At 43.6% G+C, this 52,415-nt stretch overlaps 1 protein-coding gene across 3 annotated transcripts; it reads right to left on the reverse strand.

Annotated features, from left to right (window-relative positions):
* Positions 1–12,688: 12,688 nt before the first annotated feature.
* On the reverse strand, positions 12,689–50,142 carry IGFBP1 (insulin like growth factor binding protein 1). 3 transcript variants are annotated; one of them, XR_012157421.1, is made up of 5 exons: positions 49,388–50,142; positions 44,796–45,368; positions 41,775–41,914; positions 20,565–20,815; positions 17,223–17,286 (listed from the first exon to the last, which is right to left on the reverse strand). XR_012157421.1 is itself a non-coding variant. In XM_073332757.1 (4 exons), the coding sequence occupies exons 1-4, from the start codon at positions 20,102–20,104 to the stop codon at positions 13,526–13,528; spliced, it is 798 nt and encodes a 265-aa protein (XP_073188858.1). In that variant the 5' UTR covers positions 20,105–20,218; the 3' UTR covers positions 12,689–13,525. The 3 variants fall into 3 exon arrangements, 1 of the variants encoding a protein (XP_073188858.1); XM_073332757.1 differs by lacking the exons at positions 20,565–20,815; positions 41,775–41,914; positions 44,796–45,368; positions 49,388–50,142 and adding exons at positions 12,689–13,657; positions 15,250–15,378; positions 19,744–20,218 and having other exon boundaries at positions 17,111–17,286; XR_012157422.1 differs by lacking the exon at positions 49,388–50,142 and having other exon boundaries at positions 44,796–45,946.
* Positions 50,143–52,415: the final 2,273 nt, after the last annotated feature.

Below are 52,415 nucleotides of genomic sequence, written 5' to 3' on the forward strand. Positions count from 1 at the left end.
GGAGAGCCCCACAGCTCCCCGCTGCCACTCCCAGCCCCACAGGCAGGGTGGGAGGCATCGGGGGGTACCCGACGTCAGGGGGAATCCCTGCAGCTCACTGCCATCCTGGGCAGCAGGGGGGACCCCACCCACTCACCGCTGTCCCAGGTAGCAGGGGAGACCAGGCGGCAGGGGGATCCCCACTGTTCTCATCTACTGCAGGCAGCAGTGGGGAACCCCTGCTGCTCCTTGCTGCCATGGGCAGCAATAGAGACCCCCGGAGCTCCGGGCTGCTGTGAGCAGCAGGGGGGACCCCAGCAGCTCCTAGCCATGGTGGGTGGCAGGGAGGATCCCCAGAGCTCCCTGCTGCTGCAGGAGGCAGAGGGGACCCCCGCAGCTTGGAGCTGCCAGCGGAGGGGTACCCTGGAGCTGCCCCTTAGCTGCCCAGGCTACCCATTTTGTCATGGGTGTTTTTAGTGAAAGTCAAAGACAGGTCACGGGCTTTCGTGAATTTTTCATTATTGCCCGTGACCTGTCTGTAACTTTTATTAAAAATATCCATGACAAAAACTTAGCCTTAGACATCGATAGTTTACAAAAATGCAAAATGTTTGATAGCTCAAACATGCTTCTTAATTCATTACGGCAACCTGGGAGACATAAATTATTTTAAAAATATGATTCATTGATTAACTTGCATGCCTGTGCACTGTTAATTACTCTCGTCTTTTTGTGACATACAAAACACATAACCTTAGCAGTAAAAAGGATTTTATGGCTATGCACGAGCCAGTCAACTTTTCAACTTTATTAAAAAAAAGGTTAATGTATCTAAAAATAGTAAATAAAATGTTTCTCTTGTGTGTGCGTATATATATATATATATACCATTTCCTTGATGAGTAGTTGCCTGCTATATATTTCACATGACCATGGTATACTTACTCTAATACCAGACACTGCAGTTTGTGTATACAAGTATCCCAGCAGACAACATTCTTGGTGTGAAACACAAAGTAACCTTATTGCTATCACAAAAAACACTCATTAAAATGAAGATGAACTGTGCTTTTTTCATGTTACTATTTCTGTTAAGACAAGGGTTCAATTCAACAAACACGTTACATGGGCATGTAATGATTTTCCCAGGGAATGTTGCATGGGAGTTGGACTGTATAATGAATGCCCGATTTAAACACAAAATATTTGTGGGTTATGTTTGAGCAGTACAGTGTGGGCAGAATCAGGCGAACATGCAAATATATATAGGTCAATCAATATCAGCTTAGGGAAAGATCTCCTTTCACCCCACCCATAGGTTAAAAACTAGTCCTGTTAATAGCTGTCATTAGTGGAGGACTTTATTCAGTAAAAATGCGTGGCCCCTGCTTGTTACTGAGGGCGGAAATAGAATCAATGCATTAGATAGATTACTGCTGTTTTTCATGCCTTCCCTCTCTTCAGCTCAATATTTTATTAAGCAAACGTGTATTAGCTAATATTTTTTAAAAGCTATTCTGAGAATTACAGACACTGCAGATGAAAACATTGTAAAATTCTCAAGAAAAACATGATTATTTCTGACTTTTTTTTCACGAGGTCGTGCAGAAAAGTACAAAAGTTAATCTTAATGTCCATATTGTGAATGATGGCTTTTCTGAAAGATAATTCATCTCTAGATATTACATAAGTACCATATGTAGAACGTATTGAGGCGGTAAGTGTTTATTTTAACCAGAGGAATAAATAGCTGCATAGTAAGTCCCCATAAATGACCAGAATGCAAGTTAAATCTGCCTGCAGGCAGCTCTATTATCTTTCAAGCCATTTGAGAAAGTTTCCTTTTTAAATAAACATACTTTGCTATAATCTTTTGAGCTCAGAATATCCTTGTCCACCATTTTGGCATGCACATCCTTCAGGGCATAACGTGAGCTATTTGTGACAGGGGAAAGGAGGCTTCAATGAATACCAAAACCACAGAATTAATTAGTTTTTAGTACAGTCTGAACTTTTTTTATGACTAAATTCCATAGAAACAGCATAATTCTTTATTGAACTGAGCCCTAAAATTAAGTAATTGTTTTACAGATCTTTTGGGAAATAGTTTTTTTGATATCTCGAGTCACTCTTTAAAACTCGGTGTCCAGGGATGGCTCCAGAGAGTTTATGTGTTAGCCATACAAATTGTAGTTAAAGTATGAAAAGTGCTGAGCAACTTTGCTGGATGCCAGAGCTTCGTATTTAAAATGACATTTTGTAATGGACAAGTTGTGCGTTTTAAAATTGTTGGTGTCTGAATTATTAATATCTATCAGGACATGTTTGCTTCTTATAAAATGATCCTTGCTCCCCTTTGTTTATTTATTTATTGATAAATAATTCTAAAGACTGAGGATGTGACTGTTCCAGTGTGGTTGGGATTTTTGGGGGAGGAGGTAGAGGGGGTTGGTTTTTTGCTTTTAGTCATCACTGAATGTAATAAGACTATGTTTGCAAGTGTGGGAAGTTCATTTTAGGTAGTACTTACTATTAGGAGGAAAATGTTTTTGCATATCCATTGGGGGATAAATATCTTCTTTCATCTTGAACCCATTTAATTTATCAACATGTGGTGTCCGGGTGACCATTGCTTTACTGCATTAGATCAGCTGAGTGAATATGATGTATCTTTCTACTAAAAGAAAACAGTCCTAGGTGCACTGGTAAGCAACATAAATGTGTTGTTCATTAGGAGAAGAACTTTTTTAAACTCACTGCCTGCTTTTTGTGCTGTGTAACTGCGGCTGTCCTGGTGATAATTCCACAGGAAGTTAAAAAAATCCTACTCAAGCTGTGGTTTTGCCCTATTCTTCCTCCTAACAGGTGAGAGGGTCATGAGGTATGGTCTGAAATCCTGCAGAACACAACCACCAAGGCAAAGGATAACGCCCCAGATCCCAGCTCATCCTTGCAAAAGGCCTGCCCCTTGTATTACTTTTCTGGCTCTCCATTTACGCTGGCTAACATGGCATCCTTAAGCAGGGTTGCCAAATGCAAGCAGCCCTGTCATGCATTTCCATAGCCCAGCTGAAACGCCCGGCACCCAGCTAGGCTGTAAGAAGGGCTTGCAACTAATGACTGCTGTGGTGCCAAATGAGCTGCAGTCCCCTCTACCTCTCTTCTCCCACTGGTAGATCTAAGTGGAGAAGGAACAGCCAACGGAGGTGTCAGGAATACAAGGCAATGCACCCACCACGGATCCCATGCTCACCCAGACACCCCAAACCAGCTAATTCCCACACACACACACACACAGCAGCCAAAGCACCCATTCATGTACCCTAACACCTCCCAGCCACTCTCCAGCATGGTGGCTGCATCAGGGTGTGTTGATCAGAAGCTGAAGGTGATGGTTATAACCAAACTATTGCAATATGCAAATTGCCTGATTAACTTATTTGCATTTAAAGGCCTCCATGGAGCACCACAGAACTTGTCAGCGATGGTTTACATTGAGTTTTTGAAGTACTTTTCCCATGATAAGAACATGATCAGTCTTTCCTTAAACCTGTTTACTACTGAACTAACTGGGGGTAGAAGCACCCGCAGCCCAGGTACCACTCCAGATGGGGGGAGAGAGTGAGTGAGCCAGGGGAACTGGCTTCAGCACACACGTGTGTCTGCACATGCACGCTGCCCCACCCAAATATAGTAGTCAAACTATGCCTACAGTACCTGACCCTGGGGGCCCATCTCAGCTCTCACTGCCCTTTAAGCAATGTTTCAATCTGCAGCTCATATGAGTTGCCCCTCCCCCATCATAAGAACAGCCTACTGGGTCAGACCAATGGGCCATGTAGCCCATCCTCTCTTCCAACACTGCCCAATGCCAGGTGCTTTGGAGGGACTGAACAGAACAGGCAATCATCAAGTGATCCAGCCCGGGTCACCCATTCCCAGCTTCTGGCAAACAGAGAGGAACACTCAGCACATGGTGTTGCATCCCTGCTCAGCCTCGCTAATAGCCACTGGTGGACCTGTCCTCCAGGAACTTATCTCATTCTTTTTTGAACCCTGTTATAGTTTTGGCCTCCACAACATCCCCGGCAATGAGTTCCACAGGTTGACTGTGCGTTGGGTGAAGAAATACTTCCTTACGTTTGTTTTAGACCTGCTGCCTATTAATTTTATTGGGTGACCCTCCCCCCCCCCAGTTCTTCCGTTACGTTAAGGAATAAATACCATTTCCTTATTCACTTTCTCCACACCAGTCAAGATTTTATAGACTTCTAGCTTATCCCCCTTAGTTGTCTCTTTTCCAAGCTGAAAAGTCCCAGTCTTTTTAATCTCTCCTCATATGGCAGCCGTTCCATACCCCTCCTCATTTCTGTTGCCCTTTTCTTTACCTTTTCCAATTCCAATATATCTTTTTTGAGATGGGGCGACCAGATCTGCACAAAGTATTTAAGATGTGGGCGTACCATAGATTTATATAGCGGCATTATACTATTTTCTGTCTTGTTATCTATCACTTTCCTAATGGTTCCTAACATTCTGTTATCTTTTTTTGACTGGCGCTGCACATTGAGCAGATGTTTTCGGAGAACAATCCACAAGCACTCCAAGATCTTTTTCTTGGTAACAGCTAATTTAGACCCCCATCGTTTTGTGTGTATTGTTGAGATTCTGTTTACCACTGGGCATTACATTGCATTTATCAACATTGAATTTCATCACCCAGTTTAGTGAGATCCCTTTGTAACTCTTTGCAGTCTGCTTTAGACTTAACTATCTTGAGTAATTGTTTACCCTTTATTCCAGATAATTTATTAATATGTTGAACAGCACAGGGCCCAGTAAAGATCCCTGGGGGACAGCACTATTTACTTCTCTCCATTATGAAAACTGGCCATATATTCCCACTCTTTGTTTCCTTCTTTTAACCAGATGATGATTCATGAAAGGACATTCCCTTTTATCCCATGAAGGCTTACTTTGCTTAAGAGCCTTTGGTGAGGGACCTTGTCAAATGCTTTTTGGAAGTCTAAGTCCACTATATTGTCATGGAGTCCCCACGCGTTGCTCTGGAACTGCTCCCTATGAAGCCAGTCAGGACTCTGGGGAAGTCTCCTCTCTGTGAGCAGACTGTCTTCAGGGCAAGAAGCTCACACGGCTTCCACCCTCCTGGGTCTGACCTTGGAGCATTCAGCATCCTCTGCCCCTCTGTGCGCTTCCCATAGCGAGTCCGCCCAGGTGGGGTCCTGGGGAAGCCAGAGGGTCTTGCACCCCAACTTTGCAGTCATACGTGACTCTCAGCTAGCCAGTAAAACAGAGGTTTATTAGATGACAGGAACACGGTTTAAAACAGGGCTTGTAGATACAGAGAACAGGACCCCTCAGCCAAGTCCATTTTGGGGGGCAGTGAGCCAGACAACCACATCTGCACTTGACTCCACGTTCCCAGCCAGCCCAAACTGACTCACTCTCCACCCCCTCCTCCTCTGGGTTTTGACCCTTTCCCCGGCCAGGAGATCACCTGATTCCTTGGTTCTCCAACACCTTTAGCTATCACCTTGCAGGGGGGAAGGACCCAGGCCATCTACTGCCAGGAGACAGAGTGTCAGCCATTTATGTACACTGGCCCTTTGCTCTGCAACAATTACACCCCCTTATCCCACCACCTAGAGACTTAAGAAATGCATAGGGGAAACTGAGGCACCCCTACAGTATTCAGAGGAAACATTAAGAACAGTCCCACTCTATCACATATATCCATTGGATCACCCTTGTCCACATGTTTGTTGACCCCCCACCCCAAGAATTCTACTAGATCAGTGAGGTATGATTTCCCATTGCAAAACCCATCTTGACTCTTCCCCAACGAATTGTGTTCATCTTTGTGTCTGATAATTCTGTTCTCTTCTATATTGTCAACAAATTAGCCTGGTACTGAAGTTAGATTTACTGGCCTACAATTGCCAAGATCACCTCTGGAGCCTTTTTAAAAATTGGTATCACATTAATTATCCTCCAGTCATCTGGTACAAAAGTTGATTTAAATGATAGCTTACTTACCACAGTTAGTAGTTCTGCAATTTCATATTTGAGCTCTTTCAGAGCTCTTGAGTGAATACCATCTGGTCCTGGTGATTTATTATAGTTTAATTTATCAGTTTGTTTCAAAACCTCCTCTAGTGGTACCTCAATCTGGGACAGTTCCTCAGATTTGTCCTAAAAAAGAACCTAAAAAGAACGGTTCAGGTATGGGAATCTCCCTCAGATCCTCTGTAGTGAAGGCTGATGCAAAGAATTCATTTATTTTCTCTGCGATGGCCTTATTTTCCTTGAGTGCTTCTTTAGCATCTCAATTGCCCAGTGGCCCCACTGATTGTATAACAGGATTCCTGATTCTGATATACTTAAAATGTTTTTGCTGTTAATTTTTGTATCTTTTGCTGATTACTCGTCAAATTCTTTTTTGGCCTGCCTAATTCTTTTACACTTGACTTGCCAGAGTTTATGCTCCTTTCTATTTTCCAATGCCTTTTTGCCTCTAACCACTTCTTTTACTTGGTTGTTTAGCCAGGGTGGCAGTTTTTTCATCCTCTTATTATAATTTTTAATTTGGGGGTATACATTTAATTTGAGCCTCTATTATGGTGTGTTTTTTTAAAGTTTCCAGGCAGCTTTCAGGAATTTCACTTTTTATTTCTGTTTAACTAACGTCCTCATTTTTGTGTTGTTCCTCTTTCTGAAATTAAATGCTACCATGATGGGCTGCTTTGTTGTTATCCTCCGACAGGGATGTTAAATGTACTTATATGATGGTGTTTATTACCAAGCAGTTTAGCTAAATTCACCTCGTGGACCAGATCCTGTGCTCCACTTTGGACTAAATCAAGCATTGCCTCTCCTCTTGTGGGTTCCAGGACTAGCTGCTCCAAGAAACAGTTATTAATGGTGTCAAGAAATTTTATCTCTTTTATCCTGAGGTGAAATGTACCCAGTCAACATGGGGATAGTTGAAATCCCCCATTATTATTGAGGTTTTATTATTTTTATAGCCTCTCTAATCTCCCTGAGCATTTCACAGTCACCATCAACATCCTGGTCAGGTGATTGTCAGTAAATCCCTATTGCTATATTCTTATTATTCAAGCATGGAATTTCTAACCATAGAGATTCTATGGCACAATTTTGTTCACTTAAATTTTTTTTACTACATTTGACTCTACGCTTTCTTTCACATGTAGTACCACTCCCCGACCAGCACAACTTAGTCTGTCATTCTTATAGATCTTGTACCCTGGTATTCCTGTGTCCCACTGATTATCATAATTCCACCAAGATTCCTGATACCTATTATATCAATATCCCCATTTAATACCAGGCATTCAAGTTCACCCATCTTAGTATTTAGACTTCTAGCAGTACTTACAAAGTTAGTCACTTTTTAGCAGTCTTCCTTCATGTGATGCAACTGAATGGAAATCCTTTTCATGTGATGTTTCTTATCACATATTGCCGTAATTTATCATCTGCCAGCCTTTCCTCCTTACTAGGATATAGAGAATCCCCCTAATAGATCCTCCCCTCTGAACCAGGTGCTCATCTGCATCTGTCGGCTTTCCCCCAGCCCTTCATTTAAAAACTCCTCTATGACCTTTTTAATGTTACATGCCAGCCGTCTGGCTCTGTTTAGTTTAGGTGGAGACCAATCTTCCTGTGTAGACACCTCCTTTTCCAAAAGGTTCCCATCAGACTCGGCCCACCCGTCAGCACCCAGGCAACCCAGCTGCTTTGGCCTTGGCACCCCGCCCCCCCAGTTTGTACAAAGGTTCCAGTGCCCCAGGCTCCTTCCCACCCCTCCACTCATAGTGGAGGAGGAAGGACTGAAAGGGGAATAAAGGCAGCTTCGAGGGGGCAGGGATTGTTAGTGGGTTGTAGATTGTTGTAATAAGCCTTAAATCCATACCAAGCAAGCTAATAGCTCCAGCCAGTCACTCACGTACCACGGACTACACTCCGAGGAGAAAGTCCGGGCTATATCTCTTAACACGCTCCAAACCGCCTTCACCAGAGAAGGACAGGCCACCACAGAAGTACATTGCCTCATGCAACAGGCCACCCAACTACCCCAAGAAAACCTGCTTCAATACGGAAATCAAACCTGCTCCCCCGTTGTCACCTACCACTCCACACTGGAACCTATACAGGGTATTATTAAACAATTACAACCCATACTCGATGGGAACCACATCCTGAGAGAAACCTTTCCTGAACTTGTTCGTCAGGCCTTCACAGACACACCTCCTGCCTTGTCAAGCTCATCATAAGAAACAACGTCCCCATAGACCACTAAACACCAACTCAAAGCAGCAACGGACCCTGCAGAGCAACAGATGCAAAATCTGAAGACATATCTCCCCTACTACAATGATCAGCACCCCCCCCCATGACACATCTTTCAAGATCCATGAGTCCTCACATACCTATCACAACATGTGGTGTATCTCCTCCAATGCGCTAATGGCCCCTAACAACAATGATGTGGTTGAAACTGGAAAATCACGATGCTCTTGAATAAACTCACCCAGGAAAGTGATAAAAGACAAAAACACCATATCACCTGTGGATGAACACTTTTTACAAAGTGATCACTCTATATCTGACCTCTCAGTCCTCATTCTCAAAGGAAACCTGCACACCTTCAAAAGATGAGCCTCGGAGCTTGAATTCATCACTTTGTTAGATACTAAAAATCATGGGCTGAATAGAGACACTGGATTTCTGGCTTATTACAGCAATATGTAACCCACTTACACCCCGCCACCCTCATACTGCTGTTTTTTTCCCTTGCCCTTCCTTCCCCCGCTATGACTAGAGGGATGTTAATGGGCCTACTTCCATAGGTGCCGACTCCAGGGCTGGAGCACCCACAGAAAAAAAATAATGGGTGCTCAGCCTCCAGCAGCCACAGCTATTTGGAGCCCCCCCCCCATCAGCTGTTTGGCGGCTGTGGGAGGCACTTTGGGGAGGACAGAAAGTAGTGAGCTGCTGGTGGGGGCTTTGCGGGAGGGGGTGGAGTGGGGGTGGTGGGAAGAGGTGGAGCAAGGGTGGTGGGACAGAGCAAGAGTGGGAAGAGGCTTAGCATGGACAGAGCCTTGGAGGAAGAGGCAGAGTGGGTGGGGCAGGGCCTTGGGGAGGAGCAGGGCTGGAGCACCTCCAGGGAAAAGTAGAAGTCAGCGCCTGTGGCCACGTCACCTTGAATGGTCCCTTGAAATATGTATTTACTACTTAGGCTAAACAATCTATTTCACCGTATAGTTAGCTGTGACAGTGAGTACGTTTCCCAGACTGAAAGAAGAGCTGTGTAAGCTCAGAATCTCTCCCTCTCTCTCTCGCTCGCTCTCTCTCTCGCCTACAGACCCTGATGCAATAAAAGCTACCTTACCCACCTAGTTTCAGTAAGCTCAGGTCTACACTATGCACTTTGGTATAACTACGTCCCTCAGGGATGTAAAAATGCATGCCCCTGAGCAATGTAGTTATATCGACCATAGCCTCCTGTGTAGACAGTGTTGGTGAGAGAGCTTCTCGCAGCGCACCAGGCGGGCGGCACGGCCACCAGCCCCGGAGTGGCGGACGGGTGGAAGATGCAGCCTCTAGTCCCAGAGCGCCAGGTGGGTGGGTGGTGCAAGCATTGGCTCCAGCTGTCCAGAGTCCCTGGCCGCAGGCGGGTCGTCGTCGTCCATCCATCTGGTCCCCCCCTCCCCCGCGCCCCGCCCCCCACTAGTCCGGCCTCAGAGGAAGAGCCACAGAGCGCTGGGAAGCAGGAGGAGGCCTGAGGGAGGAGTGTGAGTGGGGCCATGCACGACTGTTTGTGGTGGCTCAGCCTCCCCCGGCCTTTGATACCCACACCCATGGCTACCACCTCTCACGGAAGTGGCGTTATTAAGCTGCTGGGCGAGCTGTCTCCTCTCGGCTTAGAGCATCTTCATTAGATGCTCCAGTGCAGCTACTCCAATGCAAGTTTGTAGTGTAGACCTGCCCCCAGCCTACTCTAGGTGCATTTTGACTGAGCAAGCAACCCTTCACACAGTTCCTGAAGCTCTAATTGAAATATGAAAGAGCTCAGAGGCAACTTTTCAGTTTGTAAACGGTTCTGGGCCTTTGAAGAGCTTGTAAATTAGGGTGTGGTTAAGCAGGGCTGCTGCCTGCTTTGCAAGGTTTGTTGGCTCATTCTCATGCACTTAGGAAGTTAGCAGCATGTGTTTTCAGAAGTGCAAGCTCTTGGTATAGTCCTCTTAATGTGCATGGAGTAGGGTGTTCTAGTTGTGGTTATGGAATTTACTGGCACTGTTGTGGCTAATTTTTTACAAGCCAGCAAAGAGGCAAAGGCTTGGTGAGGGAAAGAAACTTCCTTTTTAATGTCCTTTTTCCACCCCAACATTTTTAATTAAAAATTTATAAAATTCCTTACAAAAAAATTCACCTAAGACAACCTTATGGGTGCACATTTGAGTATTAAAGCATCAGGCAACAACACAAGATTGCATGTGTAACTATAACTCTCTCCTTTATGTGTATGCATTGTGGTAGTCATTAAATCAGTGGGCCCCAAACTTTTCACGCTCGTGCTCCACCCGAAACCCCCCCGCCACAGAGCTGCTGGGCCATGGTACACCTCTGCTCCCGGCCACAACTCATTAATTTTGCAGGGGGGGGGCGGGGAGAGAGAGAATCATTGATGATTGTGAGATTGGGGACAGCAGTGCCAGGACACACCGGAACTCCAAATTTATCATTCAGGTCAGAAATGGGGTTGTCCTCTTAAAGGGCAGAGGCTTCGTCATCTGTGGGCACCTCTCCAGCTGACCTTTCAGGAGGAAGCAGCCTTCATCTATTTTTCTATGAGCTTCTGTTTAGGTTCTTATACCATGCCCATTACCATGGTCTGTGTGTGCCTTCAGCAACGTGACTAGCCTGTGTTACCTGTGGTTCCTTCCCCAGTCCACTCCCCCGGGGGAAAGTTGTGTGTGGATTTGATGATTGTTTGATGTGTTCGGAGTTTTTATTAGTGAAAACAGGGTCCAAGGAGTGCATTTTGCTCTAGGAAAGGAAAGTGGTGAGATTTGAGGTAGTCCTTAGTTCTTGCTGGCATCTCGGACCAGCCCCAGAGAGAGCTCTACTCCCTGCACAAACAAACTTTGCAGCAGACTCTTCTATTGTGGAAGCGAAGCAGAGCTGATGCTGTTGATCTTTCGGTCCCTCCACTTTGCTACCCCTCCAAAGTCTACTATGAGACACAGCTGCCGATACCCCTCCAGGTAAGTGATGCACAGGCAACATTGCCTAACACTTAGCAGAGCCCAGTATTAGGAGGAGACTTGTGCTTGCGTTGGACTTTGGGGGTTAAAACAAGAGTGGGGGGAAATTCACTGCTGTACTAAAGCCAAGCCACTTCGGGGTGGGGCATGGCTGAGAGGCGGTCTGACTGGAGCAGACTTGGGTGCCTGTGATTCCCTGTCGCTGCAAACCCAGCAAAGCTATGGCAGCAGAAGGCACAAGTTAGGGCAGCCCCAGGGCTGGCATAGAGTCTTTCTTGGCCTGGAGCAGCAGCAAAACAGGGGAGATGCAAGCAGCATATTCTCCATCTCTGCATTGACTCTACTCCTGGGGCAGTAATCAATCTAGCTAACGCCTGGCAAATGCAAAGTCTTTAAGGCAAAACAAATAAGATTTTCTGTTAAGCCAGCTTCTCCACCCCCATCAAACCTAAAGCCTTTTCCAAGGAACTGCAGAGGATTTTATGCTGAGCTCCTCTACTGTTGGGTCTTGAGACAAGGTTATCGTCTCCTCTCTAGCCTGTTTCTAAGTGGAAAGTAGATTTGCATGGTTCCCCTTCCACTTTTGGCAGTGGATAAAGTAGATTGAAACCAGATCTCACTGCACCATTCACTCAGGGGGTGGGAAGTGCTGCTCCCACAAGCCATGGAGCTGCAGAACGGGAGCATGACATTTGGTGCAGGAAGCATTTCACTGTCAATCCTGCAGGTCCCTGTACTGTCTCAAACACACTCACGCTGCCTCGCTGCATGCTTTGGTCAGGGAATGTATCCAGCTGTCCTATCCAGGAAGTTTTATAATAACTTACATTTTGGGCTTTCAGTTCGCTCAGGCCAAAAGTACAAGAAGATATTGAAAAAGAGAGAAAGAAAAACCCAACAAGAAAAATGGATTGCCCTTAGGGAGACAGAACTTTAGGAAAAGACAAGATTGGACTGCAGGATACATCTAATCTGGAAAAAGTCCCCTGGGGTGGGGCAAATATTCTGAGCTTCTTTCATTGTCTGGGCTATGACAAGGATAGGGAGGAAAGAGAGCAATTACCCACCCTCCTTATTGAGAACCTTTTTTGCTTCCCCAGGGGTGAGGGTGGAATCCTTAAGGAGTGATTTTTTTTCCCCTGTATCCTACTCCCTCTTGAGGCTTGCTGCTTTCATCACATGCCAGCAAACAGCACAAGGGGCCTGTGACCTCTTTGCAAGCTGATACCTGCTTTCAACTATACTGCCCACCATGCTTGTCTGCTCAGAGTAGATTGCAGTTTCACTCCTGCTCCACTGAAAGGATTCCATTCTGACTCTACAGCTTAGAGTTACAGTACAGTATATCTCTGAAAGCAACAAGCCAGCAGTGTCCAAAGGAAATTATTTAATAGCTCATCTTAAATAACATGACAATGTCAGCATGTGAACAAGTTACCTGTTAAAGGTTGTACAATATTTCCTGTTATTTTTACAATATATCCAGTGCATATGTTTGGAAAATATAAACTAATACTCTCCTGTCAGTGTTTCACTATATATTCCAGAGTCAATATTCCTTAAAAGGCAAAAAACAAAACAGATTGACATTGAAACAGAGGTGGAAAAGCAACATGCTATACAAACGAAATGCGTTTTTAATAAGTTCCTAACCCTGTTCTTTTCTAACAGCTTTTTTCTAAAAAATTCAGCTTTACAGCTGCAATCTATAAATACATAATACAAAATGCAAGTTTTACATGCCATTTCCCTCTGATATTTAGTATTATTCCAACTGAAGTTTAACTAGTAGTGCTATTCTAGAATAGAAAAATGCATATCTTTAAGAGCAATAATATTATGTATTTACATATAAAGTTATGAAGTGTTTGAGAATATAAATTAACAACACAGACACAAAAAATAAATTTACTGTGAAATAAATAATTCAGTGGGTTTACATACCATGGCATCTGTAGAGTACAAAAGCAGTTCATTATAATATATATATATATATATATAAAATATTCAGGTTATGGGGCCCAATTCTGCAATCACTTAGACATGTGTGACTAGTTCCGCTGAATTCAATGGTATGCCTTGTGGGAGTGAGCACTACCAACAGTGGGTCTGCTCATATGCTTAAAGTTGACACATATTTAAGTACCTTGGTGAATTGGGCATAAATGATGGCAGGATCAGGCCCTGCAACAGTCTTCGTATGAGCAAATGGAAATGCTGTCATGTGTTTGGTCTTATTCTTGTGAGCTGAGATACTGTTGGCATTCAGGGTCGCCTTTCAACTCAGGAGATCCAGGAATTCTTTTCCCACTCCTTGGATAGACACACCAACATCCAGCAGGCTCTCCAGCCAGCGAAGTTTCACACTAGGATAATTGGGGCGGGGAAAAAAGACACGATGAAACTAAATGCACAAGTATTTGGAAATCGCAAGAACTAGAAAACAGGAAGCTGCACTGCACAGACTTTTTGTATTATCACACCCTATTCTTACAGAACCTCTCACCCTCCTCACTCATGGCTTAGGTTTTAGAAACCATATAGCAACTGGGCCTGTGACCCCAATTGAACTATGCTGGGTGCAATCTTGCAGCCTACTGGTATTTAAAGCAGTTTGCAAAATTCAGCTTGCTAACTTCCCAACGGAGAGTCATACATTTCTCCTGGGGGAGGGGGAGCGAAGGCAGAGTGTAGAAGCTGGGAGTAAGAACATTGATGCAGGGGCTTGATTCTCACTCCACTGAAGTAAGATTTCAGATGGTGCGCCTAAGACAACTGCATGTCACTGTGTGTTAGAATAGAGCAAGAGCGGGGGATTGGTTGTGGGGGTGCGAGGGAACGATGAAATCAGGAATGCAAACAGTGGAGACTGTGGGTGTGGTGTAAATTTAAGGGACCTCGAATGGACTGGTAAATTTTTTTGACAGTTTTTCAAGGTTATATTAAATCATGACAGATCATCCAGAATTTGGAGATTCATGCTAGTCTTAGCCATGAAAAGGCAGATATGGACTAAGCAGGTATGAATGGAGTTTAGCCTAAAGTCTGAATTCTTTCCACGTTAGATTAATCTGGACTCTTATTATCTGAATATAGTGTTGTGATTCTTCTAAAAAAGGGGAGGAACTTAACCCATGTACATGGTCATGCATACAAGACTTCTGTGAACCTGATATAATAGCCAAAGTTTGTAGATTGTTCTTAATATTCATTTGTAATACATCTCATAATAGCTTCTTCAGATTAACTATTCTGTTTATAGGTTTCAGAGGGGAAGCCGTGTTAGTCTGTATCAGCAAAAAGAATGAGGAGTACTTGTGGCACCTTAGAGACTAACAAATTTTTGTTAGTCTCGAAGGTGCCACAAGTACTCCTTGTTCTTTATACTGTTTATGAATCTGAACAGTAATATCTTCCATATACAATGTATACAGCTGTATTTTGTGTTCTGTTCTTAGAAGGATAATCTCATCTCAAAATATGGAGGATAGAATCCTGACCTGATGTCCATGGGGCCTAATGTCACCCACAGTGCATAGATTTCCTTCCTTCTACGTAGCCCTTACTACACAATCACCATGCTGACTACAAAGCATATTGTGAATGTAGATCGGTTACGAATGCCATAACGGATTAGAAGCACAGAGTTGGAACTTGTTTAAGGATAGGCAGGAGGTTAAAGTACTTTGGAAGGGCTCAGTACTGCATCTGTTTTATGTATAAAAAGAGGACTTCAGCCTCCTTTTCTGCCAATCTGAGCATTAAGATCACACATAAAGAGAAAAAAGAAAAGAAACCCAATTTGCTCCAAATCTGAAAACTCAATATTCTTATTTTCACGATCAATTCATATAGCCACTGAAAACTCTGAGTTTGGGGATGGGTGATTGCAATGGAAAGGTGGCTGTAACTGACCACTAGTCACAGTAGTGTGAGAGGGCAATAAAAACAAAAGTACCTGTTTGCTGTGATAAAATCCATTCTTGTTGCAGTTTGGTAAATAGAATTTGTATAGGTCTTCTCCAGTTCTCTGTTGAGCTTTAGCTAATTTATCCAGTGCCCTGTAGAGATCTTTCTGGCAAGGTCCCTGAAAGAATATTTATATATGTAATATAAATGCTGACTTAAAAAAAAAAAATCTATAAAAATCAGCATAAAGTCAACTAAGAGATGAAGCTGCAATTTGGGCCTGAATTCTTCCTTTGGATACATTGCCTGCAGTTTCCATTTGTGTCACTAGGAACCAAAATGGAATATTCAAGGGGATTTAGCCCTTTGTCTTTTAGTCATTAGGGTTATTTTCTGTCCCAAAACGCGAGGATTTATGTTCCTAAATTCCCATGCATTCCCCTTACTAAATAATCATGTTAATGGTTAGACACTATTGGCCATATCATCAGCTGGTATAAATCAGGATAGCCCTGTTGATTTCAAAGAAGGATCTGAGGATCTGGCTTTACATTTTTTAGGCATGTACGTTTCCTGTGTTATTTTTAATGTACACAGAATAGACTTTTTGCAAAAACGTATACCCTAATGTTTGTTGCCCTCTGTATGTACTGTATTGACATCGCAGGAGTAGATTGCAAATTCAGTCAAATGAATCATTATTCCTGATACATGCACAAAACATAATAAAATGTTACATTTTCAATGATTCTTACTTAACAATTCTTTTCTGGTATTTATTTTTGCAAATAATTATAATACAGTTAAACAATTGGACATGGCTGTCAACCAATCCTTAAAATGTACTGGACAGTAATTTTATAGCAAAGGATCATGTCACATCCGTAATAACAACAAAATCCAGAAAGTGTAAAATTGAGGGTAACACTCTCTGTAATTCTCACTGTTGTTTAAAAAATAAAAAGCATAACTTTATGAACAAAGAACTAAACAACAGCCTACATGTTTTATGTTGAATAATGGTAAATAGGGGTGCTATGATCAAACTAATATTTTTACTTTAGCAAAACAAAAATAACCTTAGTGTGTGATCCTGAAAAACTTCACACAATGGAACCCTCATGTAAGCACTTCTGGCCCCAATTCAGGAAAGCACTTAAGAAAACAAACATAAAGCTTAACTTTAAGCTCTGAAGTCAATGGGACTTAAACAGAATGCTTAAAGCTAAGCATGTGCTTAAATGCTGTCCTGAATAGCAGCAGACTAAGAATGTGCTTCTGTGTTCCTTTGAACTGGGGCCTGTACAAGTAAGGACTACTACTGTAAGGGTTGCAGGATTGGGTCCATACTACCTCTCTATCTAGTTTAGCTCCATCCACATTATACAAATACTCTGGATGACGCCTCCGAACTTCTATTCTTTAGTGCCCTCAAGTGGTGCTTTAAATTACTGATATACACACCATGCTGAATTTTAGTAGTCTGGCAGTGTCAAATGTAGAAATGAATCATTATTATCAGCCTTCCTAAATGTTTTATGTGCACCTGTTTAATACTATTTTATTGTGATCGTAAATAGGCAAATATATGTGGTTTTAGCTAGTATCTCATTATCAGTGTCTGGACTTTCTGGGCACTGGAGAGCTATGACATAATCAGGTATTTATCATGGGATAAAATTTACCTCTGTGTAGGGGCTTAAGTGATAGGCAAATTAGAAGTAAATGCAAAAGGTGTCTATCACTTAAGCACCTGACCAAGACATTCCAAAGGAAAAGGGCTGTTGGCTGGTTGCACAAAATAATGTGAAGTCAATGGAGCCTCTAGTCTCATATGAACATTTCATTCTGAATTGCAAATCAAAAGTTTATTAATAAAATGCTACTTGAAAGCTTGTAGGAGAACCCACCTGCTCCTTCCATTTCTTTAGTTCGGTGATCCTCTTTGCTTTCATGTTTTCATAAGCACTGATGGCGTTCCAAGGCAGAGACTTGTCCTGGCCAATGGGAAACAGTTGATAGTTGAACTGCTGATCCTGTGCTATTTCAGTAATTTCTGGAGGTGCATCCTCAGGTTCCAGAGAGTCTATATGGGAACAACAGTACCATTAAGGTAATAATCTAGGATACAGTAATCTTCTGCATTTATTTGACCAAACCCATCAAATGAGTCTAAGAAAAGCCCATTAATTCTAGTAGCTCACCTAGGAGTTATACTTGTGTATCGCAGCAAAATAAACTCCTGTCATAAATTTGTGTCAGCACAAATATGGCAGAGAGTCTTCCACGAGCCAATTATTTTGTTACCATTTAGGATGCAAACTATTAGAAACGAATGATCTCACCCAACAGTGGTATGCAGTGCAGGTGGTGGGCTAAACTACAGGACACTCAAATCGAAATTGTAACCAATTTGGAGCCTTCAGTAGTGTGAGGAGGTGTGGTTTTCAATTTTGAAAGGGATGGCCCCAAACATGTACTCATGATATGTTTCAGTGAGTTCCAGGGCCTAGCTAAAACATCAACAAAATAATTCATACAGATAGGCAACAGAACTGGCCAACATGTAGTAGATCAAATAAACAGGGTCTAGCCCAAACAATGAAGCACTCAGGCCATGGTTCAGCAAGGTACCTGTACCTAACTTTAAGAACATGAACAGTTCCACTGAAATCAACAGAGGCTGTTAACACTAATTGAGACTACTCATATGGTTAAAGTTAGGCACATGCTTAAGTATCTTATTGGATCAGGGTCTTAAACAGTAAAAAAACAACTGAAAAAAATAGCACTAAGTACTTTTCCTGTGATAATATTTTGGGCAAACTGGGGGGCGGGGGGGAGAGAGGGGGAAGAGTGTAAAATCACCAGGATTTCAATCACAAAAATTGCTGAAATTCTGCAATACTATCCAAATGCATCTCTCCTTGTAACACTTGAGCAACTGTAAGTGGTTTTGCTCTCAGTGCAAAAATTTTATATCCACTACCATCTAACCATTTGTTATGGTTCAAATCAAGTTTTTCCATGCGTTTCTGACCTGGTCAGCTATGACCATTTAACACTAAACAAGCAAAAATCAATAGATTCCTCTGAATCCCTTTCCAAGGAGGTATAGCGGATTCTGACTCTTTCACAACCTATGTTTTGGTTTCTCCCTTGTCCTGCCTTCTCACCTTAATAGCGTGTCTGATGCGTCTCAGGGAGAGTGGGAAAATTTTGCTAGAAAAAATTGCCGATTCTTCCCCCACCCCCGTTTCGCATCTACATTTTTTACTTTTCTAAATTTTCCAACCAGCTCAACCAGAGCGGATCATCCTCAATGCCCCCTCCTTCAGTGGTGCTGGAACTAGGGGTGCCGCCTCACTCCCCTGGTTTGAAGTAGTAATGACAAACACCAAATCTATGGTTTCCATCAGCAGCACCCCTGCTCTCCTTCTATCACTGCTTGTTCCATGCACCCCCTGTTCCCACAGTTTTATCAACAGCGGATAGGCTTGAGTTCTGTATAGCACCTGCCATAAGAAGGCTGGCATAACACCTGCAGTATATGTAGGGAGACACAGTATGGATATGTTATGCCAATAAAATAAAAACCAGCAGGATCTTATTAAAAGGGAAAAGGCAAAATACCACATTTATTGTGAATATAGAAAGAATCATAGTAAGCCATTAGTTAGAGCTATAACATTCCATTCAATCTCATATTTAGTCACACATTCATTCATATACACACACACACACACACACACACAGGTTCTGCAAGGTTGTTATCATAGTTACCAGCCTTAGAGTTGCTCATGCCAAGCCACTGGCCAGGTGGCCTGGACATGAGGAGGGAGCAGGGCCTTTTCAGATGCCTATCTGATGCTCCTGGAAGTTGGTTTGCAGAATCAGACCCCAAAGTTCTCACTTTCCAGAGTCCATTTTTATAGGAGTTTCTTCCTATGTCAGTCTATGGGAATTGCTTCATCATGCTGTTGCTGAATCAATCAGCAGATGGCACATTCCTGACAGCTCCGTGCTGCCAGATGTCATCTTGTTCTTTGGTTCTCCCATTCTTGAGGCTGTTGGGTGGATTCCAGTCTGCCCTCCGGGGGTGGGGGGGGGTCCTCTGGTTATTTCCACTTGATGCCTTCTTCAGCCGATGGACACTGGATTCTTAGGCTGGCACTTCCCTGATCATTCAGTTATTATCCCCACCAAGCATCCATCCACGTACATCCTCTATCTCTATTTTAATCACAATTGTTAATACAACAAAAGGGCGGGGAGTCTCTGGGTGCTGTTTCTATTGTTACAGAGTATTGCTTTGAGTCTCTCTCTTTGTGAGTAGTTGTCATTACAAAGAATTAACAGACTCTGTCTTAGAATGTACTAACGCAATTAGCAGCTTGCAAGTTTCACACCTAGAGGGAGAGAAACAGTACCAAAAACCAAGAGACCTCTTAATTAGTAATACCCTGGAATTTAAACTATGGGGAAATCAAACTCATTTGTGATTTTAATACAGAACTTCTTTAATATGATCCAACAGATATACCTGCAGCCTCTGCCATCCGCATCCCTTCTGCATCTGCTGCTGGCAGGCATGCCCCTTGCCCATGGGTCAGGGCAAACAGGGGTCTGAGCTCCCCTGGCCGCACCTGGCAGCTGAGCCCGTGGCCACAGCGCGCTGTGTACACCCCGCAGGCCTCCCCCAGCTGGAGGGCACAGGTCTGGCAGCAGCCACAGCCCGGCTGGTGGGCCCTCTCCGGGCAGCCGGCAGCCACCGGCGGGCACAGCGCCAGCTTCTCCGCCGTGCACGGGGCACAGTGCAGCGGCTGGAGGGCGGCCCCGGAGGCGAGGCGTGGGCCGAGGAGCAGCAGCCAGCAGCCGCAGATCAGAGCCCTTCTGCTGGTCATGGCGGTGAGGAGCCGGGCCCGCTACACCCAGTGGCGCGGGCTGCAGAGGCAGGTGACTCACGGGCGAGCCCAAGCCCGGCCCTTTATATCCTGCTTCGCTTGCCTATTAATCTTTAACCCCAGGTTAGCTATTATCTGAGCGGGAGGGTTGGAGAAGCATCCTGTCATTGGTAGTTCGGACCCCCTGCCCCTCTCGCCCCCATGCAGGTCTCTCCCCCGTTCAATAAAGATATAAATGTAAAAAGGAGGAGGGGGGACCTCTTGACACAGAAGCAGCTGACCTAATAGCTCCAGAGCAATGAAGGAGGGGGGAAAAACACAAAACCCCTTGTTTAATTTTCGTCATGTGGCTGTAGGTTACGAGGATAGAGACATACCAAGCGAGAGGCCCCGAAGGCAATAAAACTATCAGGATCCGGTGACTACTGAACGCATGCACGTAGGAGCTCATATCATTAACCTGTTTGGAAGGAGTGTTTAGCCAAGATTGGGCTGGTTTCCTGTGGATGTGCTCAGTTTCTGCTGCTCTTTGATGAAAGTTAAGGGGGGGCTCTCAGCCATGAGCACTTGCTGTTGTGGGAAAACAATGCTTGTCAAACAGATAGAGAAGAAATGTATCTTTCCTGCATCTCTCAGCCACTTTGCTTCCCCATCTTGTCTCAGATCTCATCTGACAACATTTGTCTTCTCTTTTGCATACAGTGGTTGTCACTAAAATAAAGGAAAAAGAAATCGACCTTTATTGCTGTACCACAGTAAAGTAAATTTATCATGGCATTTGCACTATGTCCTAGATTTGAAATAGCAAATTCTTCAGTAAAGCCAGCTGCTGCAGTGTGTGAAATGGTCTCCTTTTTGTTCTTTAAACTGAATTCCTTTCCCCCCTGCTCCTGAAAACATGCTGAGATACATTTTGCATGAAAGAAAGTGAAATAAAGATGCATTGTACTGTGAATTGTTTTGCATTGTGTCCTTTGGTCATGTCTTGACATCCCTCATTTACAGCTGGAGGGCTACATTTTCAAAAGTGACTAGTAATCTTAGGTACTCAGCTTGACATATTTTGACGAGGCCTGGTTTTCAGAAAATGCTAAGCACCGATCCTCTGAAAATCTGGTTCCTTTAAGTGTTTTCAGTTGCGTACCCCAAAATCAAAGCACTCTAAATCACTAGTCACTTGCAAAAGTTGTAAGCCAGAATATCTCCAGTGACTTTAGAAGAGTTACTCTGGATTTACATTGATGGAAATAGGAGCAGAATTTGGCCCAAAGCCCTGGTGCAGGAGTTCCATGGTAAAAACACAGCACTTGTGTCTTTTCCACGTCTGATGCTTATTTTCTCATGAGCTTAACATTCTTCTCCACCTGCAAACCTAGCACAGAAAGAGGCTAAGGAATCCCCAGGCAGTCTGCTGGGTGAGGAAAAAGACAATTTTGTGAAATTCTCTTAAATAAAACTAGTTACTGGAAATGATAAAAACCCAAAGATCATATATGTTTTTGCTTTGAAGTGGACTATTTTGCACAGAACTGAGTATAACTACGGACTGTTCAGCATCAGGAATCTCCTGCACATCAAATGACTGGGTAGCACGTATTTTACCAATCCTAATTCCTATCTCAAAGTCCTTGAAGCAAAAGGGGGGCATGGAAAGAGGTGAAGCACTTTCACTACAACAAAGTGCAACCCTTTCTAGACTACATTATTGAGTGGATGGTTTAAAGGAAGAAAATGATAATGCCCCTCCTAGTTGAGCATTACCGACAATAGGTTTGATCTGCCAAATTCTGATTCAAATCTTAATTCTTCCCAAATTCCCTGGTTTCAGGTCCTTGGAGTTTTATTTTTGGTTTATTATGTAGATAAGAGACAGCAGCAAATACCTGAGCCAGATCACAATTTTTTTTCTATTAGTTGGATCTGGGATTTGTTCAGATTCACCTCTAATTAACAAAACCATGAATTATACAGTATCCTGAGGAATTTTTTTTCTACAGTTGCTGGTGCGCATAAAGTTACAGGCCTGCTTCTCCACGGTTTTCCATCTTCTGTGCTCACTTGCACCTCTGCACAGAGAGGGTAAAAGTCTGCTAAACCAGATGTTGCATGGGTTTAAATGACTGCCCCAGGGTCAAGGTGGTGAGGAATCAAGCTCTAGCTATCTTTTACTATGTAAGTAGTTTACTTACTTTAGAACAGAACAAAACTACCTAAGACAGCCGTAATCAATGAAGTGATACTAGGGCAGCTGTTTATGTGTGCTCTGTTTGATGTAATACTACAACTTCCCAACAAAGCCCACATCCCTGACCTTGACATAGCTTTAAAGAACACAAACAGTGCAGATAAGAGTCATAGGATAAAAAAAGTGTTTCCCGTGTAAAATTGTGTTTACTGAAAACTGTTGACAGTAAGTTTTAGGTATTCTTACTAGTGTCATCTTATCTGAGCCACTCATCATGGAACAGCACATGCATCATAGTCTCTGTGTACTTGCATGCAGTCACCAGTCTCTCTGTCATTTCATTCGGTGACCTCATTCTTTTCCCTTAGTCAGCAGAAATTCAGTTGTCTTGTAAAATAATTTCCTGCCATTTCTGTTGGCCGTTCCCCAGGTTGTGGAATCATTGTTATTATTTCCCTCTAGGTGCGATATTGCTCCTGAGTTCTAAGTTTAATACCCTAAACTGGTCCTTGCGCACTAGAGAGCACCAAATAATGTATTCAATCAGCTTAGCCCTTTTTTCTGGTTGCGAAACTTATTCAAGATGATGATTTTTCTCAAATTTATTCATCAAATAATTTCTAGGAATAATTGTTGGTCTGTAGATTGCTCACAAGCAGTTTCTTAAACGTGTCTGAAATTACATCTATTGTTGGTTAATTTTGATTGGATACACAGGTCACATGGTGTTGTTTCTGTACTCAGAATGGATAAGGGTAACTCTTAGGGTATGTCTACACTAAACCTATATTAGGTCAGTTTACAGCCACCACAGTAATTACTGTGATGATGCATGTCCACACAACCCGCCTTGGGTCGGTGGTGCGTGTCCTCACCAGGAGCGCTTCCACCGACTTCAGAGGGGTAGTGTGGGGACCTGAGAGCCTGGTCTCTCAGCTACGCTAGCAGTTCCCTCCCAGGAACGCTAAGTCACATTGGCTCAGCTGCCCCACAGACTACCAGGTTCCTGGTGGTCTGCCCTTCCGCTCCCTGTTCCCGCTGGGAGTGCACTTCTTGACTCCTTGTTCCCCACCTGGAGCGGGGTCCATTCTCACCCTCGCTTCCAGCTGGGAGTGGGGTCCAGCCACCCAGCTCTCCAGGGAGCAGGGGGTAGCTGGGCTCTAGGTTCCAGCTTTCTTGTCAATTTCACAGATCTTACTGGAGCTGTGAAATTGACAAGAGCGATAACAGCCAGTGTAAGTAACACAGTGTCTACACAAGCACTGGGTTTCCCTAACTACACTGACATAAGCCCTACGACCTCTTGTGGAGATGGAGTTATGATGTCGGTGTAGTAGGGAACTTACATCAGCAGGACAAGACTGTAATATGGACACTGACATAATGAAGTCAGTATAAGCTGCCTTATGTTGACCTAATTGTGGTGTGCAGACCAGGCATGTGAATCAGAGCAAATACTCAAGTTTATGTGTTCAAAATTTGCTTTTCACAAATATTTTCTAGCACTTGCTTAAAATTTGCTGTTTCCATTTACTTTCCAGCAAGTACATTGGTTTGCTAGAATATTTGTAGGCCTGCGGGGGCGGAGCCTGTGGGCAGCATGCAGATCCCCCTGCCCCCCATGCCTAGGCGCCAGAGGGACATGCTGGTCGCTTCCTGGAAACCGCCTGAGGTCAGCGCCACCTGGAGCCTGCATCCCTAACCCCCTCCTGCATCCCAAACCCCTCATCCCTGGCCTCATCCCAGAGCCCCACCCCAGCCGTATCCCTCACCCTCACCCTCTCCCATCCCCAACCCCCTGCCCCACCCCGGAACTCCCTCCCACACTCCAAACCCCTCAGCCCCAGCCCCAAATGCAGAACCCCCTCCTGCACCCCAAACCCTTCATCCCTGGCCCAATGCCAGAGCCCACACCCCCAGCCATAGCCCTGACCCCCTCCTGCACCCCAACCCCTGCCCCAGCCCTAAGCCCCCTCCTACACTCCAAACCCCTCATTCCTAGCCCCACCCCAGATCCCACACCCCCAGCCAGAGCCCTCACTCCATCCCTCACTCTGAACCCCTCATCCCCAGCCTAGAGCGTGCTCTTGCACCCCAAACCCCTTATCCCCGCCCTCACCCCAGAACCCACACCTCCCAGACAGAGCCCTCACCCTTCCCATACCCCAACCCCCTGCCCAAGTCTGGAGCCCCTTCCAAAACTTTGAACCCCTCATTCCTGGCTCCACCCTGGAGCCCACACACACCCTTCACCCCCTCCGGCACCCCAAGCCCCTACCTCAGCATGGTGAAAGTGAGTGAGAATGGAGGAGAGTGAGTGACGGAGGGAGGAGGGATGGAGTGAGGGGGTGGGGCCTCAGGGAAGGGGCAGGGCCTCAGCGCAGGAGTGGGACAGGGGGCAGGGTAAGGGTGTTTGGTATTGTACGATTAAAAAGTTGGCAACCCTACTCCTAAACCACTTTGGCCCAGATGCTCAGTGGAAGTTAGGTGCCTAAATACCATTAAAAACCTGGCTCTTAGGCTCTTTTGAAAATTCCAGTTACTGACCACAAAATGGGGCAAACACAACTCCTAGGCCGCACAACAATGGTCCTGCCTGCCCCTTTCCCATCTAATTCAGAAAGCGGCAGGTGTGGGCAAAAAACAGAGTACTTGCACATTTAAAGAGGAGACATGCAATATGTTTTTCTTTTCTTTTTTTACAAGCACTTGCTTTTCACTTTCTGCAGGAATCCTCCTAGAAGCTGAACTTTAATGTCCAGTGTATCCTCTACTTAAAATTGAATTAAACACAATAATTCACTATTAATTTACTATGTACTGTACATCAATAAATGAATCCATTGACCAATGATGACATCCCATATGCCAAGTTATGGCTGCATGGTGCAGCTAGGGGCATGCCAAAGAAAGGGAGGGCAAGATAGAAGCCTTCCTCTCTGTTTTGATCTCCCAAGCCCTCCCTGTAGCTCTCACAAACGCAGGAAGGCTTCTCTTCAATCCTTTGTGACTTGGAACATTCCAGGGTGGGGCTTAAGGTTCAAAGACTATTTATTAGTATTATTTATTTGTGCTCTGGTAGCATCTAGTGTCCCTGCTCATGGCTTACAACCCCACTGTGCAAGGGGGTGTAAAACCCAGTACAAAGAGACAATCCCTGTCCCAAAGATCTTAAAAATCAAAGTATAAGATGATACTTATGCCCCCAGTTTGACAATTTTAAGCACCCCGTCATAAATATAAAGGGAAGGGTAAACCCCTTTGAAATCCCTCCTGGCCAGGGGAAAGCTCCTCTCACCTGTAAAGGGTTAAGAAGCTAAAGGTAACCTCACTGGCACCTGACCAAAATGACCAATGAGGAGACAAGATACTTTCAAAAGCTGGGAGGAGGGAGAGAAACAAAGGGTCTGTGTGTCTGTCTGTATTTTTTTTTTTTTTCTGCTGGGGATAGACCAGGAATGGAGTCTTAGAACTTTTAGTAAGTAATCTAGCTAGGTATGTGTTAGATTATGATTTCTTTAAATGGCTGAGAAAAGAATTGTGCTGAATAGAAAAACTATTTCTGTCTGTGTATCTTTTTTGTAACTTAAGGTTTTGCCTAGAGGGGTTCTCTATGTTTTTGAATCTAATTACCCTGTAAGATATCTACCATCCTGATTTTACAGGGGGGATTTCTTTATTTCTATTTACTTCTATTTTTATTAAAAGTCTTCTTGTAAGAAAACTGAATGCTTTTTCATTGTTCTCAGATCCAAGGGTTTGGGTCTGTGGTCACCTATGCAAATTGGTGAGGCTTTTTATCCAACATTTCCCAGGGGGAAATGCAAGGGGGGGTGCAAGTGTTGGGAGGATTGTTCATTGTTCTTAAGATCCAAGGGTCTGGGTCTGTAGTCACCTAGGCAAATTGGTGAGGCTTTTTACCAAACCTTGTCCAGGAAGTGGGGTGCAAGGTTTTGGGAAGTATTTTTGGGGGAAAGACGCATCCAAACAGCTCTTCCCCAGTAACCAGTATTAGTTTGGTGGTGGTAGCGGCCAATCCAAGGACGACGGGGGAAATATTTTATACCTTGGGGAAGTTTTGACCTAAGCTGGTAAAGATAAGCTTAGGAGGTTTTTCATGCAGGTCCCCACATCTGTACCCTAGAGTTCAGAGTGGGGGAGGAACCTTGACAACCCCCCAGATTATCTGGTAACATAACAATCTTCATCTGTTCTGGAACATAGAATGGCAGCTGCCTCTGCCACTACTCCTGCTGCAGGCATTTATTTAAAATTGCAGTGAACAGAAAAATGAATGATATCTCCTTTCAGTTACAGGGTTACATACCTCAGCAGGGCCCTATACTAAGAGTAATTTGTATAGGCAGACCATTTCCAGTCACAAAATGGGAACATACCATGACACTGCCTTTTCTACCCTCCTCTGGCACAAAGAAACTCTCAACAATGAGAGCAGAGCTCATCTGTGTGGAAAAGAAAACTTTCTCTGGGGCTGGTCAAAACTGCGGCATGAACTCCCCCTAGGAACTAAGGACCATCACAAAGGGACCATCACAAAGGACCATCACTAAGGACCATCAGTTCTGCTCCAAGTGCAAAGCGCATTTCTTTGACCTTTCCTTCTCTCACATAAACACATAGCAACAGGTATATTTTAAAAAAGCCAACACCTACCAAAACAAAACACTCCATTGCACATGCCTCTTCTCTTAGGCAGAAGATGAAGGAACAAACAACACATGACAGATGTGTAGTTACATCTCTCAATGCACTACTGGAATGCACTCAGCTACTCCTAGTGGTGAGTGTGGTATAAAAGCCTATATAGACTAGAATAGAGTGTACATGGGAGTCCCTATGGGAGAGCATTTAAATGGGAAGGAATGATGCACCTATTTATTTTTATTTCCTAAACCAAAATTTCCAGTCCTTTGATGAAACAAAATGACAGAGGTCCAGATCCTCAAAGATAGTTAGGTGCCTAGCTGTCATACAAATCAATGGGAATTAGGCACCTAAATACCATTGGAAGTCTGGGCCAGCTGCAAAATATGATGACCTGCTTCACAGTTCATTGGCGTCAAGGAGGTACGCTTTTTGCCTTCAGGATCTCAGTTCAAATACACCCCAAGGTTGGTAGTGACTGAAAGATTTCTGCTAGCTGACCTAGATCCCTTAGTACAGTGATACTTAGACTGTGGCTCATGAGCAGCAAATGGCTCTTTAATGCCTCTCCTGTGGCCCTCTGCAGCACATGATATGAAAACACTGTGTGACTTAATTATTAACCCCTCAGGATGCTTTTACTATGTTATGAACCAATTAAGTTATCAACTTGCACTAAGTTATTAACTTATTTGCTATGAGAATAATATACTAAACATTTCCCCTGTCATATTGTTTAACTATGAATATCTAGCACTATAGTAAAAGATTCAGAGTAGCAGCCGTGTTAGTCTGTATTCGCAAAAAGAAAAGGAGGACTAGTGGCACCTTAGAGACTAACCAATTTATTTGAGCATAAGCTTTCGTGAGCTACTGCTCACTTCATTGCATCCGATGAAGTGAGCTGTAGCTCACAAAAGCTTATGCTCAAATAAATTGGATAGTCTCTAAGGTGCCACTAGTCCTCCTTTTCTTTTTATAGTAAAGGAAACCGTTAATTCACACTGCTGTGGCTCTTTTAGGTCATACTGATGGCTAATTTGGGTCCTGCGCAATGGAGGTCTGGGTATCACTGCCTTAGTATGAAATGATTTTCTAGCCTCATGTTGCGTTCCTGGTGAACAAGTATCCAGATCATAAACAAAGCATCACAACTAGCACAGTTGTTAGCAGCCTAGTAGAAGCTAAGGCTATGGCTACACTGCGCACCTCTTAGCGACACAGCTGTGCCACTTTAGCCGTGCCGCTAAAAGATGCATGGTGTAGCCGCTCTTTGTCAGCAGGTGAGAGGTCTCCTGCCGACAAAGAAATTCCACCCCCAGCAAGAGGCGGTTGCTTTGTTGGCAGAAGAGCTCTCCCGCTGACAAAGCACTGTTCACACCGGTGCTTTTCATTGGTAAAACTTTTGTCGTGCGGGTGGCTGTTTTTTAAACACCTCTGAACGACACAAGTTTTACCGACGGAAGTCCAGTGTAGACAAAGCCTAAGCTACTCTCTCTCGAGGCCGGCCAACAGCAATTCCGAGCCCCAGGGCAGAACAGTCAATGCCTCCCTAGAAAGGGAAAGCTGAGGTATACAACGCTACGTTTTATCCTATTGCTAACACATTCAAGCCCACTATGCGTAAGCTGTGGCATTACTTGATCTAGGAAACTTTTTTTTCTAGTTACAGCACGAGTATTAAACAAATTGTGAGCCTAAATATAAGCTGTATGACTTGTTATTTTGAATTATATAGTTAAATTAAATAAATACATTATGGAATGACATTAATCAATATATAAAACATTGAAAGAAGCACAAAGTAAGAAAACATCTGAAGTATCAAGTAGGCTAATTAAACACCTAATCATGATTCATGTGTAGTCTAAAGACAAGGGGAAAAAACCCTGATATACAAGGTGCAACTGAATATGACCAACAAAGTTAAAATACACAATATAAGAATTGCGCTGCTGGTGCTGTGGGACATCAACACCCAGATAAGGAGACGGCAGCCTTGGTGCGCCATATCTACCGGGAGATCTCCAAGGAGGCGGCCAGTGGTGGAGGCAGAGGGAAACCCCATGCCTCATTCCCTGGCTGAGCGGTGGAGGAGGCCCCTCATCCTGTGCTCCTGATAGCGGCTCGTCAGCCAGCATTAGCGGCTGCGAAGCGGGGGCTAGCCTGAGCTGCCTCTTGGCAAACTTGGGGCAGCTCGATCGGGTGGGCGAACTTGCTGGCTTGTGTTGCCTCCTTGGGAAAGAATTCTGGAAGCACAGAGGGAGCTTGTGCCTCTTTAAAATCTCCCTGTGCCCTTAGCCCTGCAGCCGGAGAGCCAGCATGGCACAGCGGCTCCCCAGCAGCCGGAGGAGGCCGTTCCCCAGCTCTGCGGTGCCCCAGGCTGCTGTTGCGGATGCTCCGGCAGCCCAGCAGGGTGCAGCAGCGCTCTGGCAAACTGTTCCTGTCACAATGAGGGGCGGCACTCGGGACAGAGCAGCAGCAGCAGGAAACCGGATTTTCTTTTTTTTTATTCTTAATTTTTATTGAACAAACACGTATCTACCCCATCCACCTGGGCCCTTTTAAATCACTGGGCCCCTGGGCAATTAACCCCTTTGTCCCCTCCAGCTGTGGCCTGCCTCTCTCGCTAGGGGCACTGTTAGCTGTCAGGACAGAGGCACATGGACTAGGTAGTGTAGAGCAGCTTGGCTGTTGCCACCTGGGTAGTAAATATTGAGTACACAGAACGTGGCCTTGAGCCTCATGGACTGTCGTTCCAAAGCCCTTTGCAAGTGCTTCATTTGTATTTTTTTTAAAGTTTGAAATTCTATGCAGGTCAAACAAACACATTCATCCCTGAGTTATTTTCACAATTTCAACCCAGTAGCTCTTTCAAACACACATTAAAGCGTCCTCTTCAAATTATGGCTTTGAATAGTAATAGAAGGAGAATTGTTTAACTTAAAATAAAGTCAGAGTCCACACTGTGGGCCAGACGCTGCCAACGTTGTAGAAGGCCCCCCGGTCTGAGCTGGGGGAAAGACATATAGAAACTATATGGGAAGTCTCGACACCCTGGTGCACAATGAGGCAGTACAGTGCATCTCTCCATGGTGAGGATAGGCTATAAGATGACTTGAGCATCTCCTTTGCTGCATTGATTTACTGTCCCTTGTACAGTAGGGTGATTAGGAGCACAGGAACTGCCCTACCAAATCAGTCCAGTGCTCTGGGTGATCTGATGTCCTGGCTCAGACTGTGGACAACACTTTATGCTTTAAAAGAAGGTGCAAGAAGCACCTTAATGGACAGCTTCTTGCCCACAGGGAAAGTTTCTTCCGAGCCCCATCAGTTCATAGTTAATTTATGCTGCTCTGCAATGTGTCCGAATGACTTCTTGGAGACCTGAAGAAGAGCTCTGTGTAAACTTGAAAGCTTGTCTCTGTCACCAACAGAAGCTATTCCAATAAAAGTTATTACCTCACCCACTCGGTCTAGCTTGTATGCATTGAATGCAAGTGAGGATGGTCGCATTCATCATATAAGGCTGGGATTTTCAAAGGAGCCTAAGGGGAGTACATGACCAGCTCCCGTTGAAATTCAATGGGATTTGAGCACCTAAGTCCCTCAGGCCCTTTTCTGAATGCTGTTAAACTCTTTGCCTCAGTGATACCTTTTTGCAGTGAGTCCTACAGGCTAATTATGTGTTTGTTTCCTTACAGTTTTAAACGTGTTGCCTTTCAATACCATTGACTATCATGTTCTTGTATGAGGAGAAACGGTAACTAGGAGTGCAGGATTTATCTTCCCTACACGATTTATTATTTTGTGAAGTTGTGGTATGTCTCCTCAGATCCATCTTCTTGCTAAACTCACCAGACCCCAATTTTCTAAGCCTCTTCTCGGACAGAAATCGATCTGTGCCTTTGGTCACTTTTGTCACCTGTCTTTGGACACCTTCTAGTGCAGCCATATCATTCTGTGAGATTGCAGCCACTATTACAACTCCAGGGCATAGGCCAGAGAGCCCATTTCCTCTGGGTCCCATGGAGATCCCTTGAACAAAGCCCATTTACTCAGGCTGTGCACAGGGGACTAGAATTTTTGCAGTATGTATTTTCAGATTCATGGTCTTCTATTTCATTAGCTCAGTTTTATTAAAATCAGAATCTGAACCCTGATCTTTGTCTAGTAGATCAAAATTAATTATTCCTGTTTCCCATCTTAAGCTCTAACACCATAACACATTTGCTTGGGGTAGGGAAGCACTCAGATTTGCAGGGGTTAACCCAACCTGTTAATAAATCAAAATCACACTGGAGTCCAGACTAAATGTCACACGAATATTTGCCTGCCCCACCGTATAAATAATCTGAGCCATCAGGCACAGAGATCACATTGAGTTACTGGATACAAAAAGAATCAATATCATTAATGTATAATGAAACAAAACAGAAGGCTAAGATTAGATTGTTGAGCTACTTCGCTAAAGATGAAAGCAGAGTGCCCTCTTTTACAAACAGCTATTTGACTGCTTTCAGTAAATGAGCACTCTTTCGCCCCCTGTGACTGAAGCATGACATGTAACCTTTGGTACAGGAAAATAACAAGATTTTAGTGACCTAAAATCAGTGACTTAGGGCCAGCTTTTCAATGGTATTTAAGCACCTAATGATGAAGACAGGCACCTAGTAGGATTTTCAAAAGCAGATTCACAAAGGAGAGCCTTGCATGCATTACTTGAGTATTCATGGAGGTGGGACTGGAATATGGGTCTCCCAGATGAGTGCCCCTAACCACTAGGCACTAGTGTCATGCTCACGTTCTCTCTGGACCAATGCCAATTGTAAGTATTCCATACAAATAGCAGTTAGGTAGCTAAGTCCCTTCGTGGCTCTGCTGCTAGGTGTTAAATCTGGCCCCTAGTGACCAGTTAGTGGTGGTTTTATGCCCTGAAGTGTGAGTTTAAAAAAACAAATGTTTTAAACCTATTTAATTTAACTGTAGATATTCTCATTCCATAATATAAATGTCTAATCTTTTTCTGAATCTTACAAATTCCTTGGCTTCGATGATATGTAGTGGCACTGAGGTCCACACATTAATTATGCACTGTACAAACAGTATTATATCAGTTTTAAAACTGACTTCTTTAAAGACGTCTTTCAATTTCATTGATTGTCTCCTTGGTCTTCTATTATAAGACATAAGAGTGTCTGATTTATCTTTTTTCTAATCATTCATTATTTTCTATACCTCTATCATGTCCCCTTGAAACTAAGCAGTCCCATTCTTTTCATTTTCATGTCACATGGAAATATTTTTTCCTTCTTCTGTTTTTTGGGGGTTTTTTTTTGCTTTGTTTTTTTGCCACCTCTCCCTGAATCTCCTCTCATTCAGTGACATCTTTTTTAGCTATAGGGTGGCCAGAATTGGCCACAGTATTCCAGGTCAGGCCATACTCCTGATTTGTATAAGGGCATCATAACTTTGTGGTATCATTTTCTATTCCATCCTTTATGCAGCCTAACTTTTTCTTTGCTTTTTTTGGACCATCCGTGCACCCTGAGCTGAGGATTTCATTGAGCTACATTGTGTCATTCAAGGCTTTTTTTTTTTTTTTTTTTTTTGAGCAGTCACAGTTAACATAGCTCCCCAACCATGTTTAAGAGTTCAAATTATTCCTCCTATTGTGCTTTACCTCCCATTTGGCACCAATGAAATCAGCAGTCACCATATTGCCTGTTTTTGTGAGACTCCTTTTTAAAGACAGTCAAACATTTGCTATGCACTAGTCTCCCTGCATAGTTACTTGTGAGGAACATTCTGTTTGACCTACTTGCCAATTTGATCATGCAGTTAATTGATCAATGATCTATTAGCTGGTAATTACACATCTAAACCTACTTTATCTATGTTTTGTACTTTTTCCTGGCAAAAGATGCATCAGTTTGAATGTTTAAATAAGTCTCAACCTTCATGTGAGGTGGTCCTGAACTGTTTTGTTTTCCAAGGGAATTTTGATAGCAATATTGCTCAATCCTTAGTTTATTTGTTCCCAACTTACTGTATCTGAACTCATGTGACTCCCCTCTCCCATTCCAGGGAGTTGGATCATCCTTTTTCAGGGGGACACACACTTATGTTTCTCTCAAGGTCACATGCAAGTTTTCTACTTTCGCAGCTGCCATGTTTTTCTTGCATCATTTAGATGTCCTAAGGCAGCAGCCAGTGGGTAAGTGGCACATAAGCAATCTAAAGAGACAGGACTGCAAGAAGATAAACAGACATAAGCAAAGACCTTGTAGAAAAGGAGATGGAAGAAGTAGAGAGCCAGGATGGGGCAGGAGGCGAGGATGGGAATAGAAAGAGCTGAAAAGATAGTGGCAGTTAAAGAACATATGAAGAGATAGAAGAGACAGGGGTGCTTCTGAGAGTAATCAAAAGAAAAAAATTCTGTTGAGACTGATTGTAGGTCACTCAGCTACTTTATTGGATTGAACAGAGGAAGAGCCCAATTTGCTGCTTGCAATTCTATTGACTTCAGTGGATTTGCAGTTGTTTATGGGGTGAATCTGGCTTACTCTCTTGTCTTTCTTTCAGTCAGTTAGCCTTATAGCTCTGTGACAGTCAGTGGGTGGAATTTTGAAAAACAACTTATGCCCAGCTCCTCAAAGATATTTAGGTTCCTCTCTGCTGCTGTAGGCACCTAAGTCCTCCATTTAGATATCACTGACATTTTCAAAACGACTGCTCAGCTGCTGCAAAACACCATAGGTGCCAAAGTCCCAAAGGCAGCTAATTTCCACTGGTTGGCATTCACAAAGCCACCAAAGCACTGAGGATGCTGCCAGCAGGACCCAATCCCCCCAGAGGCAAATTCAGAGTATGCCGAAGACCTGATAGCTGTCAGACCCCACATTAGGAGGGCTAGATGCAGGCCACCTGTAGGTTGTGGGAGGCCCCAGCCCTGTGGTGCATCAATAGACTGTGGGGGGCACCACAGGTCTTGCACAAACGACACACAAGGGCACAGGGAAACGAAAGGCAAGCATGAGAGTGGTATTGAGTAGGAGACAGAGACATGGTTTCGGCTGCCAAGTCAAGGGCTGTCTAAGCAGCTGACCTGGCTTAGGTGCCTAACTCCATAAGAGGGTTTGTGGCTGAGGATCCTAAGTGGAAGAAGGCACCAATCTCTGGCCTCCCCGTTCAGCTTGTTGGCTTCTGTGAATCCTTTTTTAGGCACCTAATTCTCCACGTGTTGTATGAGGTGCCTGGGCCATTCATTTGGGGCTGTGCAGGGGGTCTAAAAATTAAGATTTGAACGGCTGATCCTCAGTCCCCTTTGTTGAGCTGGTCCTGAGTCACTTTTGAAAATGTTACCCTCTAGCTTCCGTTCTATCAGCTTCTTTTCTTGTTATATGGGAGCCCACAAGAGCTGGCCAACATTTTTCAAGTTTCAAGATTTTGATCTCATTTTGCAATGTCATAATAAATAAAAATAAAAACACAGGGAATAATGTTGAGGAGCTTTCCCTCCCTTTTTCAACCAGCTCTTCAGAGTACAGATACTCCTGAGCTGAGAGAGAGTCTCCAAGTAGAGTGAGAAACTGAATACAAGGGAGATTAGACTGAGGCATTGTCTTCACTAGGAAAAAAGGTGGAATTTTAGTGTGTGATATCTCACATGGTAAAATCCTAGTACGGACAAGGCAGCTGCAGTTTTAACATGTGTTAACAGGTTGAGGTAAACACTCGTAAGCCACCCCAAACATGGCAGCTCCCAGGGGATCTGAGGGCAATCAGTGCCATCCAAGTGGAAGCCCTGTCTGCTCAGAGCAGTCTTTCCGCTCGTGTCTCAGCCCTGGCAGCGACACAGATTGCATGCATCCATGCTATCAGGGTCCCTCTCTGGCCAGGATTTGCAAGGTGTAAGGCAACATCTGCATTAAATTGAATACAGCCTGGGTCTGTGTGAACACCTCTGGAGGAGGTGGAGGTAACGTTGTGCATCCCTGTTACCACTCTCAGTCTGTCCCTTTCTCTCCTGGCCCTCCCTGAGTCCACCCCATTTCTTCTACATGGACCCTTTAGAGGATCTATGGAGGGAAGTAGAGAGTGGGGTGCCATAAGGCACTTGAACCTCATTTATGCATGGAATGGCTCGTCCATGTGTGATCTCAGGGGGCATGATCTGGTTCTATGGTCCTATGTAATCGTATATACGGACCACAGTTCAGTAATACTGTAATTAATAGGACCACATTGTCCTGCTAGTAATTTGCTACATAGTATTTTGTTTTGTTTTGTTTTTATTGGCTATGAAATTGTACTGTGACTTCAGAGGAAATAATCAATTACTAAGAAAGGTTTTTTTTCCCTCAAATAACATGAATGCATTAAGTGAATCATTAAAAAGAGAAGCTAGACTAAATATGGCAAATTATTTCTTTACCATGAAGATATTTTTAAAAAGATATTTTTAACCTGTCTCTTTAAAATTCTCTCTATATAATAGTGCTCTAGATGTGCATCCAACAGAAGTATTACCAGTTCTTGCACCTCTGATGTGAGTGGCAATTTTGCCATTGCTTTCAGTGGAAGCAATATCAGTCTCCTATGCTTAAAGTGAATTCAATCTACGGCATTTGTTTTCAAGTAACCCACTTCTATAGAGTCTTTGTTGTATTTTGCACTTCTCCATCCAACATCCTGCTTAGTCACCATCGCAGGTAGATTGTGTAACAAATGAACTGAAAAACAATGTTTGGGTCAAGGTCACCATTTAACTTCTAAAGGAAAAATATTGTAATGAGGGGGAACCCTCCAAGGGGAGGTTGTTCCAAACTTCAGAAAAACACATCCCTTGTCACGTTTGAAAGGCAGCCAGATAGCATGATGCAAGAACCTGTTCAAACTCTCGTTTTCACTTGAGTCCTATGAAAGGCACTTTTCAGACTCCTGTGCAAAGAGATGAGGCCCAATGTCTACCGTTCAAAGGTGCTTACGGGAGATAGCCCCTTCCCCACACTTACTGACTTTAGGCCCTTTTGGAAATGCCATCCCAAATTTTCAAACCTCATTGTCTAAAGTTAGGCCCCTAAATCCACATTTAGGCACCCAACTAAAGAAGGCTTATATTGAAAGGTGCTGGGCACCTGCAGCTTCCATTGACTTCAGTTGGATTTGTGGGTGCTTAGCCGTGCCGACAAGCAGGGTTTTTGTTATGCACCAGGCCCTGCCATAGTGCAAATAAATAAATAATAATATGCAAAAAGAACCTTTTTCACAATGTGTAAAGCAAGGAGCAGAACAAACCAGCAATTCACCTTTGCTGCCACTAGAGGATGAAAATTATAACACTGAAATGCTATGTTGCTGGTTCCTCTGGCTACTCTGGACCTGCATGCTACGGAGGAGAAACAACTAAAAGGTCTGGTATTTAGCTCAAATCATAAAGTGAAATCCTAAATCCCTGTAACCAAAAGAAATGTTGGGTTGTTTTTCCTTGGATATTGTACTCAAATATACAGTTGTTTAATAATAAATTAGTCGGTACATAGCCTTTTCTTTTAAAATAGTTGAACTGATAAGACACTGAAATAGCTCTTTGGGCAGTGACTATTCTTGACTATAGGGCCATAGGCTGCCTAGCACAATGGGGGTCTTGACCTGGTTGAGATCTCCTCATGCTATCTCCACATAGATCAGAATTAACAATAATACTGTTATCACCCACCGTTCCCTGTCAGCGTCTCAAACTTTGCTGAAATTCAGTTTCCTTTGATGAGACTTTTAAGTGAGAGACTAAAAGGGGCGATAATTGAGTGTGACTTTTTTCTAATCCACAGAGACCTGAATTACGACAAGGAAATGCTTTAATTGTTACCATTTATCATTTCATAGTCATAATTCAGATAATTTAGACTATCCAATTGTACTTAAAATAAGAAAAAAATCCATGGATAAATCAAATGCTTTTTCTCACATGGAGAAGAAAATGAAAGTGACATGCAACATTTTGGAAAGGACAAGTATAAAGGGTTAGTTCTTTCTGTCTGCTGCAGTTTCAGGAAGAATACAGACTCTGTGAGTGAAATTCAGCCCTCACTAATACATGTGCAATCTGCTCCCCCCGTTGAGGAAATTCCAGTGGAGTTCATTAGAATCTTACAGCTGGTCTGTATAGTTGCTTGCTGATCACTGTTGATTTCTACTGAATGTTACTTATTACTTTGTATCATGGTACTGCCTAGAGGGGCTCCACTGTACAAGAGGCTGTATATACATGTAATGTGAGAGTCCTTACTCAAAAGAGCTTACAGTATACATAGATAAAAGAGAGAACAAAGTATTATTAGCCCCATTTTACAGCTGGGAACTTACAAACAGGGAGGTTACATGACTTGGCTAAGCTCACACAAAGCCTGCAGTAGAGCCAACAACTGAACCCAAGTCTCCACCATCACCGTCCCTAGCTTTAGCCACAAGACAACCTTAGCCTCAGTGACTAGTGATTAGATCCACAAAATAACTTAGGTTCCTAAATCTAACATTTCAGCACCACTGTGAACCTCAGACCCCACTACTGCCTAACCCTGGAGGCACTTGAAGTCCCTAGGTGCCTAGATTTGTGCCACTAAAGTCCTCTAGCCACATATGTCCTGATGCTACTGAGCTGCTCAGAGACTTAGCAGGATTCTCAGATTGGGCAATCCCTGCCTATCTCACCTGTGTGGCCTCATCTGGTAGGTACGCTCTGCCCAGTTGTACCAGATTGGGCCCTGCACAAAAGAAAGCCAGGGGTGAGCAGGTCAGAATCCGGGGTGCTTGTGTCCTGTTATGCTCAACGGACCAGAGGTCAGAGCACTCCTTTGGGTTGTTGGAAAACCAGGTTCAAATCCCCCCTGGTTGATTTGGAGCAGGAACTTGAAGCTGACTTTCCTACCTGCAAGAGAAATGCACTAACCACTCTGCCATAGATAGAGTCACTCTCTTACTTTTTTGCTCTCTGGGCCAATGAGCATTTGTTTATTTCCTACAAAGTGGAACAGCTTCACCAGGAGAGACTGAGAGAGAGCCTTCACACAATAGCTTGGTGGTGGTCAGGGCACTCTCCTGGGAGCTGCGAGACTTTGGTTCAGGTCCCTGCTCCAAATAAGGCAGATTAGGGGATTTGAAAACAGATCTTCTGCATTCCGGGATAGTGTCTTAACCACAAGCATAGTGGCTCTAAGGAGTGGTGAGGAAGGCTGACCAGTCTGAGGCACCTAGCTCCAGGAGAGGACTCATGACTGCGAACCCTGAGCGAAGGGAGGTGCCTCCCTTTGCCTGGAGTCAGACACCTATCTGAGTCCTGCCCCATCCCTTTCCTCAGGCAGCTCCCCACTCAGTTGCTGGCCTCCCTTTCTTAGACAACTAATTCTCCCCATGCAATTCATAGGGAGCCTGGGCACCTAACTTGGGCTGCAAATTTCACTGGGCAGCAGGGTACCTAGAAGTTAGGCACTGCAACATCTAATTCCCCTTTGTGTATCTAGCCCCAGGAGACTAGAAGATCCATTGTTGTGTTCCAAACCCTAACTGCCAAGAGGAATAGGACCAGACAGCCCTTCCCACTATTAAAGATTAATTAGGAAGCTCTTGCTATTAGTTCCTGGGTGAAACTCTCCAGGACAGGCACTAGATTAATCTCAGTGGAGTGTCTTCTTTGGAGTACACGCTCCTTGGAAGTGTGATGGAGCCTGGGCGTGGTGGCCATCAGGTCATGATCCAAGGCATATTCACTTGGTTTAGTATGTAGTTAATTGTCCGGTGCTTGTTTGTTTGTCCACGCTACTTTAGCTCTTGATCAGGCCTCCCCAGGTTTCCACTTGCAAAAAGGGAATCCCTCCCTGGACGAAGTAGAATCACGGCTATTTCTGGGAGGAATTAGGAGTAGCTGCATAGTCCTCGTTCCCCAGCAATCCCCCTGGAATCATAGGCAACTGGGCAGCTGCAGTCATAGGCGCCGACTCCGTGGGTCCTCCAGGGAAGGTGAGTGCTTAGCACCCACAGGCAGCCCCCACATCAGCGCCTTCCAGTCCCTCCCTCCCCTCCAGCACCTCCCGTGGCCCTGCTGGTCAGTGCCTCCCCCTCAGCACCTCCCACCCACCGCGATCAGCTGTTCCACGGAGTGCAGAAGACGCTGAAGGGGAACAGTAAGGGTGGGGCACACCCAGGGGAGGGAGGTGGAATGGAGCAGGAAGAGGCAGGGTGGGAGTGGGCCCTGGGGGAAGGGGTGGAGTGGGGGCTGGGCCTGGGGCAGAGTCAGAGGGGAGCACCCAGCCGGCACATTAGAAAGTCAACACCTAAAGCTGCAATAATTTGCGCCAGAGACAGAATTAGGAGCAGGCAGCTAGAAGGATGGTATAAACTCCCCTATTCCTGGGCTCAGTACAAATTGGTTTGATCTCTGCAAGCTCAATTCCAGCCTCCTTGTGCATGTGTGTTAGGATACAGTTGTTAATTACATGGTCACGTTATTTTTTTCCATAGGACCTATCTTGTCTCTTCCCCACTCCAAACTCCTGGTGTCAGTTGTATTTTCCTCACCTAGCCAAGCCCACTCCTCAGGGCTCTCATCCCAGTCTCCTTGTCCATTACATCCTAGTCTCTTCCCTTCAGACTCCTAGTCCCACTGTCCTTGCCCGGCCATTACCAGTTCCCTCTCACAACTCCTGCCCCAGCATCCTTGCCCAGGCAGTCCCAGTCCCCCACTTCCATCTCCTTATCCAATCTCTCTCTTCACCCTCGCCTCCAATCAGTCCCCCCACACCCTTCCCCATTGGCTCACACTCCCAATCTTCCTCCTGGGGCAGGGGCTCTTTGTCCAGTCTCCGTGTCTGCACACACCCCTTCCTAGCTCCCTTGTCCAAGTCTCTTCATTCACCCAGTCCCAGTTCTCCCACTTGAGGAAGCTGGCTCCTCATCAGATCGATCTTGTCCCCTCTCTCCCTTGATCTCCATCCCAGTCGCCTTCCCAACCAGTTCAAATCTCCCCAGCCACTCCTCATCTGCTCTCAGTTTCATCCACACCTACTGGCTTCCTTCCTTCCCAGCTCCCAGATTCTGCCCCAATCCCCCACCACAGGATACTTGTCCTAGTGAATGCCCCAGACGGACACCAGTCCAGCTTCTTCATGCTGCCTGGGACCGGGAGTAGGGGAGTTTGGGGGGGAGGGAAAGGGAGAGAGAGAGTTCATTGGGAGCACAGGAGAGACAGGCTTTCTGCTCTCAGTTCCACTTCTGTGACTGGATGTGGCACAGCCTGCAATCATTTCAGAGCTGCAATTGCAGGGGAAGCGCAGCTTAGGCCCAGGTTGGAGCATGCCCAGTGCAGACAGAATTTAGTGGCTAAAATTTAAGAGGTTGCCATTGAGCATGTGCAAACTGCCATTTTGCAAATACTTATAACTTGACTGAATTTTCACAGGCACATTCCCCTCCGCACTTTTGTCAAATCTCTCCTCTAACATGAGGGCAGCAGAACTTTTCCAAGAAATACTTTAACATAGGGAAAACAGCATAGTTTGCCCTAGCTTTGTTTTTGGAAATGGGTGAAACATTTTGGCTGAAACGTCCACAAATATTCTGCCTGAGGTAGACATACTACCTGTAGAATTTCAAACCAAACAGTTAAAAATTGGCAAAGTTATAAGCAACTGAAAACGGGGTCTTAGAATGGGACTGTCAGGCAACTTTAGTAACGCGTAGTGCTACCAGCCTCACCCCTAATAATGGCATTATAAACTGTTGGTTGGGACCAGAGGTGTATTAGGTGGTTTATAATGGCATTATATTCTCTACATTACTTAGTGGCCCATTATTAACATAGTGGAACGTCTGCAGTGAATTAAACAGACATTTCAGTGGTGTCTTTCAAAACAGGTTGATTTTTTTTCTGGGTACCGTAGTTCCAGTGAGCACCCAGAACAGCAGGAAGTGCTTGGGGCAAGTAGCAACGCGGGAAGAGTCAGTCAGTGCTATGTGGTGCATTTAGCAGAATATTAAGGGCTAGAGCAAGTTCAGTTAGAATCAAGCCTTCCAAACAGACTGTAATTAATTAATAATCTCCAGAGGCTGTCCTCCCTCCTTTGTGTGCCTCTTGCAATTTCCTCAGATCCCCAGCCAACAGCAAGAATGCTCCTGATTGCATCAGCATTGATTACTCTAGAGATGAAGAAATTCTTCTCTGGCTAACAAGTTGATATTGCAAGCAGCTTGGTGAAGCAGTTACTCATGTTATTTAGTCTACATCCATAGCCTAAATCTTCTTGGACTATGTCTACACCACAAATTACGTTGGTATAATTTACATCGCTCAGGGGTGTGAATAATCCACACCCCTAAGCGAAATAAATTATACTGACCTAAGCGCTGGCATGGACAGCACTATGTTGGCAGGAGAGGCAGGAATTATTAAGCCAAGAGGAGAGCTTTCTCCTGTTGTCTTAGAGCATCTTCACCAGCAGCCCTACGGTGATGCAGCTGCACCACAGTACTGTAGACATAGCCTTAGATATTACATGAAGAAACGTGGGTCCTCACAAGGTGAAGTATAACCCTTATGGGGGCAGTTTTCCACCCCCTGGACCTGCTCTTAAGCTGGTGTAAGTGACCTGGGAATCTACTGAGGATCTGCCCCCTTGGCATCGGGCCTCTTAATGCTCTGGAGGTTCCTTATTTAAAAAATTTGCTACAGGTTTGCTTTAATTCCGTCCTTTCCTTCCCCCCACTCGCCCCATTTGCCACACAGTTACAGCAGACCCAACAGCCAAATCTATAGTTTAATGGAACCTCTTTTTCCAGTTGTACAGCGTGCAGCAACACTCATTTGGGAATTCATTACATCAAATTTCTTCAATTGTCAGCTCATGTCTCGTTGCCTCTTCGATATTTTTAAGTTGACGTAATTCCCATTCTTGCTGTTTTGCTTCCTATTTTAAAGAGAAAAAAGTTTAGCTTAGCAAACTGTTCTGTACAACCAACACAACAGGACTTTCTTCTGCAATTAACAAACAAACCAAACATCTGCTCTATTTAGTAAAAGCCTGATTCTTCTTCCACACTACCTTACACAGCAGTTTTACTACACTAATGGTAATAGTTACTATGGATTTACACCAGTGTAACACCTATCAGAAGTTAATGCTGAGTCTCAGCAAATCGAGAGGCTGATCCAAAGCCCATGGAAGTTAATAGAAGGACTCTACTTTGTGACAGCCAGTAGACGAAATTGCAGGTGTTGGAGTCTACACTTAGTGGAAAACCTGGAGAAAGAAATGCATCTTATATAGGCTTTGTCTACACACATTTCCCCAGAATTCAAAGTAGGTCTAAGGTTTAACTAAGCCAGATATTTAAACAAATAAATAATGAAAGGTTCCAGTTATTGGATCCTTTCCTACATCAGGTTTAAAGCCAGTTTGAATTGCTGGGAGAGTTTTCCCCTGTGAAGACAAAGGCTATGGGTGTTCCAGAAAGGAGTAGGATTTGACATGTTTTCATTAGAAGCAAATCCCTAGATGAGGGTCTAACTTTAAGCAATGACCTGCAGTGGCTTCATTCATTCATTCTCCAGCTTTCTACAAGCAGTTAAATCTTTTGTTTTGTTCCGTTCCATTGTTCTTTTGGCTTGTTTATAGTTTGATCTTGAAGCATGATAAATGTAATGCTTTGCAAACTCAATTCATGCAGCCTCCAACCAAGAATCTGTTTCTTCATTCTGCATATTTACCAGTTTATCTCTAAAACATAATAATTTTAAAGCATGTTCCCAGAAGAGGTTTATAGAAGACAAATAGTCATTGCAAAATAGAGGCAAAAATATTAATTAATCCACCAAATGTGAGCAAACTTTGCATTAGAACTGGGTGGAAGTTTTCCAACAGAAAATACTTATTTTATTGAAATAGAAACATTTAGATTTTGATTAAGCCTGATGTAACCCAGGCTACTTTCTGACAGAAACCTGCCTAGTTTCATGACAAGTTATCCACCTGTCTACTTCCCCAGCTCCTTGGCAGCTGTGGTTTCCAAGAAGCATATTTTGTTTTGTTGTTTCCTAAACAAAATATTGTAGAATTTCACTTCAGCAAGAAATTGAAGGGGGGGGAGGGGGGAAGGTGTTCCAAATCAGGATGAAAAGCAAAACCCTTGACATTTTTCATAGAGAAATTCAGGTTTCCAGTGAGCAATACTTAACATTAATCACTATTAAAAGGACACATATAAATGCAACACAAGTATAACCCTCCTAAAGATTAGAGCTGGTTAAAAAACGGGATGAAGGTTATCTGAGAGTTTTGTAACACTCCCCATTGATGTTCAAATTAAAAAGGGTCAGGGTTTTGAAGTTTCTGGACCAGGTCTATAACTGAACAAAGCATTGGACATACAAAAAACAAACAAAACACACAACAACAAAACCCTCACTTTTAACAGAGAAAATCACCTTCCCCCCAAAAAGCATTTCAAAAATATCCCCCAACTGCTGAATTTCAATTTTTCTCAACAAGCTTTACTAAAATGTTTGTATGGAAAGCCTAGTTATAAGGGAGGCTACTGTGTATGTGCACCATAGCCCTTTTCTGGATGAAACCTGAACTGCTTAAATTGGTGTTGTGGATAAGGCTACGATGTAGTCATGGGTATTTTTAGTAAAAGTCATGGACTGGTCACGGGCAATAAACAAAAATTCAAGGCCCATGACCTTTACTATAAATACCCCTGACTAAATCTTAGCTGGGGAGGCCTTGGGCACCGCTGCTCTGGGGGGCCTCCAGAGAGCTGCTGCTCAGGCGGTCCCTAGGACCAGCCACATCAGCCACTGCTCGGGTAGTCCCTAGGGCCAGCCACACTAGCTGCTGCAGAAGTTATGGAGATCACAGAAAGTCATGGAATCTGTGACTTCCATGACCTCCTTGACAGACACGCAGCCTTAGTCATGAGCCATTTAGTGGTAACAATCCATGGAGAGTCTCCTTTAATTCAAGAGGTAGTGCTTGTTACAGGAGAATGTGGGTTCTATTACTTAACCATTTTTTTGTTTGTGTATTGTCTTCACAGAGATTGAGAGAGTCTCAAATGTATTTTGACAGGTTTCAGAGTAACAGCCATGTTAATCTGTATTCGCAAAAAGAAAAGGAGTACTTGTGGCACCTTAGAGACTAACCAATTTATTTGAGCATAAGTTTTCGTGAGCTACAGCTCACTTCATCGGCTGCTGAGCTGTAGCTCACGAAAGCTTATGCTCAAATAAATTGGTTAGTCTCTAAGGTGCCACAAGTACTCCTTTTCTTTTTTCAAATGTATTTGTTATTTGAAATTAATCACTAATTTCTACAAGCAAATAATTCTTGGGCTGCAAGTTGTTCTATTAAAATGGAATATACATTTTGCAGTTCAAGCTAGCTAGTTAGTTGTTATATATTTGACAGTACATTACACAAGTCAAAGTTGATGCTGTATTTAAATATGGCATTTAAGAGAGTAACACAGGTTATCCAACCAGGGAACTGAAACAGAACCCCATGACTTATGTAACGAACCATCAACATCTAATAAATTGAGTTATATGTTCAAAAATATTATTTGAACTCTGCTGTTGGCAGGTAGCTGAACATATAGGCTACACATTTACTTGGTGAGTGTTTGTGGTAGTAGAGTTCAAGCAAAGAATTTAAATTACACAACTTTTATCAGCAGATTTAAGACTGTCCTGAACTGTCATTGAAAATATTTGGATTCATCCTCCAGATAATGGTAGAATGTCATGCAACTTGATTACCTCAGAAAATGTAAGAATAGTGTATTTACCAAAAGTTTTTTTTCAAATTTCCTTTTTCTTCTTTTTCTTACTGAGGGATCTTTTATCCCAGGAATTTCAGTAACCAGCCATGCAAATACACTTTTAGAAGTTACTTTGGCTGTCTTCTTAGATGGTTCAGCAGGGACTTCAGCTGCTGCACTTACTATAGGGGGAACCATTGTCTTGAAGCTTGGCTCTTCACTGGATTCCTCTGAAGCCAACACTGTTGAAAGTCGTCTTCTGGGAACTGCAGCCCAAGAGCTGTGGCTCATCTCTTCACTTGATTCCTCTGGGTCCAATACTGTGGAAAGCTTTCTTGGAAAAGTGACTTGAGAAATGAGCTTGTCAAGGTGCATTAGTTGTTCTTGGGACGATGCTTGTTTCTGGAAGGATGATTTTGGCATTGGAGACCCATAGACTCTCTTACTTATGTTTTGTTCTCTGATAGATTGATTCGTCATATCCACCAGAGATAACATACTTTGGGAGAACATTGAATCCACTGGAGTGCTATGTTTCACTGCTGCCTTTTTCAAAGATCTTTTGACATTTAAGAAAGAATCTTCTTCCACTGACATTTTCTATTTTGGTTATGTGTTTTCAATGCAAAAAAAAAAGAAAAAAAAAGTTAGTCTTTGAAGGACTATGGAATCGATTACCATGTGTAACATGATAGCACAATAGGAATGAAACAGCCACCATTAGGGCGATTTCATCGTAAAACTCTATCATGTTTATTCTCTACCACAAGTAATGCATTTGTTTGTTTGTTTGTTTTTTTAAAAGGGAGATGATAGCAGTTTAAGTCACCCAAGTGCTTTTATTTGTGCTCAGAAGTTACATGGAGTTACTCCTTTTAGAGGACTAGTGCACTGGAAATGTTTGAAGAAATGTCATTTTAAAATGAAAGGAAGGCGCATTAGAAGACTGGTTACTGCACAACTGATAGTTATTTAAAAAAGAAAGAAAACTGCATATAAGAGAAGGAGGAACTCTCAGGTGTGGAGCTCTACACTTGGACCTTCATTTATTTAAATATATTTCAGGCTACCTGAAACATTCATTAAAATAATGGTGGTTGGGATAATCAGGTTCCTCCTAGGTCAGTATAGAGAGCTAATAATCCACTTAGATTGCAGTATTTCAGTGATAGGGAATAACTGCTGCATTCCAAGTCAACCAGTGTAGTGTAACCCAATTATAGAAGTGAAACTTCACTATACAAAGGGAGAAAACCCAATAAATTAACAATCTGAGAATATTCTACTCCACTCCACTCTGAGCAAGAGCTCAAAGTCACTGGCAACACTCCCATTGATTTCAGTGGCACAAGATCAGACCACATGCAGCATTTAGCTATGCTCAGATTGACTATAAAGTGATTCCCTGTATTTGAAAATAATTTCTTCTTTTACTCACCTGCCAGGCCCTAACATCAGGATTCTGCAAGATCTGAAGACAACACAAACACCTAAAGAAGAATCAAGAAAGCAGCTCTGGTCTCTGCTTTAGGTGTTCTGGCCAGATCCAGTAGTAGAAATCTGCTCAGGCATAGCCATGTACAATATATGGGCCTTAATAATGCCACAAATGCTTGCAGAGGAGCAAAAAACCTTTGACTTTTTAAGAGAAAAATCTGTCATTTTAAGATGTATTTTTTTAAAGGTCATGCAAGTATTGAGTAACTGTTCTTATAAGTATTGTATTTTATAAACCAGTTCTTTTATAAAATTTGTAGTGTTAACTATTTAAATGGCTGTTTAAACTAAACCAACTAATATCTACATTCCAAACAGAATAGAGCAAAAAGATCTTACACCAACAAACAATCAGTTCTTCTACTGAAGAAGTGGGGCCTGATTCTCTGCTGCCTGCCACTCTTTGCACCTGTGCTAAGTGCTATCATTTGAGTTTAGTAGAGTTTTACACCCATCTTGCACAGGTGTTAAGAGACACAGGATGAGAAGACCTAGAGAATCAGGAAAAACACTTTAAAAAAGCACTAAAACATCCTTTTAAAAATATTTCTCCTCAGGACTTTCATTCAGGTGTATCTTTTAAAAAGAAAATTAATTTCTGCTGCATTGTAATGTAATTTATAGATTAGAAGAGCTGTTTTTTCTTGCCCTATGAAAGCTGTCTGTGGCCACAGATTTTTGTCCTTTAATGAAATCATGACTTTAAAAGAAAATAATCTTTGTTTCTATAGAAGCCCAGTTCAGATAGTTACAGAGCTAGTAGTATTAAGTGGGCTTCTTTTTAATTAATAAAACTTAGGGATAACTAGCAGCTAATTTAAAAAGCCTTCCCTGATAAGCACTTGAATTAAAGAAATAAAGTAATCACAAGCATTGGTAAAAGCTTAACTATTAAATTGAACATTACTTCTCTTCTAAAGTTGGAGTTCTGTTTTAGGCTTCATTTCCAATAGAAGTGTCTGATGAGGCTAGCCATAAAGTATGGTAAGCCCTTTGCTATATTCAGATAGATTCCCTCCCTCCAGGTCACTCATTTTAACAGATAAACAGGAGATAAAAGAAAAATCAATCAAAACCAACACATACTGGAACATTCGGGTCTCTAGCGTGAGGACCATTCCATAGCTTTTAATTGTTTTGGCAATAGTGAAGCCAGCTAAACAAATTTCATCTAGACAAATTCAGAGTGGAAATAAGATGTAAATTTTTCACAATGAGAGTAATTAACCATTGGAACAATTTACTAAGGGTCTTAGCAGATTCTCCATCACTGACCATTTTTAAATGAAGACTAGATGTTTTTCTAAAAGACCTACAATAGGAATTATTTTGGAGAAGTTCCATGGCCTGTGTTATACAAGAGATCACACTAAAGGATTGCAGTGGTCCCCTTCTGGCATGGAAACCTACACAGCAAAGTCTTATCAGTCCAACTGGACCTACTCAACACAAATAGACTTCCTGGTTCCAAGTCAGATGTTTTAGGCTTCAGCTACATTTGGGCTCTTGAAGCCGAAATAGCTTCTGAGAATCCTTTGTTGTAGTGGGGGATGGTAATTCGTCCTCTAAATTCCCCTCATTACATACTTGGCCACCGCTAATCAGATCCAAATTCCAAAGAGAAATAAAAACAAAGACAAAATGAGGCTCATCAGAGGGAACTGGGGACAGAATCCCTCTAGAGTTTGTAGGCTAAGGACATATTCAGTTGTGGAAATGGCATATCTTTGTCTTGAAACAAATGCCCCCCCAAAATATCAGTGCCTAGATGAGAAATGTGCAGAATTGAAATGATACAGTCCACATGTAGCACCCAATTTAGCTTTCAAAGCCCATTAGACATTTATTAAGACACCGATTTTGTCACAGAGGTTGCGGAAGTCATGGAATCTGTAACTTCCAGAAACTGCCGTGACTTCAGCTGTGGTGGCCAGAAGCTGCAGAGTCCCCCCCACTGCTGGTGGCGGGGCCCCCTGAGCTCCCAGCCACCACTGGCAGCGGGGGCACCCCGCTGCTGCCAGCCACCATGGGTGGCAGGGGCCTCTGGAGTTCCATGCTGCCACAGGCGGTGGGGGTACCACGCTGTACCTGGCTCCTGCAGGTGGCGGGGGTACCCTGCAGCTCTTGGCCACTGTGGGCAGCAGGGGGACCCCAGAGCTGCCGGCTGCCATAGGCAATGGTGGACCCTGAAGCTCTGAGACAGCACAGGCAGTGGGAGCCCCTGGAGCTGCAAGCGGGCCCCTGCAGCTGCCCAGGTGCTGAGGAGGTTGTAGGGACCCAGCAGCTCCCCATAGATATTTTTAGTAAAAGTCAGGAACAGGTCACGTGCTTCCATGAATTTTTCTTTATTGCCCATGACCTGTCCCTGACTTTTACTAAAAATATCTGTGACAATATCTTAGCCTTAGAAATTATATATGCACAGCGGCACCACTGAACTACACCTCTGAGGTACAAGGTGGTAAACAACTTATGCACAGGACATTGCAAAACAAACTCTGTTGGTGGGGTCCACTTACAAGGACACTGAGGCAACTCCCTCCTCAGAATGTGCCAAATGATCTGTAATATCCGGACAGCACAGCCAAGACCTGACCTCATTTTAGTGTCTTATCCAAGTGACCCCCACATAGTAAAGTGCGTGGAACATATTTAATCTATGACAGAAGGAGGAAGGGCTGAGTTGACCTTGCTGGGATTTGAACTTGCAGTTCCAAGGAGTCTAGGTATAGCAAACCTAATCTTAGAGCACTAAGTCAGCCCTTGTTAGCTGTATTAATAATTGCACTATGAATAGAGAACGAGGAGGTGCCATTTAGAAATAACAGTCTGTCAGTATATGGGGCACGTTGCTTGGTTTAAGTTATGTGCCCCACAGGAATTGAAAGAGAACTTGAGAAATGGAGGCACACAATCACATGGCTTGCACAAATAAACATCCAGAAAATAAGCAGTTTGTTCAGAATAAGCTATTTATTTCATAGACTCCCAGTGGAGGTTCCTGTCAAGAACATTTAGAGAACTGAACAAAAGCTATTTTGAGATATTTGTGGCTGAGCAAAAATCCCAGAGTAAAGCCCTCAGTTCTTTACAAACATAGGAGAAAGTAGACCAGCCCTTACCTTATTTTGAATATTAGCAGTTAGCTTTTCAAACCAGAGGTGTTGTGGCTTGGTGAAAGAACCAGCTAGGTTGTTACTGTACGTTGCAGAGCTGGAAAGTCAATTCCTTATATAATGAAGAGCAGAGAGTGATGTCCTGACATAGCATTGGCGTGTTTTCACTGTCAAGTTGTGTCACAGTGGGCCACAACATTGTTGCCTGTTTCAGCAGGACGATGATGCAAACATCACTGTGTAACGCTGGGTAGTTGAGGCAGCTTTATTTTGTGGTTCTGAGTAATTTTGCGTCACCTCATTCTATGGGTACTTCTACACAGAGCCGCAGGATGGAACGAGGAGGACACAGCATGGGCTAGCAAGCCATGTTCATACACAGGGTCTGTGTCCCACTTGTACCACTTGCACTGAAGCCTTGGCTGTGCTGTTTTCTCTATTAATGGTACCCATACTAGTTGGATTCAAGCTAGCTCAGGTAGGCCAGCTTGTGCACAGCTTTTGCTGTGTATACATGCCTTATGCATCCCTTTACTGATTTCTTATTGTATATCAGAGCAAGTTGAAACTTTTCATCCTTGCCTCAAGCCCCTGTATAACTCTGTCCTGTACCTGCGTCTTTTTCCATACTGCCCCCTAGGCATAGACCTCCATTTCACAAAACCATTTCCCTTTGCTTCTTTCTAATTCCTCTTTCAGGACCCAGCTTTTCTGGAATGCCCACAAGAAGGGAGCTGTTAATATAACAGGTTTCAGAGAAGCAGCCGAGTTAGTCTGTATTTGCCAAAAGAAAAGGAGGACTTGTGGCACCTTAGAGACTAACCAATTTATTAGAGCATAAGCTTTCGTGAGCTACAGCTCACTTCATCGGATGCTGTAGCTCACGAAAGCTTATGCTCAAATAAATTTGTTAGTCTCTAAGGTGCCACAAGTACTCCTTTTCTTTTTGTTAATGTAACAGTAATTTTGGTGCTGATTTGCAGGCGAGTATTGCTATTAATCTCAGCTGTTGGTTAATCTGCCGATTTGTCTCTTTTGAGGGGTTGGTGTGCAGAGTAGGGCCACTGTGATCTTTGTCATGACAGAGGGGCTAAAGGGGGATGGTTTATATTGGTATCTTTACCTAGTATCTATACACACATTTCCAAACATGTAACAATGACCAGTGGGCCCCAGCTTTCATGAAATGCGTGTATTAACTTCAGTGATTCCTGGGAGCTTGCAATAACTAGATTGCTTTATGTGGAGAGAGCAAACTTGGGATGATTTAGTAACATACCAAGGAACAGCACATGCCACCATTGTGCAAACTTCCCCTCCCTCTGTGCCCAGGTCTTGACTTGTGTGACCACCTCTTCAGTCTCCACTGACAAGGCCTACCTTTTGCTGGGCACTCATTAGTGATAGGCCAGTACCCGGGCCTGAGTCCAAGACTCCCCTAATGAGTGCCTTGTTGGTCCAGAGGTATAACTCCAGCCGGAGAAGTCACATGTTCAGCTCACCTCTAACTTTGGTCCTGATGCAGTTCTAATAAAAATACCTATTTCTTATTTAATGCTTTTTATCAATAGCTCTCAACGTGCCTCACAGTCTTTAATGTGTTTATTGTCACAACACCTCTGTGGGGCAGGAGAGTATTAGCCGCATTTTATAGGCACTTAGAAGCTAAGGCCCAGATTTTTAAAGCAACTTTAGTGTTGCCACACTCAGCCTCTCACCCCCTAACTGATTTAGGAACCTAAATCTCATTTTCCAAAGAGATTTAGACACTTAGGCATCTGAATTCCATTGCCAGTCTATGGGCTTTTGAGTCCTAAGTGTCTAAATCCCTTTGGAAAATGCGATGTATGTTCCTAAATCAATTAGGTATTATTATGCTGAGCACAGCAGTGCCTAAAAAACTTTAAAAAATGAGTTTAAGTGACGTACCCAGGGTTATATAGGAAGCTTTTGGTAAAGCAGAGAATTGAACCCACCTTTTTAAGCGCTAGGGTGGTGTCCAAACCACTGGAGCATCCCTCATCTACTGGAAAGTACTAAGTCAGGTTCTTTGACTGTTATGCAAGAGGTCAGACACCCCAGAATGGTCCCTTCACTATTGCTCATGCTACCATTCTGCTGGCCCTTGGTGAGAAGGTTCCAGATCCCATGGAGAGCAAAATCTGCCATGCAGTGGAAAAAAAAGACTCTTGCTTCCATGGAGGGGGGGAGATAGCTCAGTGGTTTGAGCATTGGCCTGCTAAATCCAGGGTTGTGAGTTCAATCCTTGAGGGGGCTATTTAGGGATCTGGGGCAAAAATTGGGGATTGGTCTTGCTTTGAGCAGGGGGTTGGACTAGATGACCTCCTGAGGTGCCTTTCAACCCTGATATTCTAGGATTCTATGACTTCCTCCTGTCCCTTTCCCCAGGGCCACCTTCACTGTCTGTCTGTGGTGTGATGTCAATGGACACTCTTTGGTTTGGAGAGATGAAAATGAGGCTGGGAGAAGGGTGAGCTGGATGGAGAACGGAGCATGAACACACATAGTGCAATGACAGCTAGAGTAGAAGTAGAATTAGAATAGAAGTAGAACAAGAGCGAATATACAGAAGAAAGGGAAAAATGAGTGAGCTGGAAGGAACGGGATGGGGAGAAGAAGACAGAAGAAATAAACTAAACGACGAAAGAAGTAAAACTACATTTTTAAGGTAAAATTTTCAAAAGGACCTAGATGATTTAGAATCCTGAGTCCCATTTTTCAAAAGTCATGTAGATAGGTATTTAGGTGCCTAAAGATGCAGGTAGGTAGCTAGTTGGATTTTTCAGAGGTGCCTGTCTGTAGATTTAGGTGCCCAAAAAAATGTGACCCTGAGTGATGTTTTTGTTATTTTTTTAAAATAGGACTGATTTAGAATCACAAATTCCAAAGAGACCAGTGTTATCATCTGAGTTCCAGTATTTCACAGGCCATTGAGCTTCCCCAAGCTCATAAGGCACCTAGAAGTCGGTTCTTAAAGATATTTAGGCATTGTTGTGGTCAGTGTCACAATGTT

The sequence above is a fragment of the Lepidochelys kempii genome, chromosome 2, assembly GCF_965140265.1.
Source record: "Lepidochelys kempii isolate rLepKem1 chromosome 2, rLepKem1.hap2, whole genome shotgun sequence".
Taxonomy (NCBI): domain Eukaryota; kingdom Metazoa; phylum Chordata; order Testudines; family Cheloniidae; genus Lepidochelys; species Lepidochelys kempii.

Excerpts from the sequence above, each read along its gene's own strand:
- IGFBP1 (XM_073332757.1), bottom strand. The coding sequence starts at position 20,104 with ATGACCAGCAGAAGGGCTCTGATCTGCGGCTGCTGGCTGCTGCTCCTC. Across the intron at positions 17,287-19,743 it reads GCGGATGGCAGAGGCTGCAG|ACTCTCTGGAACCTGAGGAT; the intron begins GTATATCTGTTG and ends GTTCCCATATAG. Across the intron at positions 13,658-15,249 it reads GATTTTATCACAGCAAACAG|TGTGAAACTTCGCTGGCTGG; the intron begins GTACTTTTGTTT and ends CAATTATCCTAG.